Genomic DNA, 72,089 nt, shown 5'->3' with positions numbered 1-72,089 from the left:
GGGTAGAGAGCTGTTTCCAAATAGACCCCGGCATCCTTCCCTCCAAGAACTTCTCACCTTTGCTCTTGGGGAGACTCGAACTCACAACCTCTCGGTTGGAAGTGGGGGTTGCTTACCATCAGAGCAACCCCTCTTGTCGAAGAAAATAAAAGTTTAATTTGGAGAAAAGGATGTTCTTTCCTTTTCTTTTCTTAATTTTTTTCCCTCATTTTCTTGTCATTTTATTTTTTGGTGAGCTTAATCATTCACAGCCTGCATTTTAATGGCAGTGATGGTTACCACTCTTTTCACCACCATCTTTTCAGAAAGGGTGAATGAGATCTGATTCATGAATTTTTATATTTTTGGGAATTTTTTGCCATCTATGTTGAATAAGCACTTTCCTATTTAGGCAGTGGAATTAAAGGAAAACTTTCTGTTTCTACTAGCAGGAGAATATTGTTTTGATGATTATAATTTAACTTGTTGAATAGGTTATTTATTTTTCAGAGTTTAATTTTTATGTATTAAAAGTTATAACTTATGTTTTACACGGTTATCTTAAAAATAATTAAGAGTACGAAATATTAGTGTAGAAGATTTACTACTCATAATCTATGAAGCTATTAACTTGGAAAATAATTTAGGAAAAATGGACAAATAGCCACTTTTCAGAGTGCTTTGCCACATTTTCAAAACTATTCAACTCTAGCCACCTTTTAATATAGAAATAAATTTAAACAAAAGTACCCCTAGCTTAAACACATAAAAACTCGAGAATTTTTGTTGGAGTTTAGACTGTCACGTTTCAGTCTCCAATTTAAACTCTGAGAAAAAATAATGAAGTTTGAACCTTTACCAGTTCGAGAAAGAGAGTTCAAGTTCCAAAACACTATTATAGAGTTTTACTTGCACAAGTTCGAACTCTAGGATACTTGTATAGGTTTATAATGGCCCCGGGTGGTACGTAAGAAAACAATTGAGTTTGACTTAAGTTTTATAATGGTTATGGGTGGTACATGAGAAAATAAGAAAGAATTACAAAGAAAATACAAATGATTTCACACCGTAACAAAAAATAGTTTATGTTTTTAAGTTTTATCCGACCTAGCCCATATTGTATATAACTTGAAAGAAACTGTGACGACCCGGTCAGTCGTCTCATGAGTTACCGCTCCATTTCCCCCACTTCTGCTTCTTATTGCTTTGTTTATCGGTTCTATATGTGATCGGGTTGGTCGGCTCGGGTTCGGAAAGGATTTGGAAGGGTTTGAGACACTTAGTCTCTTTTGAGGAAGCGTAAGTTGGTAAAGTCAACCGGATGTTGACTTATGTGCTAGAGGGCTCGGATATGAGTTCTGATGGTTCGGTTAGCTTCAGGAGGTGATTTGGGACTTAGGAGCGTGATCGGAATGAGTTTTGGAGGTTCGGAGTAGATTTAGGCTTGAATTGGCGAAGTTGATATTTTGGCGATTTCCAGTTGGTAGGCGAGATTTTGATATAGGGGTCAGAATGGAATTTCGAGAGTTGCAATAGTTCTGCTGTGTCATTTGGGATGTGTGTGCAAAATTTCAGGTCATTCGGACGTGGTTTCGTTGGATTTTTTATCAAAAGCGGAATTAGAAATATTTTTGGAAACTTAGGCTTGAATCCGATGTGTTTCGGTTGATTTGATGTTGTTTGAGGTATTTTAAAAATTGCTACAAGTTTGAATAAGGTTATGGGATATTTTTGTGCTTTTGGTTGAGGTCCTGGGGGCCTAGGGGTGATTTCGGATGGTTGACGGAGGAGTTTGAGATTTTGTGAAGTTGCAGATGTTTCTGCTTCTGGTATTTCCGCATGCGGGAAAATGATCGCAGAAGCGGAAGCTGGGAAGTAGGCAGGAAACCGCAGAAACGGTTAGGAGGACTGCACCTGCGATGGCGCAGATGCGGATATGGGATCGCAGATGCGGAATAGAGGAACATAACTCAAAACCGCAGAAGCGGTTGGTTGACCGCAAATGCGGTACCGCAGAAGCTGTAAATTGATCGCAGATGCGAAATGTCTGGGCCAGAAGGTATAAATTGTGTCCTTCGCGATTTTTGAGCTATTTCACCATTTTTGAGTCGGCTTCAGAGCTTTTTGGACGATTTTGAAGAGGAATTTCAAGGGAAATTCATTGAGGTAAGGATTTTGGATCTAAAACTCGTTTCTATGGTATTATTTCACGGATTAGACTTGTAATTTATAGAATTTAAGGATCAAAGTTTGGGGAAACTAGGACTTGGAAACTTAGACTTTTGATTGAGGATTTGAACGACCATTTGAGGTCGAATTTCAGAATTTTAGACATGTATGAACTCGTGGGGAGATAAGGAATCTATTGATGTAAAAATTATCGAATTCCGAGTGTAAGGCCCCGGAAATTTCGCTAAGTAATTTAGGATTTCGTGGTGTCAGGTATGCTAATTATAATATTTTATGTGCTAATAACATGATGGGCATCAATTAGATTTGATAAATAAGTGTATAAGTCTTATAATGTGTAATGTGGGGTCTAATGGGAGGCCTAAGTCTAAGCCAAATTGGAAAATTTCATACTAGGCTAAAATTCCAAATGAGTTCGCACAAGTCCACACTTTAGACGAGTATATATATATATATATATATATGTGTGTGTGTGTGTGTGTGTGTGTGTGTGTGTATGTGTATATATATAAGTTTTTATGTGGTGAACAACCTATCAAATGAAAGGTCTTAGAGTCTAGTTTCTAACGTTTCAAACCGTTTGTCATTTGGACATTCCTACACAAAGTTATGATCAAATTACCAAAGGCTGGATTTGCGACCAATTTTGCGATCGCAAAACGACTATGCGGACCGCATATGCGTCGCATAATGAAGCAGTGTCGGGCAAAACATTATGCTGTCACATGTTGATTATGCTGCAAGAATGCTGCCCACATTTCAATTATGCTATAGTATAATTGCACCACATATTTGACTTTGGGGGTCGAAATTTTTATATCTGAACCCACTTTGATAAATAAGCTTTGGGGCTTCATTTGGACCATTTTACACTAAATCTAGAGAGAGGTGAGAGCATTTTAGAGAGATAAAGAGAGAACCTAGCCTCCTAATCATCAATCTTGCACAAACCCTCAAGAATCAAGCATGCTAATCTCTAGCTCACTATCTTCCGGGTAAGTCCTACTTCTAATATTTCATATATGAGATTATGAGTTCAAAAATATATTGTGGGGTTAGAAATAGGCCATGCATGTGACACTAAGCTATAGTATGTGGGATTAATGAACTATTTTGGGTAGTTCTTGATGAAATTGGATGAGGGAAGAAAAAATTTCCATTGTAGAACCGTGTAGTCTGTTTCACATGATTAGGTATTTGATGAAATTTCTAAGAGAGTTATACCATGGGAAATCCTTTTAAATTATTAATTGATTTGGCTTTCTCCTTATAGATTATTACCCTAGAGATGTTGGTGCATTGTAGTAACTTAAGGAAAGCTTAAACAAGGTATGTATTGCTAACCCCCCCCCCCCTTCTTAGAAATCGAGCTCCCATGGTATCCATGCAAATATTGTAAGTCCGAAATTTGATCGATGTAATACTTGTTATTTCAAAGGAATTGGTGTTGCAAGATATATGTGAAAGGTATATCTCAATGTGTTCAATATGTTATTCTTGGTAAATTAAGGATATGTGAAGAATGTGAACTATGTGCTAAAATGCCTAGATTTCAAGTCAAGTTTAAATTGAGATTGTTATGCCAAATTATGTGAAATCCTCTATGTATAAAGATGTTTGAAGTAAATCAAATGAATTTGGGAAATAGAGTGTGGCCAACTAACCGGGGACTTGAATTATAATTGTGCCTGGTGATGCCTATGACATGAGAAAATATGAAATAGATTATGAAATGAGCCTTGATTCTACTTTCCATAAATGACTTCAATAATAAAGTGCCCTAAAAGCTTTGTACACAATTTATGCCCATAATTGGCTATTCGAGATAATGTTTTGCCTTATAAGTACATCCAATGTGATCCGAGGTGTTACATATTTCGTTCTTAAATTGTATATTGTCATGATTGGAAAAGAGTAATTCAAGAATACTTGGTGTAATTGCTTGTTTATGCCTTTGATGTGTGTCTCTATTGTGGGTTTGGTGTGTCCCCTCTTTTTTGGAAGAATCCGTTGTGTTTAAAGTTTCATTGCTAATAAACTTGAGATGTATGAGTTATGAAATATTGTATATGCCCATGATTCATGATTCCTCTCATGTGTACTTGACATCTTGGATTGAATGGCTTGTTGTTGAAATTGATATTAATGTGAAATGTGGGGGAAAAGAGCTCGAATTATGAAATGTGGCCTAGTGCCAAGTATGGTGTGATAATTGTGGCCTCAAGTGCCGATAAACTAATATATGTGAAACAAAAATTGAAGTGAGATAATTAATGGAAAAGGGTAACGTCTTGGTAAGACGGCTTAGCCGATCGGGCCGTGATCGGACGCCATGCTACACACATGGTGGTATTGTGCTGATATTGAAATCGGAAAGTGAGAATGAAATTGTGATTGAGGTATACGTCTCAAATGAGACGGCTTAGCCGATCGGGCCGAGATCGGACTCCGCGCAAGAAGGCGGTGGTATTGTGAATGATGGTGCAACAGTATGAAATGTCCCAACCTAAAGCTATGGAAATTATGTGAAAGCTATGTGATTCCGGTTATTTGATGATGTGGTAATTGTTTAAAGCTTTTGTTGAATCTTTGAAATTTCTTTGTTCTTGTATGATAGTTCCTTCTATTGAGATGGTGTTTATGATTTCGTTGTTCTTGTATGATAGTTCCTTCTATTGAGATGGTGTTTATGATTTCTTTGCCCTTGTATGATAGTTCTTTCTAATGAGATGGTGTTTAGTTTTACATACTAGTGCTATTCGACGGCACTAACGTCCATTTTGCCGGGGGCGCTACACCTTTAAATAGATGTAGGTGGTTCCATAGCAGGCAGTGTTGGTCGCAGCTAGTGACGCATCTTCCTTCAGCTGACTTGGTAAGCCCCACTTCATTTTGGGGGCTTGTACCGTTGTTTATCATGTATTTTGTATTTTGAGGTATAGCCGGAGCCTTGTTGCCGGTATTTCCATATTACTCTTCAATTGTATTTAGAGGCTCCGTAGACAGGTTATGGGTAGAGTTTGATAATGTGGAATTGAATTAGAAATATTGATATTTGGCAAAGATGTATAAAACTTGTAATATTTTGAAGATTATGAACAAAGTTACTAATGGAAATGAAATGGAAGTCGTTAATGATATATTTACGAGGTATGATTAATGGAGTTCATCTCCTCTTTATTCATGAATTAGTTTGGGTAGAATGAAACCTAACAGGCTTGCTCAGTCGGGTTTACTCGGTTGAGCGCCGGTCGTGCTCCTCGGTTTTTGGGGCATGACAAACTTGATATCAGAGCCTAAAGTTTCAAAGTGTCCTAGGATATTTTGGAGCCGTTTCTAGTAGAGTCCTTCTTATCGGTATGTTGTCGACCACATCTATAAGTTGGAGCCTATTTGAAAATTTAGGAATTTCACCCTTCTTTGATACTCCAGATCATGCAGTAGAACCTAAGACAGGGAGATAATTTCCTCGCTTTGTCTTACTCTCAAGATGAGTAATCTTGAAACTGTAATCCACGAGTTTGAAGCAGTAAGGCGGGAATGACCCCACCATTGAATCTGAGAAAGATTGCCCAAGAGTTTGTTAGAATAATGTATCGAGCCATGGAGGGATTGGTAGAACTTATTGCTAAGGGGAGTACCCTTGTTCCTATTAATGTCACTGCACCGCCGGATCATGTAGTATATTAGTATGTTACCAATGTATGCTACAGATGTGGAGTCAGGGTGCATCAGTTAAGGCACCGCCCCACCAATATAAAGTTACAAAGTAAGTCACTCCTTGCTATATCATTATGAACACCGCACGATTTCCTTTTTGTATATGTGCACCCATATTGAAGAGTTCTCATGAACATGGTCATAATAAGATGTTGGGTCACAAAATATTGCATGTACCTACTCCGTGAACAATACGTATTATTCGTGAATCCACTCTATCACAAATTCTCTTATTTACATATTCTTATGGAATTAAGTTCTATAATTATGTCCTTGAATTGAGTTATAACTCTAGGATTAACTCTTTCCACTTACTTTCCTAAATTCTCAACAAGGGACTATACCTGATAAATTTCCTACAAGATCTTTTTATTTAAATGGACAATATCTGCTCATTTGTGCCTATGCATGCATCGTCGTAAAGTTTACTTATGTGGTGTCAAGTTCCATGTAAAGCATTCCAGTGTTGCGATCCTTCTCGAGTCACTCTTTTACTCATTGGTGTATATAGTTTCTATGGTCTGAATAGTCACTCTACTCTTTTTCGAGTATCATCACGAAACATTCTCACTGTCAAGTAACATGAGAGCATACATCATCACCTATCATATGAGTGCATGTCAATCGAAATGGTCACCGTGTGCATAAAGTCTCTCTGAAAATTGAGATCCTCACATCTCCGTCATAGGAAGATCATGTGTCGCCATCGTGATATAACTTCCATGTCCACTTGGGACATCCCCTAACAAGTAGCTCACTTTGTTCCTAGTATTGTGGTCACCCATGATGTGGCCTTGTATTGCAGTTTGGAAGTTAGTATAGCAGAAGCATGTCCAGCTCATAACAAATGATTATTTTCTCTTTATACCTCCACAATGTGTTAATTGGGTTCCTTAGTGAATTCATTGTGCTAGTTTCCCAACACTTGTTCGATAACCATGAGAGAACATGCCCTTCTATGTGTCACTATGACACTTCCTTTATCATAAGGACCCTCAATAGGCTCTCCGTCAAGACCAAATGCACCTTTGGGGGTTATCATAGCACAACGCCTGCTTCTCATATTTTCCTGTCTTTCATTAGCATATGAGTATTTCTTAGTCAAAATCCATGGAGAATTCATCATGAACATCTGCAAACCTTCCATGATTATTTTGCACCGTCTCATTGAGTTTGGTTGTCTTTACACCCTCGACTTCTAGAATCATTGAATATGTCATTGTCAAGTGCGGGGAGTTTTGCTACCCTTGGTATTCCACCTTCCTGGGTGGATAGGAGTGTTATTTATCTTTCTCTCTGGAGCATCATGTTAATCATTAGAACCCCTCTAACCAATACATGATTTCGTCTCAATATTAAGATGTCCTAGCTATGCGATTTCACTCGTGAAAGGTTGAGATTAGATGCCTTCAGATTTTTGCACATATCATGAGCATATTGATTTGGAAGACAAGTTGTCGTATCTTTAGTTCTCTCATATAGGATCAATTATCAGAAAGAGTTAAGCTGTTTGAAACATGATAATCTCATAAGTGTTCAACTTCTTTTCATCCTCGTGGGCTTGTGGCATAGATTCCTTGTGTCAGTTAACGATAAGAGTGTAATTCAACTTCATGTACTTTGAAACCCATATCGCATTCAAGGTTCCAGAGTATTCTCCTTCTCGATAAACTGATTTTCCCGACACTCCAGGAGACGACTGGGTCACGTACTTGAATATTCCTCCTTAAAGATTCATATTGCCAATGTACTAGTTACCCATATGCCTCATTTGTTTAATAATTAATGTCGTCAAAATGATTAACCATGTCAGTATTGTTAGTAGTAATCTTCGTGTCTATTAGCATATAACCTCATGAAATACTCTACTCAGCACATTAATGGATTCCTGGATAATTCTAGCCTGATCTTGAATTCCGTTGCTCCTCATTGTATTAAATCTATTGGGTATTGAAGGTTCAAACATGTCAAAGAGGAAGCATCCCCATGTGATTACATATATTCGATAGGTAATTTTATAGTCAGTTTATGATAGCACATCTTAGAGTAATTGTTGAAGGTCATCAAAGGTTTTGCGTGGGTGTTCGTATAGAGATTTAGAGATTAGGAGGGTGAATAGGTTATTCTCAATACTTTCCCCTGAAGATGTTATGTGAGTTGATATTGAAGGTTGCATAAGTGTATCTCACATTAGGCCGCACTAGGAGTATGAAGTTTCCCCATAGTTGTTCCCCATATATTTTGTGTTTTCACATGGCTATGTCTAAGAAGGTAGTTGGATATCCTTTGTATATCACTCCGGTGGAAATTATTGAAGGTGAAGTTAATGGATAGTTAGCTTATGTGAGGTATCTAGCTGTCATCCTTGTTAGATATGTTTGGAGGTTGGGGTTATTTCCGTGAATGTGTTATGGCAAAGCCTGTAAGTATAAGAGGCCACATTGAAGACCGAGAGTGTTGTGGAAATAAGGTATTTTCTCTTGATTGTATAGCAATTGGTTTTGACTTGAAAGGTAACCTTCTAGGTATTATGATTTAGAAATATGCAGTCCATGTCCAGGTACCCTTATGATAATATAGTGCTTGTAATGGTGAGATAAGTATTGTTAATATATTCATTATGGTGCTTTGTCTTGTTGTGGATGTGTTGTTAGGATGGTTTTGGTGATTCTCTAGCAGGTGGATAGGCCTAGTTATAAAGGAGACTCTGCCGAAATTTCTAAAAAAATTAGGAGTTAGTCAAAATTTAGGGACTTAACGTAGGTGAGAAGAAAAGAGATATATTATGTTAAGAGTTTAGGATGGACTCTACTCCTCATTCGAGGACAAATGATCCTAAGGGAGGGAAAATGTAATGCCCCGGAAATTTCGCTAAGTAAATTAGGATTTCATGGTGCCAGGTAGGCTAATTATAATATTTTATGTGCTATTAACATTATGGGCATCAATTGGATTTGGTAAAAAAGTTTATAAGTCTTATAATGTGTAATGTGGGGTCTAATGGGAGGCCTAAGTCTAAGTTAACTTGGAAAATTTCATACTAGGCTAAAATTCCAAATGAGTTAGCACAAGTCCATACTTTGGACGAGCATATATATATATATATATATATATATATATATATATATATATATATATATATAAAGTTTTATGTGGTTAACAACCTATCAAATGAAAATTCTTCGAATCTAGTTTCTAACGCTTCAAACCGTTTGTCATTTGGACATTCCTACACAAAGTTATGATCAAATTACCAAAGGTTGGATCTGCGACTTTTGCGATCGCAAAACGACTATGCAGACCGCATATGCGTCGCATAATGAAGCAATATCGGGCAAAACGTTATGTTGTCACATGTTGACTATGCTGTAGCATAATGATTATGCTGCAAGAATGCTGCCCACATTTCAATTATGCTATAGTATAATTGCACCACATATTTGACTTCGGGGGTCGAAATTTTTATATCCGAACCCACTTTGATAAATAAGCTTTGGGGCTTCATTTGGGACCATTTTACACTAAATCTAGAGAGAGGTGAGAGCATTTTAGAGAGAGAAAGAGGGAACCTAGCCTCCTAATCATCAATCTTGCACAAACCCTCAAGAATCAAGCATGCTAATCTCTAGTCTATTTCACATGATTAGGTGTTTGATAAAATTCCTAAGAGAGTTATACAATGTGAAATCCTTCTAAATTATTAATTGATTTCGCTTTCTCCTTATAGATTATTACTGCTAGAGATGCTGGTACATTGTAGTAACTTAAGGAAAGCTTAAACAAGGTATGTATGGCTAAAACCCCCTCTTCTTAGAAATCGAGCTCCCATGGTGTCCATGCAAATATTATAAGTCCGAAATTTGATTGATGTAGTACTTGTTATTTCAAAGCAATTGGTGTTGCAAGATATATGTGAAATGTGTATCTCAATGTGTTCAATATGCTATTCTTGGTAAATTGAGGATATATGAAGAATGAGAACTATGTGCTAAAATGCCTAGATTTAAAGTCAAGTTTAAATTGAGATTGTTATGCCAAACTATGTGAAATCCTCTATGTATAAAGATGTTTGAAGTAAATCAAATGAATTTGGGAAATAGAGTGTGGCCAACGTGCCGAGAACTTGAATTATAATTGTGTCTGGTGATGCCTATAAAATATGAAACAGATTATGAAATGAGCCTTGACTGTGCTTTCCATAATTGACTTCAATAATAAAGTGATCTAAAGGCTTTGTACACAATTTATGCCCATAATTGGCTGTTCAAGATAATTTTGTGCCTTATAAGTACATCCAATGTGATCCGAGTTGTTACATACTTCGATGTTGAATTTGTATATTGTCATGATTGGAAAAGAGTAATTCAAGAATAATTGGTGTAATTCCTTGTTTATGCCTTTGATGTGTGTTTCTATTATGGTTTGGTGTGTTCCCTCCTTTTTGGAAGAATCTGTTGTGTTTAAAGTTCCATTGCTAATAAACTTGAGGTGTACGATTTATGAAATATTGTATATACCTATGATTCATGATTCCTCTCATATGTACTTGACATCTTGGATTGAATGGCTTGTTGTTGAAATTGATATTGATGTAAAATGTGGGGGAAAAGAGCTTGAATTATGAAAGGTGGCCTAGTGCCAAGTATGATGTGATAATTGTGGCCTCAAGTGCCGATGAACTAATATATATGAAATAAAAATTGAAGTGAGATGATTAATGGAAAAGGGTAACGTCTTGGTTAGACGGCTTAGCCGATTGGGCAGTGATCGGACGTCATGCTACACACATGGTGGTATTGTGCTGATATTGAAACCGGAAAGTGAGAATGAAATTGTGATTGAGGTATACGTCTCAAATGAGACGGCTTAACCGATCGGGCCGAGATCGGACTCCGCGCAAGAAGACGGTGTTATTGTGAATGATGGTGCAACAGTATGAAATGTCCTAACATAAAGCTATGGAAATTATATGAAAGTTATGTGATTCCTGTTATTTGATGATGTGGTGATTGTTTAAAGCTTTTGTTGAATCTTTGTGATTTCTTTATTCTTGTATGATAGTTCCTTCTATTGAGATGGTGTTTATGATTTCGTTGTTCTTATATGATAGTTCCTTCTATTGAGATGGTATTTATGATTTCTTTGTTCTTGTATGATAGTTCTTTCTATTGAGATGGTGTTTATGATTTCTTTGCCCTTGTATGATAGTTCTTTCTAATGAGATGGTGTTTAGTTATACATACTAGTGCTATTCGACGGCACTAACGTCTCTTTTGCCGGGGGCACTACACCTTTAAATGGATGTAGGTGGTTCCATAGTAGGCAGTGTTGGTTGCAGCTAGTGACACATCTTCCTTCAGCTGACTTGGTAAGCCCCACTTCATTTCGGGGTCATGTACCGTTAGTTATCATGTATTTTGTATTTTGAGGTATAGCCGGAGCCTTGTTGCTGCATTTTCATATTACTCTTCAGTTATATTTAGGGGCACCATAGACAGGTTGTGGGTGAAGTTTGATAATGGGGAATTGAATTAGAAATATTGATATTTGGCAAAGATGTATAAAACTTGTACTATTTTGAAGATTATGAATGAAGTTACTAATAGAAATAAAATGGAAGTCGTTAATGATATATTTACGAGGTATGATTAATGGAGTTCATCTCCTCTTTATTCATGAATTAGATTGGGTAAAATGAAACCTAACAGGCTTGCTCAGTCAGGTTTACTCGGTTGAGCACCAGTCGCGCTCCTCGGTTTTGGGGCGTGACACCGAGATGTGGGCCCGGGGGTCGGGTTTTGGTAATTTCGAGATTTTTGTTGTAAATTGATTATTTTCGCTTGGGTTTCGTTCCCTTAGCATATTTTGACGCCATGATTCTGATTTTGGATAGATTCGATGTGAGTGGAGGCCGATTCGAGGGGAAAAGGCGTCGCGGGCTAGAGATTTGATCGGATTAAGGTGAGTAATGATTGTAAATGATGTTCTGAGAGTATGAAACCCCAGATTGTACATCGTTGTGCTATATTTAGGTGACGCGCACGCTTGATGACGAGCGTGGGGTCGTGCACTGTTGGGAATTGTGACTTAGTCCGTCCCGAATGACTATCTTACCGCGTGTTTGACTGAAATCTATTTGCTATCATCATTATTTGGGCTGAATGCCATATTTGGGCTTCATGCCAACTATTTGAACCATTCGGGGACTTTTATTGATATTTCCTCACTGTTTTGACTATATACTTGAACTCAGTCATGTTATATTTCACTGTTTTCGTACTCAGCCATGCTTATTTTGTTTTAACACTTAAATGATCTTTTAAATAATTTTGGGTTGAGAATCGTGTTTTATTATTGCCCGAGTGGCTTATGAGGATTTTGACTGAGTAAGGCGAAGGGCCTATGTTGTGAGGAAACATTTGATATTGATTATGAGGTCGGGGGCCTGAGATATGTACGCCACGAGGTGGCTTTTTGATATGAGATCGAGAGCCTAGTGATGATGCCATGAGATGGCTTGATATTACGCTTGGGTTGTAAGGGGCCCCTTCAGGAGTCTGCATACCCCCAATGAGCGCGGGTACCTATTGTGAGGTGAGATATAGCCCGAGGGGCTGGTATTGTTCTAAGATATTGCCCGAGAGGCGGATTTGATGATACTGTGCCCGAGGGATGAACCTTTGTATATTTATTTTCCTTAATTGCCTGTCATTTACCTGCTTAAATTGTTGAAAAGGGTTTTCGTGAAGTTCAATTCGAGTTAAATGACTTTCACATATCTTTCACTGGTTTTACTATGTGCTTTACGTGATTTCCTGCCTTCAGTCCTTATTTATGATTATTACTCACTGAGTTGGAGTACTGACTTTATTCCCTGCACCCCGTGAGCAGATTCAAGCACATCTGGTCCCGCTCCCGAGTGCTGATCTTTTCATCTCAGGCGGATCCCAAGAGTCTCTAGGTAGCTGTCGGCATCGCAGCCCGGAACTTCTTCCCTATCTTATTCTCCATGTTCTTAGTTACTGTATTAAACTCTGTAGATTTCTCTGAGTATTCCGGATTGTTTAGATGCTCACGGCTAGTGATACCTCGATATCAGGCTGTGTTGGGTTGTATTCCGCAAATTATGCTATTATCTGCTTAAACTTTGGATTATTTTATCATGCTTAGACTGTTTCTTACTGTTTAACTGTTAAATACCGAAGTGGAAAGTGTCGTCTGGCCTTGTCTTCACGAGAGGCGCCATCATGATCGGGTCCGGATTTAGGGTCGTAACAGAAGCTTTTCAGCCTTTAGCCCATTATTAAATACACACATCTAAGGATTTTATTCTTTTCTTCTTTCTTCATTTGCACCACACTAAATTATCTCCTATACCGTGTCTCGCTTCTTTCTGTCTAACCCACACAGATCCCCTCATCCTCTCTTAACCTAGCCCCTGCTATTCTCCCCCCTCCCACGCAGTTCTGCCATCAATGACTCGAAGAAGGCTCAGGCTCCTCCTCCATCGTCCAAGCCCGTCAAGTTTGATGGTGGCAAGCAGAAGAAAATTGAATATTTTGAAAGAAAAATGAAAATACACACAAATCTGAAAATAAATAGCTCTCAAACTTGATTTGCACCAAAAAATAATCACTGATTTTGGAAAATTTTGAAGTTTGAAATTCGAATCATTATTGTAATGACCATGAAGTCTCTGATCTGAAACTGGGTGTATATATCTTGTGTGAGTGTTGAATTCGGAATCCTTGGCGCAAATTTGTTAACCTATTGACGAGTTGATTCATCAAATACCTTCTGCTACAACTTGAAGTTTGGATAAAAATTATACTATGGAGCAGTTTGTATCAACACTGTATAATTATATATATGGATGTACAAACACTTCTTATACACTATTATACATATTTATACAAGTTGATACATTATTTACAGTAAGTGTAGTATTAGACATAATGTGTTTTCTAGTGAAAATGTATAAGTGGTATTTATATCCACTTATACAGTATTGTATAATATGTATAATTGTGCATAAATGTGTTTATTTGTGTATAATATTGAATAATTATATATTTTTTCAGTTTATAAGGATGTATATATATTATCACTGTATAAAAGGCCTCTATGAAAGTTTGACACTTTCTTCTCTTCTTCTTTTTTGTGTATGTGCTATATGAAAAGAATCTTGTACGCATTGGAGGGATTTTACAATTTATTTACCAAGTTTTAATTTTTTTTGAAATATGTAAAGAGGGAAGTAAAAGAAAACAAATAAGAAACGAAAAGGAGAAAAGGAAAAGATAAAAATGTGGAATCTGATTTAGGTGTGAAATGAATGGTAAAAGGAAAAATGAATCACAATGAGTTAACGATGGGCAAAGTTTGACTTGTTTTCAGAAAGGTTTGTGGGCTATCGGATGAAAACTATATTGTTGAGTTAGGCGGGTAAAAAATGCTTCTAATTATATTTTTGTGTAAATTTCCCAGAAAATAATGGGGATAATTTCATGAGTTTTACATACATAAAAGTAAAACTAATGTGATAGTATCCTGGAGTTCGAATTTGAAAAATTGAAATTCCATCACACTGTGCCAGACTTTTGAAATTCCAGCACATTTTACTTCTAATAAGATTATGAATTTTTGGTTCCTACATTAACAAATCTTCACTACATCAAATATATAATGAATAATGTACAAAAATTACTTTATTTTAACACACACACAAAAAAAGTAGATGCATGGTTCAATTAAATTTTTCGAAGTGCAAATTCTGTTTTGTAAAAAAATAAAATAAAAAAAAAAATAAAAAAATATGCTTATAGGTCAGACATCATGAAAATCATTTTCGAAGTTTGACAAATGACAACTAAGAGGTAGAATACAATTTTCTCCAATTAGAATGATACTCTACTAGTTACGACGATGTAACTTTATTGGCAAGGATAAGAGTGGCAATCTTTGGTCAAAAATGCAATTTTAAAAACATATAAACTAAAGAATTTTCATATCCAAAAAAAAAAAAATACACCCTAGAGGAATCTATCTATCTATCTATCTATTCCAAAGGCTCTTTAGCTTAGTGAAATAGATTGAGACAGAGTTAGTACCTTGTGACAGAGTAGTTATGGCCTCTGTGTAATTGAAAGATCCCCATGTTGTTCACCTTGTCAAATCTATCTATCTCTCTCTCTCTCTCTCTCTCTCTCTATATATATATATATATATATATATATATATATATATATATATATATATATATATATATATATATATATTAAACCAAGAAAGTTTGCAGTGTGTTTAAACCAAGTGGCAAACTAATATAAAACCATTTGGCAATTTAGGACAATATTTGTTATAATATTTAATTTAAATTGAAAGATAGGATATTTCTTTAATTTAGATAGAAATATAGTAAATAAGATTCGTTTGAATTTGAATGCAAAGAAAATTAAATTTGAATTGATTAATTAATTAATTAGGAAAGTTAATCAACACATAAATGTTCCAATTCAAACAAAAGACTCACCGAGTGAGGCGAATTATTCTAAATAATGAGAAAGAGTTTTTTGAAATTTGAGTTCACAACAAAAACAACAGAAAAAATAAAAACGTGTTTGTTACTAGAAATAAGACTAAAATATCTAGATTCGAACCCATAGTTATAATTACCGAGTTGTTGGATCAAAACTTAACTTTCGTAAAGTGATCAATAGTGTTCACTTTTGTGTGCCCTAAGACGTTAATTCAACAAATTTAAGTATAACAAATATGAAATTAAAGATTTATACTATATTAGTAGTGATAATAGAAGAGAGAAAATATAAATTGAAGCATCAACTTGTATGGTAATCAATAAAGAAAAATTTGTTTTGGTAATAGAGCATTTTTTTCACCAATCAGTAAACTCAATGGTCAAATCAATATATATATATATATATATACATACATATATACATACATACATACATACATACATACATATACATATACATATGCATATACATATGAAAGGAATAATTTGCGTTGTGGCTAAGCTAAGTGTGTAGTGGCATGCTACTATAAAGTTATTTGACAATTTAGGATAATATTTATAATAATATTTAATTTAATTTAAAATTAAAAGATAATTTTTTTAATTTAAATAGAAAGATAGTAAATACGATTATTTTGAACCTGAATGGAAAGAAAGAAAAATAGTCTCATAATGATATAACCAACTACCCTATATTAATTAATAAGGTTTTGACCATACAGAAAAATTGAACTGAAAGATAAAAACAACACCCCTATCTTAACTCATTATAAAGATAAATATGGAGGTATTATCAATAGATACTACGAGTATGTAGTACTCCATTTATCTAAAATATAAAATAAAAATAATAAATAAATGATACTCAAAAACATTATTGATAAATTTAAATATTAATTTGAGCAATAGAATAAAAAAATAGTGAATATAATTTTAATTACAAGAAAAAAAGAAACTAAATTCATCTATTAATGGAAGTTGTGGACAATAATATGAACAACTCTAAGCTATGGGTAATGCAATAGCATGAACAAAGAATCAAAAAAAAAAAAAAGATATGTAATTAAATACTTTCAGTAGTAGATGTAAACATAATGATAAGACTTATTTGATCTTTGAGAAGAGAAAATTTTTAAAATAATAATGAACTAAGTCATGGTTTGGAGTTAAATACTTTTAAAATTATTCTCAGAAAGAGAATGGTCACATAAATGCAGTTTGATTTTTTCAATTTTAAAGTAACTCCAATAATGTTGGAAGGTAGTTGATCAATTATAAAATTACACAAGAATAAAGAAATTGTGTTGCCTTATGGTAAAATTAATTATTCAATATTTTATAATTTATTTTATATCTCAATTGTTTGGAAGTACATACATTTGTTTGTTTTTTTATTTTTCTATCAGTGCTAGCAGTTGCTATGCTAAAATATATAAGAAGGGAGGATATATTCTTTTCTAATGGCTCAGGTATGGACAATGACTTTTTAGCCCGTTATTGATATTTATGTTCTCTCAAATTGTATGAGCCAATTGGTCGAGCAACCGGCGGGGTCAATATGTGTGTGTGTGTGTGTGTGTGTGTGTGTCAATTAGAATGAAATAGATTTGGATAGGGCAAGCACATAGAGGAATATAATTACACTATTTGGGATTGCTATTTACACAAAATAAAATTCATTCAATTAAGAATTACATGTAACAACTCATCTTCTTTTAGTACATGTGCATCGTAGAAGAAATTTTTTTAAAGTAGGTTAATATTTATTTAATTATAATATATTATATTATTTAAATTGTTAAAAAAGTGATTTTAATTATGTCGTTAAAATTGAAGTAACTAGCAAAATTATTGAGCAAATTACGATCCAATTGTTTTATAAGTTGGTAACTAACAAAAGTTAGAATATATTGGTTGTTAATCATGTATGTATATATTAATTTGTCATTGTGTAATTTTAGGTTGGTAGAAGTTGATGTGTATGTGAGAAGTTGTTATGTTGAGATAATAATATAATATATTTTTATAATTTAAATTAAGATATTACTAAATGTATTTTTATTAGTTATTACTATATATAGTATGACTTCACTCAGTTTCAATATAGATGAGATAATTTGATTTGACACGGAGTTTAAGAACGAAAAAGAAGACTTTTGAAACTTATGATAACAGTTTTGTATGGCCACGATATTTGTATGGATGTAAGAACTTCTCATTATATATAAAATGGGTAAAATAAAAAAGTGAAATTAAATTATTTTCAAATACATAAATGTATCATCTTTTGGAACAGACTAATAAGAAAAGTATTTTATGCAAATTAAAAAGGGAAGGGGTATTTATTTTTGAATCATATTTTATTTTTATTTATTTGTATCACCGACTATATATGGAGTTATAATATTAAAGCTTATGTCAATAGTTTTTCATATAATTTGTTCTTTTTAATTTATAGAATTTAGCAGGATCATAATATTATCCGCACATCCTGCGGGTACTAATACTAGTAGAACTAAAATTGGAAAATTTACACAAATGTCCCAAATAAGTCTCAACTTACCAACATCTAGCCACTAATCATAGACTTACCAAAATTAGCCAAGTACATATAAAAATTAAAAAATTAAATAAATAAGGATCTTTCTCTCAAAGAATAACATGTAAAAATCTCCTTCCATATTTTTAAGCGTGATTAACAACATTAGATGCAAGACGAAAAGGAAATTTCATGGATGAGGTAACAACTAAGGCGATGAAATAGAAAAAAAAATATTCCAAAATCCTAAGTAAAAAAGGAATTTTTTTCAATGGGTATAGTTGAAATTCATTGAAAACATATAGATAAGTCAATATACAAAATTTGAGCAAGATTGGGGGTGATTTGGACTAGTTTTGTATCAAAATTCGTAATTAAATCGAGTTCAAAAAATTCTTCTGTGACACATGTATCTCACACACAGGTATATATGAATATATATGTGATCCACAATTGATACAAATATGCTACATATGTGATACATAAATGATACACATATATTTTTTTCATGTTCAGTTTTTAGTTTGAATTTTCAATTCAGATCACCTCAAAACTTCACCAAATCATTCCAAAACTGAGATTCAAGTTCCTTAAGATGTACCCAATCTATCTAATAACACCCACTCAAAAGAAAACAAAAATTTAACTTTTTTTTGGTTACAAATAGCTAATTGGCTAATATTAGTAATATTTGGTTAATATTAATAATATTTTATGAATTGACCAATTTTTGTAATGAGTTACTTATAAATGGACATAGCTAGTAGTTTCCCAATAAAAGGAAATTATCAGAAAGAATAAAAAGCCCAACACGGTTCGATCAGAATCTAACCCAAAAAAGTGGTTAGAGGTCATGAGCTTGGCTGGACCCATCTTTTAGTAAAAATAGCACGGGCTAGCCAGTTTTTGGACTGGTCATTCAAAAATAGCTAGCGTTTGCAAAGTCATTGAAAAATAGCCACTATTTTGCTGCAACAGAGATCGGTCCTACATAATACACATGAGATCGATGCATCTATGTATGAACTTCCAACATATTATGCTGGAACTCAAACACGCGAAAAGTTCCAGCATAATATACTGGAGATTGGAGTACTTGTGTATAAACTTCCAGCATATTATACTGGACCGGTATATTATAATGGAACTCCAGTATATTATGATGGAGTTCCAATATACTTATGCTGGAACTCCATTATAATATGCTGGAGTATTTTCCGGATTTTGAATAGTATTTTCGTTCAGATTTATCTTTACATGAAACGTGATTAAATTTCGATTACTTTTGAAATTGCGGCTATTTTTGAATGATCACTTATAAATTTGACTATTTTTGAATTTATCCCGTCTTTTTCTTCACATATTCACCAACTCGGCCCAGCCCGTTAAGAGAGGGGAAGGATAATAACCCGGTCCAAGCCCGTGTACAAACACTCTATATATAAACCCTAGAATCCCACCAAAACCCCTATTTCTCTCTGTTTGGTATTCAAAGTCAAAACAAGGTTTTCATCTCTCTCTGCTATAGTTATAGTTGTTGATTACCAATGGATTCTCAACCTGTTGAACCAGTCAGCTACATCTGCGGAGGTACTTAACATTCCTATTTTTGATATTTGCGGTGTCTTTTTTTTTTTTTTTTTTTTTTTTTTTGTTTGAACGAGCTTTATTATTGGATTTTGCAGATTGTGGACAGGAGAATACCCTAAAGCCCGGTGATGTGATACAGTGCCGTGAATGTGGTTATCGTATTCTCTACAAGAAACGAACCCGCAGAAGTATTTAATTTTCTCTCTCTAACGCTTTTATACCCTTTAATCTACTCTTTTTTTTTAAATTTTATTTATTAATTAGTAATCGCTCGATTTAGGGATTTGTTCGCCTTATCTTGTCTGGCAACAATGTTATAAACATAAATTAAGTTGATTTAAGTTATCAAGCTGACCAAAAAACCTAGATTATAATTTAAAAATCATTGAATTTAGGATTTATCATGAAACTGCCAAGTTTTACGCTAGCTGCCAGCCTACTACAATTATCCTTTATCCGAGCTTGAGACCGGCAATCTGACCAAGCTCACACGCACCAACCTTAACTTGTATACTAGATTACTAGTAGCTACTTTCCTTAATGATGTCGGTGTTCGGGCCAGCTTGCTTGCACCTCAATTAACTCTATTGAATGCCTCTACCACCCACCAACACAGGTATTAGAGTTAATAACTCTGCCCATCAACACTTGGGTAGATTGGAAGAAATCACCTAGTGTTATTTGCCTCTGTCATTCTGTTAGGATTTGGACCTGCCTAGTGCTTCATGTTGTTATAATACTAAATTTAGGGATTTTATGTTTAAGGCTTGAGCTGGCATAGATGTTTCACTTTCTTTGGAAAGAATTTTATAATCTAAATTCATGCCTATTTCTGAGGCTTATAGGTTTTCGGAACCTTGTAGGGTCAACCCCTTTTGGTATTGTAGTGATTCAGTTCCAGTAGGATTTTTCCTTAAGAATAGATTAGCAGCTTAAGGCTTGTGGCTCTGTTTGTTCTTACTTTGTTAGGCTATAGAATTGAGTCTCAAAGGGTGTTGGATAAATTGGTTGATCTTAGAAATATTGAATTTATAAAGTACTGTAATTTTTGATTAAGTGAATTTCAGGTGCTATTCACTCTCAATTAATGGGATGGCAGGGAACAGCAATGCTGTGCTTCTATTGAGTTGTACAAACTTCATTTAATGTTGAATTGTTGTTAAAAAGAACTCTCAGAAAAAGGTTTAACAGTCTCAAAATTATGTGGTAATCATAATTGTGGTTTTATGATTATTTTTATTGTGTTTATTAAGTAATGCTTGCTAATTGGTAAAGACAACCATGGAACTTATCAACAATTAAGTAGTATTTTAAGTTCTTTGCCTCATATAGTGTCCTTAATATGTCAGTGTCTTTTAGTGTTATAGACTTATAGTTGTCTTGATTCATTGATTGGCTAGTTGTGGTTGGCAGATAGGAAATAAAGTATTTTTTTGGTAACTAAAACAAATTTTATTTACCAACTCAGTGATATGTACAACTAAAAACGAAACTGAAACTTGGACAGAGCTCCCAAGTAACAGAAGCCAAAAGCCTATCTATGCCTCACTTTCTCAGTAACCTAAGGTTCTAAGGATAAAAATTCAAGGAAATAAAGTTAAATAGCAACAAAATATTATTGGATAAAACTGAATATGTTTGCAGATAACTGGAGCATATTGTTCATGGTGGTGAACTAGATTTTTTTCTTTTTGAGCATTTTAGGTGAATTTCCCGTTGATATCTGGTATAAGACATGACTTGTTTGTTTAAACTATATATACATGTGTTCAGCTGACATTAACCATTGTTAATGGTCCACACACTGTTAGCAAATGGTGGAGTCTCTATTCAAATGTTAAACTAATAAAGGTTGTTTCAGAGTCTAATCCAGGAGTTTATAAGAGGATGTGGAGCACTGTTACACCTACTGCTCTTTTGAGGCTTTAGTATAAAGTGTAAATATATATGTACTTAAAAATCGCTCAACTCTTCAAAAAGGTAGCAGGTGAGCCCGCATCCACTGATGTGCTCCAAGTCCTCCACTGGATTGTGATTTGCAATTTCTTTTTTTGGTTGATAGCAACTGCGATAGCATGGAAGATCAGAAAGATAAATTTGGGAGTACTAGTCCTAAGATGGTGTTAATTGTTACTCTCTCCGTTCCAGTTTATGTGAACCTATTTCCTTTTTGTTCCGTTTCAAAAAGAATGATCCATTTCTAAATTTGGAAATATTTAAGCTTAACTTTCCAATTCTACCCTTAATGAGAAGCTTTTATAACCACACAAATACTCTGGACCCCCTTTTGACTTGTTTAAGACCACAAATTTCAAAAGTCTTCATTTTTTCTTAAACTCCGTGCCCAGTCAAATAGGTTCACATAAATTGGAACGAATGGAGTATGTGTTATAAGAATATTAAATTATTGTGGATGTCTACTCTCCTCCATTATTTCCATAACTCCCAATACTCTAATAATTATGGAGTTATGATTGTAATTCCATGATCTCCTTCATGATCTTCCTCTCAAATGCTTAATGACATATTCAATGACATATTTTTCATCACTTTTCATGCCTATATAAAGGCCTTGTAATAAATAGAAAAATACACACAATTGAAGAAGAAATAAGAATCTTCTCTCTCTCTATATATCTCTTAGCTTGTTTTTCCTTGATCTATATTGTTACTTTGAGTTATATTTTATAATACGTTATCAACACGAGACTCTACCGTCTCAAGAAGATATTTGAGAAGACTAAGGTATAATTTTTCTCAAATTTGTTTTTTTTATTATGATTGATATTATGAAAAGAAAATTCGTTGCCCTTGAAATTCCGACAAGAACAATATGACATGGGCGTTGGATGCTGAAATCCATTTAGATGCAATGAGTCTTGAAGACGTCATTAAAGATAAAAAATAAAGCATCTACCTAAGACTGTGCTAAGGCCTTGATTTTCTTGCGCCATAACTTTGATAAAGTGTTGAAAATAGAATATCTCACAGTCAAAAATCCACTTGTTTTGTGGAATGGCTTAAAGGAAAGATATGACAACTTAAAGTTGGTCACTCTTCCACAAACACGATATGATTGTGCTCATCCAAGGCTCCAAGACTTTTAAGTCTGTTTTCTGAATATAATTCTGCAATATTCAGAATTACTTTTAAATCTGTGGAGATAATATGAGTGACTATGATATGCTTGAAAAAACGTTCGCAACGTCGCATGCCTCCAATATGATGTTGCAATAGCAGTACCGAGAGAAAGGTTTCAAGAAGTACTCTCTGTTGATTTCTCTTCTATTTGTGGCCGAACGAAACAACAAATTGCTTATGAGAAATCACGAAAATCGACCCACTAGGTCTACACCATTGCCTAAAGTGGATGAGGTGTATTCCCATTATGCTAAGCGTGGATAAGGTCGTGGCCATGTTTGTGGTCGTGGTTGTGGCTATGGCTTAGGAAGAAATTTTCCTGGTGTTAATCATTCCCCAAAGAAAAATAACTTCCAAAAGTGGAAAGAGAAATATGAGAAGCCAAATGCAAATGGTTCAGAAATTGAATGCTATCATTGCGGTAGAAAAGGTCATTGGGCAAGGCATACCAAAACATTTGGTTGAGCTTTATCAAGCATCTCTAAAGAATAAAGGCCCTGAAGCTAATTTTGTTTATGACAATGAATTTGACATCACTCACTTCGATGTGGCAGATTTTATTGATCACCCTGAGGGAAAGATAAACCACTTAATCGGTGATGGAACTGTGGTTAAAGATGATTGAGCAGTTTGATTTTTATGTTTTCGTATTCGTAGTATCTAATGAATAAACATCATGTAATTTTTATTGCGCTCAATAATTCTGCTTATGTAGTTCTTAAAAATATATGTATTTCCGAAAAGAAAAAAAATTGAAGAGTCATTGTTTCACAAATTTCACAAACAAGGACTAATATCTAATTAATTAGTGTCCTTGTCTTAGTGAAATATAACTCAAAGTAAAAATATGGAACAAGGAAAAACAAGCTAAGAGATATGAGAGGAGATTTTTATTTCTTCTCCAATTGTGTATTTTCCTATCTATTTCAAAGGCCTTTATATATGCATGAAAAATGAAGAAAAATATGTTATTGAATATGTCATTAAGCTTTTGAGAGGAAAATCACGGAGGAGGTTATGAAGTTACAATCTTAACTCCATAATTATTAGAGTATTGGAAGTTATGAAAATAATGGAGAAGAGTTGACATCCACCATAATTTAATCTGACACATCCAAGTGGGTGATGACAACTTCATTTTCATTGACAAAATTAGCTTCATGGCCTTTATTCTTTAAAGATTCTTAATAAAGCTCAACTAAATGTTTTGGTATGCGACAAATATTTGCCCAATACCCTTTTTCACCGCAACGATAGCATTTTCTGAATCCTTTGTGTTTGGCTTCTCATATTTCCCTTTCCACTTTTGGAAGTTATATTTCTTTGGGGAATGATTAACAACAAGAAATTTTTTTCCATGGCTACGACCACGAATATGGCCACGACCTTTTCCACGCTTAGCATAATGTGAATACAGCTCATCCACTTTAGCCAATAATGTAGACCCAGTGGGTCGATTTTCGTGATTTCTCATAAGCAATTCGTTGTTTCGTTCCGCCACAAGTAGAAGAGAAATCAACTTAGAGTACTTCTTGAAACTTTTCTCTTGGTACTGCTGTTGCAAGACCATATTGGAGGCATGAAACGTTGTGCACGTTTTTTCAAGCATATCATAGTCACCGACATTATCTCCATAGAGTTTCAAGTTAGAAGTAATTCTGAACATCACAAAATTATATTCAAAAAAGACTTAAAGTCTTGGAGCCTCAGATGAGCCCGATCATATCGTGCTTGTGGAAGAGTGACCAACTTTAAGTTGTCATATTTTTCCTTTAAGCCATTCCATAAAACAAGTGGATCTTTGACTGTGAGATATTTTATTTTCAACCCTTCATCAAGGTGATGGCGTAAGAAAATCAAGGCCTTAGCACAGTCTTGGGTAGATGCTTTATTTTTATCTTTAATGGCGTCTCCAAGACCCATTGCATCTAAATGGATTTCAGCATCCAACACATATAGTTGCCCGAAATTTCAAGAGCAACAAATTTTCTTTTCACAATATCAGTCATAATTAAAAAAAAAAAACAAATTTGAGAAAAATTATATTTTAGTCTTCTCAAAGATTATACAAAGGGAGCTTTGCAATAACTGATAAAGTTGTTGACATGTGACCAGGAGGTCACGGGTTCGAGCCGCGGAAACAACCTCTTGCAAAAATGTAGGGTAAGACTGCATATAATAGACACTTGTTGGTCCGGCCCTTCCCCGGACCCCGCGCATAGCAGGAACTTAGTACACCGGGCTGCCCGTTTTAGTCTTCTCAAAGATCTTCGTGAGACGGTAGAGTCTCGTGTTGAATAACGTATTATGAAATATAACTTAAAGTAACAATATGGAACAAGGAAAAACAAGTTAAGAGATATAGAGAAGAGATTCTTCTTTTTTCTTCAATTGTGTGTATTTTCCTATATATTACAAGGCCTTTATATAGGCATAAAAAGTGAAGAAAAATATGTCATTGAATATGTCATTAAGCATTTGAGAGGAAGATCATGGAGGAGGTTATGAAGTTACAATCATAACTCCATAATTATTGTAGTATTGGGAGTTATGGAAATAATGAAAAAGAGTAGACATCCCCATAATTTAATTTTCTTATAACACTCTCTCTTGGATGTCCATAGATAATGTGCCTCATTAAAATCTTATTGGAAAAAATCCTAGTGAAAGAAAAATAGTACACATATTTAACATTTATGAGGTGACATTTCTGGTGGCGTGTTTATTATCTGTCATGCCTATAGCAACAACAATGACTTAAAAAATATGCTGTAGGTGATTTAACTTTGCTTCTTTTTCTCTCCTCCACTTCCAACTTTTTTATCTTATGTAGAGTGCATAGTGCTTTATGGTTTCTTATTGGACAAAGGACCCACACATTAAAAGTGAACATCCCAAAACCAACCGATACCTTATCCCCGCTGTTTCCCTTGCCCGTGGAGCTGGCACCGGCTGATGTGGAGAATGGAAAAACCAATTTTTTCGCTTGAAGCAAAAGACTAAGTGGGCGTTTGGACATAAGAATTGTAAAATTTCAAAATAGGGAAAAATTTATTTTCAAGTGAAAATTGTATTTAAAATTTAGAGTTGTGTTTGGACATGAATATAATTATGGGTTGTTTTTAAAGTTTTGTGAGTGATTTGAGTGAATTTTGAAAAACAGCTTTTTGGAGGTTTTCAAATTTTTGAAAATTTCCAAAATGCATCTTCTAAGTGAAAATTGAAAAATTATGAACAAACGCTGATTTCGAAATAAAGTAAAAAAATTTTGAAAAAAAAGGGAATAATTTCTTATGTCCAAACGGGCTCTAAATGTAACTATTATTGGAAATACACATGTTTAGAAATACGTCTTTTCATGGACAACAAAAGGTGTATTTCTGAACATGCGAACTCTTTTTCCTTCACTAAGATTTTTTTTCATAGAATTTTTCCTAATAAGGTTTTAACGAGGCACATCATGTATAGACATCCAAGGGGGAATGTTATAAGAAAATTAAATTATGGTGTATGTCTACCCTTTTCCATTATTTCCATAACTCTCAATACTCTAATAATTATGTAGTTATGATTGTAACTCCATAACCTCCTCCACAATCTTCCTCTCAAATGATTAATGACATATTCAATGATATATTGTTCTTTACCTTTCATACCTATATGAAGGCCTTATAATAGATATGAAAATACATACAATTGAAGAAGAAATAAGAATTTCTTCTCTCTCTATATCTCTTAGCTTGTTTGTTCCTTATTGTTATTTTGAGTTATATTTCATAACATTATGCATATATTTGCTTTTCTTTTATGTAAATCTAGAGATTCTAAAGTTAAATGAACCATTACTTAGTACAAGGTTTCAGGTCTTATTAACAGTGTTACAACAAATCAGGATGTAGACACTGTCTCGAAACATTTCTCTACTTTCTTGCCATTAGGATTGAATCCAACCTACAGTATTTTATTCTCTGTGTTTTTTCTTCTCAAGCCTTCTTCATTTCTACATGTATTACTGTGTCCTAAGGCTATGGTGTTTTGGTGCAGTTGTGCAGTATGAAGCTCGGTGATGCTTGAAACCAATTCAGTGTCAACGCGCAATTGATCAAGAGAAGCAGCTAGTCCTTTTCTTATGGAAGTACAAAATTTAGCATGTAATAGCTATTAGCTATGGTGAAAAAAAATGCTTTTCAGCATGAACTTTCTTTGTTGGTGCATTGGCAAGTTCAATGTAAACTCACACTATGGTTGAGTCATGTGGAAAGCTCAAATTTAAAACAAGATCTTGTGCAACATTTGGTATATTAAAACCTTCGTAACTTTGTGTTTCCTTGTGAATGTGTTTTATTTTATTTGCATATTGGTAAGTTTGCAGTCTCAAATAAGTTTTAGTATATGCTTTGTGCTTAGACAAGAGGGGTTGTTCTGATGGTAAGCAACCTCCACTTCCAACCAAGAGGTTGTGAGTTCGAGTCTACCCAAGAGCAAGGTGAGAAGTTCTTGGAGGGAAGGATGCCGAGGGTTTATTTGGAAACAGCCTCTCTACCCCAGGGTAGGGGTAAGGTCTGCGTACACACTATCCTCCCCATACCCCACTAAGTGAGATTATACTGGTTGTTGTTGTATTATATGCTTTGTGCTCCTTTTCTTTAGTTAAGTTTTCATGTTTAGAGGATGATAAATGATATTGAAGTGAAGCAACTCGTTTAGGTCAATATTTATTTCATTCTGCAGTATACATGGGACAGTGCAGCCAAAAATTAGAGACAGTACTCATTTAGCTATCAATACAATGGATATCTTGATACATAGACAATCCAATATTCATCTCAATAAGTAGCCATTTCAATTCCTCCCTTGTTCTTATAGTCCCCAATTGGTGCATCATATTTGCTGAAAAGTCTGTAAGAGGAAAGCAGAGAAATCCCTACATAACAAAGGCCTACAATGAATGTAATGGCCACAGATTCTGTTGCCTTTCTGCAGAAACCTCCGAATAAACCGCATGTTTCACTCCATGTAACAGCCGTGTCGCCTTTATACGCCAAATATACCACCTCTGTTGATGCAGCTCCAGCAGCTAATATTACATACGTCAAGATCTGAAAGTAAATTCTTTATACTGTCAGTGTATAAATGTTAAACTCGAAAGAAAGACTTATTGTCTAATCGATGTAGGAATGCTTTTAAAACTTGAATAAGATCGACGTTTGTTGTACTATAAATGGGAAAAGAACCTGATCAAGGAGGAAGAACGTCCAGGCTTTAGGCATAGTTGTAGGACGAGGAACAGCTGATACTATAGCTGATAAAAGGGAATAAGCTGCACAAATTCCATTTGCATGTACAAGGTACCTGCAGCAGATTCAAACATTTCACCCACATAGCTTCAGGGGCGGAGCTAGAGGCTGAAGTACAGGTTCAGTCGAACTCAGTAGCGTTTGTCCAAATTCTGTATTTATATTAATAATTTCACTAAATATATACAAAAATAAAGTTCTGAACCCAATGACTAACACCGTATGTCGCCATCTTATGAATTTAGAACCCTTAAAGTTCAATTCATGGCTCCTCCTATGATAACATTATGCAAGTTGCTATTTAATTTACAAGTTGGAAACCAACCATCGGGGTCAATTTTTGCTAAATTTCAGACTTTTTTCATAACAAAAAAGAATTTCCATAGGGATAGATAGAACATGAAAGAAGGCTAATAGCTATCTCAAGAAAGTATATGAAAATTCAGAAGTATGATGATTTTACATATACATATGAGGAATAGATAATGTGCGTGTGTATACACTTACAATATAAAGATTTATTTACGTGATCGTTGTAGTTTAACCTTTTTATAATAGTTTATTTACTAATTTACCAAGTTCGCTAGTCAAATCACTAATGCTATCATTAGTGGTGCAACCAGGAATTTACTGAGAGGTACACACGAATAAGCTAATTGGATTTAATATATATGCATAAAAAAATTTGACCTAGCTGCACAACGTAATTTTCTAGTAAAACTTAAGGTGTCTACGATATTGCTTATCACGAAGGGGAGCCTTGGCGTAATTGGTAAAGTTGTTGCCCTGTAACCAGGAGGTCACGAGTTCAAGCCGTGGAAACAACCTCTTACAAAAATACAAGATAGGACTGCATACAATATACCCTTGTAGTCCGATCCTTTCCCGGACCACCCACATAGCGGGAGCTTAGTGCACCAAGTTGCCCTGCAGAAAACTTAAAATTATAGGGAAATAGTTACCTGAAGGTTCCAAGGTCAGAGTAAGAAAGGGAACCAAAGTCATTGGTTTGGGAGTTCTTGAGCATGATTACAAGAGCCACTACACACAGTGCCATGGGCAGTAAGCGCAGCATTGTCTCAGCCGTGCGCATGCTGCTGCTGCTACCATTTTCATCCTCTAGGCCTTGTGGTGACCCCATTACAGCACCGAACCCGTAACTAATATTGTAGCTCCGCCTCTGTCTATACTTGACTAAAGATAATGGCAATGGAGAAAGTGAGAGGGAGATTCAAGAGAGATGGCCCCTACTTACTAATAATGAGCTTAGATAAGAAGTTGGGTAGTTTGGCATTTAATGCATATAAAAACTTGCCACACATTTCTATGCAACAAATTAAGGCAACCTCATTATTGGTATTAACTATGCATTATGGAGAACCAAGAGGTTGCTGTGATGGTAAACATCCTTCGCTTCCAACCAAGAGGTTGTGAGTTCGAGTCTCCCTAAGAGCAAGATGGGAAGTTCTTGGAGGGAAGGATGCCGGGGGTCTATTTGGAAACAGCTTCTCTACCCAAGGGTAGGGGTAAGGTCTGCGTACACACTATCCTCCCCAGACCCCACTAAGTGGAATTATTAAGGGTTGTTGTTGTTGTTGTATGCATTATGGAGAACATATATAGAAATCTCTTTTTCCATAATGACAACAAGAGCCAGTTTGCCCTTTAGATCCTCCAATTAATGCATTTATGGAGAATATTAAAGATATATATCTTTGTTTCTTGGAGATATGGCAGAGAACTTCTATAATTTGCTGCACTCAGTAAATTTTCTATGATAGAAAACAGGTGAAAATAAAACTGATATGAGCTTGCTTTTCTAATAAAAAATTAGTATACTTCCTCGGTCATCCACTTAAATTGACCTTTTTTGTGGCCACAATATTTAATTTTTTAGTTATCAAGCAGGGGTTGCTCTGACGGTAAGCAACCCCCACTTCCAACCGAGAGGTTGTGAGTTCGAGTCTCCCCAAGAGCAAGGTGGGAAGTTCTTGGAGGGAAGGATGCCGGGGTCTATTTGGAAACAGTCTCTCTACCCTAGGGTAGGGGTAAGGTCTGCGTACACACTACCCTCCTCAGACCCCATTAAGTGAGATTATACTGGGTTGTTGTTGTAGTTATCAAGCAGGAGTTAATTCCTTTTTTTCAAAGTTATCCTTAAAGTAAAGAGTCTTGAAGCATATGTTATATTTCAATAAACAAATTAAAGAGATAGTAAAAGTTAATATGGTCAATTTCATTGTTAATTAATGTTAGAAATTGGATTCCTTATTATGTGTAAAAATTACCAAAAAATCAAATAATGTAGGCCAGAGAAAGTATGTCATACCCCTAAGCTTTATCCCAATTTCTATTGACAAACAAGCATTTTTTCAATATAAGCAGAGACGGGTCTAGGATTTCTTGAATATGGGTGCACCACTAAGAAAAACAGGAAAAAAAATATTAAGTAAAAATCGATCCTTGTCCCTCAGGATAAATAACCCAATATTCAACCAAGTGCACCATTCAATCTTTTTGTAGCATGGGTGCCAACAGATTATATTTGACTAATTCTAAAAAAATACGTACGTAAAATATGTAGTTTGACGGTGAGACCACGAGTTCACGTATCCCATGATAGGGGTTATAAATCCGCCCCTGAATATAAGGTAATTAAGCTCAAATTTAATTTCATAATAGAGGCCAAGGGCTTTGATCCCGTGGTAAAATTATAACGCGTGATGTAGGTTCGAACTGTGCCAAGACATAAATATAATATCAACAGATTATATTAGGCTAATTCTAAAAAATATGTACATAAAATACCTAGTTTAACGGTGAAAGTACGGGTTTGCGTACCCCATTATTGGGGCTATAAATTCGCCCCTGAATATAAGGTAATTAAGCTCAAATTTAGTTTCATAATAGAGGCCAAGGGCTTTGATCTCGTGGTAAAATTATAACGCGTGATGTATAGGTTAAACATACGGTGCAGGTTCGAACTGTGGCAAGACATAAATCTAATATTGAATTTAAGTAAAAAAGGATGAAATTCAAAAATAGCCAGATTTACAAGTGGTAATTGAAAAATAGCCATAATTTCAAAAGCAATCGAAATTTAGCCACTTTTTATGTAAAGATAAATTTGAACGAAAACACTGTTCAAAATTCGAAAAATATTCCAGCATAATATACTAGAGTTCCAGCATAATATAGTGGTCCCGTATAATATGCTGGAAGTTCATACACTGATGCTCCAACCTCCCAGTATATCATGCAGGAGCTTTCCGTGTGTTGGAGTTCCAACATAATATGCTGGAAGTTCATACGTAGGTGCACCAATCTCCAGTATATTATGCTGAAACTTTACATGTTGCAGCAAAATAATGGCTATTTTTCAATGACTTTGTAAACGCCGTCTATTTTTTAATTAACAGTCTGAAAACTGACTAGACCGTCCTTAGACTCATTTGCCACTACGTTTCGAACCTTAATTTTACAACGATCAAAATGGAACAAGCCCGTTCTCTCTTCTTCTCTAAAACGAAAACCAAAACCAAAACCCTATTTAGAGGGTGTTTGACTAAGCTTATAAGCTGGTCAAACTGACTTATAAGCACTATTTGGCTTATCACATGTTTGGTAAAATTAAAAGTGCTTGTAAGTTAAGTGCTTATAAGTCAAAAATAAGCCAAAAGCCATAAGTTGGTCTCCCCCAACTTATCAAATTTCAGCTTATAAACACTTTAAGTTTGACCAAAATATTTACTATTCTATCCCTAAAATACTTTTTTTTAAAACAAAACTCTTCGTATACACAGTTCTTCAGTTGCATATTATTAATTTTAGCACTTTTATCCAAATACATAACTATTTATTTTTAAATCAGTTTCATCACTTAAAATTCTTTTCAGCACCTAATGCTTATTAGCTAATCTGAATAAGCTAAGCCATGCTGGCTCTTACTTATCTCCATTTCCTCCGCTTCTGGTGTTGTTCAGAAGTGAATCAACGGCCGCCGTCACTGCCGCAATTGGAACCCTCAAACGACGCCGAATTGATTTCCCAAGTGCTCGTCCAACACCACAATCCATTTCACGCCATGGAATCTTCTCTTCAGCTCCACGGCATTTCTCTCACCCCTTTCCTGGTCCATCAAACCCTCCTCCGCTTAAAAAATTCTTCCAAAATTGCCCTCTCCTTTTTCCAGTATTCCCAGTTACTCCCTCGACTCCAACACTTTGAATCTCAAAGTCCACCAGTTCGATGTTGCGTGGCAGATTATTATCCTAATGGAACAGAAATGCATTAAACCCAACTTCACTACTTTCTATTTGTTGATCTGTAGGCTTATTTCTGCTGGTTTGACCCGTCAAGCCATTCGGGCATTCAGTGAAATGCATATATTTATGGATAAAGAAAGTGAAGATCAAGTGTGGAAGTCGTATTTTTGTTATCTTCTTGATACCCTTTGTAAATATGGATATGTTAAAGTGGCTACTCAAGTGTTCAATAAGGAGAAGTGGAGATTGGAGCTCAATTGTAAGATTTTATACCATTCTCATATATGGTTGGTGTAAGGTGAAGAATATAGATATGGCTAGGATGTTTCTAGGAGAGATGTTGGAGAAGGGAATTCATCCGAACGTGGTGAGTTACAATGTGTTGTTGAATGGGATTTGCAGGAGAGCGAGTTTGCATCCTGAAGGAAGATTTGAGCAGGTAATTAGGGAAGCAGAGAAGGTGTTTGATGAAATGACTGAATGAGGTGTGGAACCGGATGTGACCAGCTATTCTGTATTACTTCATGTCTATAGCCGGGCTCATAAGCCGGAGTTATTACTTGATAAATTAAGGATTATGAGACGCAAAGGGATATGCCCGAATATTGTGACATATAGCTCAATCATCAAGTGCCTCTGCTCTTGTGGTAGGATTGAAGATGCTGAGCTTTTACTCGAGCAAATGGTTTCTAATGGAGTGACTCCCACATCCGCAACTTACAATTGCTTCTTTAAAGAGTACAAAGGGAGGAAGGATGTCGATGGTGCATTGAGGTTATACGAGAAAATGAAGCAGGGTTCCCTCTCAGACCCCACTTGGTGGGACTTTACTGGGTCGTTGTTGTTGTTGGTTCCCTCTGCCCACCTAACGTGAGTACGTATAATATATTGTTAGGGATGTTATTGAAATTGCGTCGAATAGGGCTGGCCAGAGATATTTAGGAAGATATGAATGCTTCTGGATCAGGGCCTGATTTGGATTCATATACATTGTTGGTTCATGGATTTTGCGAGAAACAAAAATGGAAAACGGCCTGCGAATTCTTTATGGAAATGATAGAAAAAGGATTTCTGCCGCACAAGGTGACCTTTGAGACACTTTATAGAGGCTTAATACAATCCAATATGTTGAGAACCTGGAGAAGTTTAAAGAAAAGGCTTGATGAGGAAACAATAACTTTTGGTTCAGAATTCGAAAATTATCACCTCAAGCCTTATAGAAGGTGATCTGATCAAGTCTTGAAAGGGCTGATGTCAAGCTAAACTAGAGCTAACCGGTATGTCCAAAGGCGGATTTAGGATTTGAACTCTATGGGTTCAACCTCTAATATTCTTAGCAATGAACCCGTTGTATTTTTAAAGTTATGAGTTCATATTTACTAGTTTTTGTAGTTTTGATGGATTTTTACACCTAAATATATGTTCCGCGCAGTGGCGAAGCTAGGGTTGTTCATTTGGATCATATATCCGAAATCTGAACCGATCCGTTCAATTTCGGATTTCGGATTGTGTTTATTAAAATTTCGTATTTCGGATCGGATTGTGTTTATTAAAATTTTGGATTTCGGATCGGATTCGGATTGGTATAATTTTAATCCAATCTGATCCGATCCGAAATCCAAAATTATTAGGGTATGTATAAATACTAAACTTTAATTTCGGATAGTCAGTACTTCCTTTACATCTTCCTCCAAGTTATTACCTTTACAATTGCTCGATTTAGCTATATTGGCGCCATAGTACTCTCATAATTGCATAAGCATGAATTTTTCTTACTGTATTGCCTCTTTTGCAAAGAAAATATACATATGAGTTTGCAACTTTGAGGCATAATAATCCGATCCAAAATCCGAAAATTCGATCCGATCCAAACTTTAAAATCTGATCCGATCCGATATTAATTCGGATCGGATTCGGATTGCATTTTCTAGAATCAAAAATTCGAAATCCGATCTGAAATATGCTAAATCTGATCCATGCACAGGCGAAGCCACATGACCACCCTTCGTCGAAAAATTGAACTGTGTATATAGGTAAAATATTACGTTTTAGAGGTATATGATAGATATTGAATACCCTTTGTTGGGAATTTTCTTCACTTCTTTTAAATTTGAATACCTTTGGGAAAATTCCTAGTTTTGCCACTGGTTCCACATCGAAAGTATTGGATTCAGTTGAACCCGACACTCCTATGTTGCATCCGTCCCAGGGTATGTCTTGATTCACCGGGAGTTTCTTACCATTACTCAATTCAAAATGTTAGATGGTCATCTAATAGATGGGCATGAGGTCGACGAAAAATTTACTCACACCGTATATTTATACTAAACTAGTTTTAGGTACGCGTGTTGCACGTGTATCTTATATCATTGTATACAAAACTTTAAGATTAAACATTATGAAATATTCTTTACAAAAGTAATTAGAAAAATTACAGATGAAAGTGCAAGTGCCTAAAAAATGAAAAAATGTTGTCCAACGACAGTCCTCTGATGTCTTATTATTGGATCCATAAAAACTAAATTACAATGAATTTTAATTTTTTAGGTACAATCTCTAGGTTTTTACTACTTTTACACAATACACTTTTGAAATTACGAGTAAATAGACAAAGAAAATTTATACAGGGTAAAATTATATATAGTTCAAATAGACAAAGAAAATTTTATTAAATAAATACAGACTCCTAATCCACAAATAAGTTCAAAAGGCTCATTTTTCACCTAATATATTTTATAAAAAATTAGTCCTAAAAAGCTGGTAGCGAAACTTTTCTAACTTTCCTACGTCAAAACTTTATTAACTAAAGAAATATTGAAACTTTTAGGCAGAATTTTATTAACTAAAATAACCTCCTTGGAAACCTAAAAGAAGAAATTTGGTACTCCTAAATATAAATGGAGTTAAATGAAAAACTTTCCTAGTTTATAAATATTAGGAGAATAATTAAATGACTATTCCTATATAGTAGGATATTAATTAAAAAATAATTCCTAAATATTAGAAAAATGAGAAACTTTCTTCGTTTATAAATATTAGGAGAATAATTAAATGACCATTCCTAAATAGTAGGAGATGAATTAAATGACTATTCGTAAATATTAAAAAAATAATAAAATGACTATTTTGTCCTGTGTGAACTCAATTTTTAAAGGGTAAAAAAGACGAACGACATTTCGTTAAGGGCCTTCGTGCTTTTAATATAAAGTAGTTTTAGGATACGCGCGTTGCTCGTGTACTTTCGCTTAATGAGTATAAATTTTTAAAGAATTATATATATATATATATATATAGATATATATATTAGATAGGCACTAAATTATTATAAAACAAAAAAATATATATAATTTTTAAATATAATGATTATTGATCTTAATATGAAGGTGTGGAGGTCGAGCATTAGGGTTGTAGGTTAGGGGTAGTCGAGCGTTTCTCCTTGCTGCACCGGCTAGCCTGATAGTGTTTTGTCTAGGACTAGTAGCGGTTTTTGTTGTATTTCACATTTTTGTTGTCTTTTACATTTTGGCATTTCCATTTATTTGTTGTACTTTACGATGTTGATATTATTTTTCTGATTTCTGTTGTTGTTACGGATCTATTGTCTCTGAGCCGAGGGTCTCCCGAAAACAGCCTCTCTATCCCTTCTGGGTAGGGTAAGGTGTGCGTACATTCTACCCTCCCCAGACCCCACTAGTGGAATTCTATTGGGTTGTTGTTGTTGTTAATTATTGATCTTAATAATTTAATTACTCAATAAAGTAAGACACTCTACTCTGTAGAAGTTTGATAATTTTCTATACATATGCGATATTTCTCTATTATCAATTTGTACACGAGTATATTTTTATTTTAGCATTCCTATATGACATATATAGCTTGACTATTTATATATGGTTCCTTATCTATACTACATTAAAAGCACGAAGGTCCTTAACGAAATGTCGTTTGCCTTTTTTACCCTTTAAAAATAAATTTTAACATTGGACAAAATTGTAATTGTAGTTTAATTATTTACCTAATATGTAGGACTTTAAGATAAGCTAAATTTTATTTATTAAATATTTTTCCTTTAAGGTATCTAAAAACTCCTAATATTTAGGATCTAAATTGAGTAAAATTTTACTTATAAATATTTTCCTTATTTAAATCGTGTAACAATTTTTCTCAAATTTGACTCTTTCATGTTTACAAGTTTTAACACTTCTAGAATTATAAAAGAAGACTTTTGCAAGTTTCTGCCTTCGTTTTAATTTTTGTAGGAATCATTAGCATTTTTCAATGTTAATCCAAATTTTTACATGTGCGCAACGAGTTTAAGTTGACTTATAAATTTGCTATTTTTAATGTAAATCTTTTAATCATTAATGATGGATAACATGTAAGTTATATTTTATGTCAGTTATTATATCATTCAAATTATATTATAACATTAAAACTTTAAAATTAACTAACATTTTGCTATTAATCTTTATTTATTTGGATTATTCGGAGGGAGTTCTAATATTTAGAAATTCAACATCAAACAAAATTTTAACTTATATAACTTATTTTCTTATCTGAATTGCGTAAAATAATCTTTAGTCAAATTCATATCCTAAGAAGTAAAGAAAAAATTTAAATTCAATTCCTTATTTATCAAGATCTAATAACAATCGTGAATATTGAATATCACCAAACTAAGTTGCACACACTTTAATAATTTTTCTTTGGATCAAAGAATAATCGATAATATCAAGATATATTATCTTCTCTTTAAGTTGAAAAATTTGATCAAAATTATTATATCATCAGTTCAAATGAGAAAAATGAGTTTGGATATAAACGACGAACAAGGAAACCAAAAATAACAAAGTCAACAAAGAATAAGTAAGAAATTATCGTTCGCTTTTTACCTTTTATTTTGTTAATTTCATAATGGACTAAATTGTTATTTAGGTTATTTTTCTAATACTTAGAAATTTGAAATCCTAATATTTAGGAGTTTGAAATTTTAAAAATAGGTTGATCATTAATGTTTTCTATATTTTAACTAAGTAAAAACTACTAATATGTAGTATATATATATATATTTCCCTAGCCCAATATTTTGAACTTTATAAATATTTCTAAAATATAATGCTTACCAAGTTGCCCCATTTATACCAACCACTTGATTTTCTCTTCATCTTCTAATTTCATAATGCTTATGAATGTTCTTTATAATGTTTGGTGATGAAAAGTTAGTATACTCCCTAATTTTAGTGATGTAAAGGTTAAACCTCAAGGTCTTTAAAAGTATATCCTTCCCAAACCCATGAAAGAAAACAGTGAATAAGAAAATTTGTTGAAAAAGATAATTAACTAATATAACTCTTAAGGTACATAATAATTTTATTATCATTAATAATCTGGAACTTATAGTAAAAAATTTTAGACTTTAAACGAGAGATAAAGAGACATGATTGACAAGAGTCAATAACACTAATAATTCTGCAAATATGATGATCCAAAGTAAAATATTAGATAGATATTTTACCCTTTAAAAATAATTTTTTATTGGATAAAATTATAACTATAGTTAAAAATGTAAAATTCTTGACGATTTCATACTAAAATATGAATAAAAATAAACGATTTTTTAAATAAATACTTGAGTTTTTAGAATTAATAGCAAAATAAATTCATTTCACTTCTTTTAAAACTATTCATATACGAAAATTATTTTTCAAGTTGATAAAACTCATATGGTACATAAATTTATTTTTATAAGAAAAATATTGGTGAAAAGAGAAATTAGAGATAGAGCAAACTTGAATCGACAAGAATAAAACATTAGAAGACAAAACATATTTTAAATGAGTTGTAATTTTTCATGATTCACTATAAAGAATGGTAACTCCCTATATTTTTTATACATTACTTCTTGTAAAATATTAACTCAACATTGGCGGAGGCAAACGAGAAAAAAATAATAATAAGACATTTGAGGACTTATGTGATGATAGATTACTTTTTCTAATTTGTATTTTACAACTCAAATATATTATGTGGTATATATAAGAAAGATAGAGAGAGATTTTCTCAAAATCGTATATTCACGAATATAGGATACACGCGCAAAGCGCGTACCCTAAGACTAGTTTAATTATATAAGTAGGCCTACATAAGTATTCACTATCTTTTAATGATTACTCCATCGTCCATTGGTTTATATGTGTTGTAATTTGCATAAAAGTTGAGATATTTAGGTTAGTGTTCAATTATATATGTTTATTCTACGTTTGTGTTTAATTGAAATGGTGAAATCTGAGTAGACTTTTAAGTTTTAAATATTAGGATTTTGTACATAGTGTAAATAAGGAAGGATTTGGTAAATAAAACTTAGTAGATTTTAAATAAAATTAAAAAAATAATTAAATGATCATTTTATCTAATGTGAACTCTATTTTTAAAGAGTAAAAAAAGCGAACGATATTTCACTAAGGGATAAATATAAATATTCTATAATCACAAGTCAAGACGAACACTAATAAAAATTTATTTTCTCCTAAATTATTTTGTGAAATTGACTAATCTTTTGTAGGTCTGCATTCGAAAATCTTCTTTTACCTACAGAAAAGATGAACACGTATTATTTTTTCTTTCCTTGTGAGTTCTGAAAAAGAAAGCTAAAATAATTGAATTTTAAAGAGCTAACTATTAAAACTCCTTTCATAGTTCAAAATTCAAATAAGGCAAAATATAGTTCAAATAAAAAACGGTTTGATATATAAACTTTAGTTGATTTCAAACTACTAAATATTAGGAAAATAATTATTTCTAAATATTAGGAAATCAATTAAATGATTATTTTTAAAATAGAAAAATAACTAAAGGACTATTTTGTCCGGTATGAACTCTCATTTTAAAGGGTAAAAAAGGCGAACAACATTTCGTTAAGGGTTTTTGTACTTTTAATATAGTATAGATATAGATAGATTACATTAATTTACCCGAGGTTGGTTCGTAGCCAAATCCTATAAATATATAGACACCGCTGAACTAAATTTGTAAAAGAGAAAAAATTTTGCAATTTGCAAGGACGAGGAAAGGGGCTGGCCGAAGAAATATTGGGGAGAGGTACTTAGGCAGGATATACCATTGCTTTAGCTTACCGAGGATATGACCCACGATATGAAGGTGTGGAGGTTGATGATTATGGTCATAGGTTGACTGATAGTAGTGTGTTCCTCCTCGGCTTACCAGTAGTACTAGGATTATTTTTGTATTATCGTATCATGGTTCTTTATTATTACATGATGTGTCATTCGCACTCTTTTACCATATTGCATTGCTGTTATCATTGTTTACTATTTGACTGTTTTATCTTATCTCTACTGTTCCCTGAGCCAAAGGTCTATCGGAAACAACCGCTCTACCTTTATAAGATAGGGGTAATGTTTGCGTACATACTACCCTCTCCAGACCCCATTTATAGGATTACACTGAGTTTGTTATTGTTGCAAGGATAAGGAAAGATTTTTTTTATTTATTATTATTATTATTATTTTATTTTTTTTGTGGTTGGGAGAAGGCTTTTCTTAAGTCAATAGCTACTAGCCACAAATTCAATCTGAAAGAAAAAAGAAAGGATAACAAACTGCAAAAGGAAAGGAAAACAAGAGAAAAGATGGCACTGAAACTTCACCACTGCCATCTACAACACTTATCTAAATTCACTTCTGCTTCTATTTTACTACCAAATTTTCAGACACTATCTATTTCAAAGCTAAATGGGGGAATAACAAGGGTAAAAAGTCAAAAAATATCATCAAAAATAAGAAAAAGAAGGCCTATATCAGCTTCAGTTTCACCTCTTGATTTGACAGAAGACAACATCATCCAAGTCTTAGAAGATGCTAAGGCTGAGGTATATCCTTTGTTTTCTTTCAATATTGAACTAGGTTTTATCCCAAACAAACGTGAGATAAACTCGTCTCAACTAGCGGAGATATGGATTTACGGATCTTTTAGTTGGGAAACAAGTTATTTCAGGATTAATAATTATTTCGGTATTAGTTATTTCGGAATTATTATCCTACCCTCTCATAGGGATACAAATAATATTATAATCCCGAGATAACTAATTTCAGGATTAGTTATACCGTGATTTTATCCCAACCAAACAATGGGATAAACTTATAACAAATTTAATCACGGGATTAATTATATTGCGATTTTATCCAAACCAAACGTGGGATAAACTTATATCAAATCTAATCCCGTATTAATTATCCTTTATCCCTTGCATCGAACGAGCCCTTAGTTCTTGAGTCTGGTTTTATTAATCTTCTTTACTTATTTATTTGTTCTTTTTTGGGTTCTGCAGTTGGCACAACTTTTTGATAATTCAGTTGGGATAACAGGTGATTTCTCATCAAAGAGAATAATTGAATTTAAGTCCTTTTTTTTATAATCATATTATTCGGACTAGCTTATATGTACCCTATTATTCAATAAATACCCACTACATTTCACTAGTACATGAATACGTTAGCGTTTATACATTTAGTTGAAACTTGAAGAAAAAAAAGAGTTTTTGACGATAAAGTGAATTGTTTTTGGAAATTGAAATTGTGTTTAGATATACGTTTTACTTGAAAAAGAAGTTGAAATTGTAAGTAGAAAACTTCAAAAACTAGTTTAAACCATTTTTTGAAACTCAAAAAATTCATCTTCAAAAACTGTCCAAAAAACTGGTCACTTGTTACCAAATAATGTTTTCAAAATATTCTTTTAAAAAGTTTTTTTTTTTTTTTTTTTTTCAAGAAAAAGCCCTACGGCCAGACGGGAGCTAAGACAAATGAAAAAAATCATCCAACGTTTTTTTACCTCTGTTGAAATTTGAACTCTGATCTCGCATAAATTCATTAACTTCATTAATCTCTAAGCTTTACACCCTTGAGCGAAATAATGGAATTTAAGTTTTTTTTTTTTCTTGCACTAAAAAAAGGAAATAAAATTTACAGGGAAAGCAGAACTAGCAGAAGTAGATGGACCTTATGTGAAGCTTAGACTAAGTGGCAAGTTTTGGCATAAACGTTCTACTGTTGTAGCAAGATTGGGTAATTACTTGAAGCAAAGAATCCCAGTGAGTATTTAAAATATCAGTGTTAATTTCCTTAATATTGATGCTCAGTTCTTTCATTTTTGTACCGAGGGTCTATCGGAAACAGCCTCCCTATCTTTATAAGGTAGGGGTAAGGTCTGCGTACACATTACCCTCTCCAGACCCCATTTATAGGGATACACTGGGTTCGTCGTCGTTGTTGTTGTTGTAGTTCTTTCATTTTTGTGGGTAACTTTTTAAATAGTAGCATGCTTTTTCTTGAATCTTTTTCTTTTTCCAGGAAATCTTGGAGGTAGATATAGAAGATGAGAAACAGTTAGATGACAGTCCTGCAAACTTTTGAACCTAGAGAGTTGAAGAGAGGCCTTTTAGTTCGTTCAAAGACACTAGGAACGAGCCAGTACAGAGGCACTAGGGACGAGCTAATACAGACAGTTTCATGATTCCAAATGTTCGCTCATATCAATTGTCCAAAATCTCATCAACCGGTCCGAGGGATGATGAAGACGAAGCACCTGTTTTGTAGGATCATACCCTCTATCTTCAATAGCAGGATGCTTTTCCCCATTCATGGTCGAAATACACTGATATTTGAGAACTTCCCAAGCATTACTTCTTGATATTTTTGAAAGCAAACATTTGTTCATGGAGTTTTTTCAGAAATTTCAAGATTAAGATCTTCAGCTTGATGGATTCATCTTTAAGATTACAGAACAAAAGGGACAACCCGGTGCACAAAGCATCCTGCATTCACGCGCGAATCGGGAAGAGTCGCACCCCTAAAGGTGTGATGTAGACAGCCTACTCTAATACAATTTTAAGAAATATAGATGATGTACAATGGAGGCAATATTACACCCCAACTTGGGAAGAGCTGAAATGTTTGATGAATTAATAAGTCAAGGAAGTTCCCTTCATGATTATACAATTTAAAGGGCAGCCCGGTGCACTAAGCTCCCGCTATACGCAAGGTCCGGGGAAGGGCCAGACCACAAGGGTCTATTGTACGCAATCTTACCCTTCATTTCTGCAAGAGGCTGTTTGACATCTGTAAATAAGTCGAATCGCTTTATGCCTTAAGCAAAGAAGCCATTCTCACAATCAAAAGCTAATATTTATAAAATCTCATATTTTAAACTATGCTGACAGCCTAGAGCTTGTTTACATCACAAAGAGCTCACCACTCTCTTTGTGGTAAATGACAATATTAAAGCTAATCTTATACGGCAAACGTAAGTGGTTCTACCATTTTATTGAAGTAGAGCAAGTGAAGCTAACACAAACAGAAGAAAGAAATTTCAGGAAAAATTACAACTATGTACTCCGTATTTCACATTGCATTATTCAGCAACCAGAACAAGACTATGATCCAACCCTGCAACAGCTTGAATAACTTCAGTACCCTCCAAATATTCAACCAGCATAGGTTCCACTTCATCAGTCGAGCTGCCCAACCCAAGCCTCCCATTCTTCCCACAGCCCCAAGCCCAAACCTCTTTCTTAGCTGTGAGAGCAAGGGAATGTGCACGTCCTCCTGACACAGAAATAGGCGTCTCGCCAGCCAGCCCCTCTACAACCTGAGGAATGTCCTCTGGACCTTCTCTCCCGAGTTGAGAACTTCGGTTCCATCCCCAAGATACAACTCTTGTTGCGTCTTCTGTTGCTTCTGATGAAGCACCATGACAAACTGCCAAAGAATGCCCTAAACCTGAAGCTATAGAGAGAGGACGGAATTGTATATCAACTGGTCGCATCCCCAAGTCTTTATTGAGTCTTCCTAACTGGCCATAAACATTGCTTCCACCACTAAATAATGCCCCATCGCCTAAAATTAGAAAATAAAACCACCATCACCACATATTCATGCACATTTCAAGTATATAGACATCAAATAATGTGACTTACAGCAAAGGACTAAAGAGTGGTCGAGTCCACAAGCCACATCTGCAACTTTTAACCCATGTAACTCCTCAACTGAACCGGGCTCCCAAATTATAGGCATGTCCTTTTCCTTCTCCATGGCTTCCATGACTGACTTCTCAGCAGCTTCAATTGCAGAAGATTCTTCTCCTGAACTTAGTTTAGTACTGTTTGATTCCAGTGGAGAGATCTCCAACTCTCTTCCTATATTGCCTATTCTACCATCTGAATAATATCCCCAGCCAAACAAATTCCCATTCTCAGCCAATGCAAGAGCATGCCCCCAGCCTAATGATACCTGCCAACACCAAAAGAATTGACAACAAGCCTATACTTCCGAAAATAACTTGAAGCAGTTGAGTACTATTCACCATCTACTTAACTTGGTTATTATTGTTCATCATATCATTATGTGTTTTCAGTTTAACTTTTTCCACCTATTTTTTTGACAAGTAAAAATTCTTCTACCTTAAGCATGTTCGAATGACCACCTTAACTAAGTCTTGTCCAGAAAGTGTTTCAACTCTAGAAGGTATGGCAGCTGTGGTGATTCCTTTGCCAAGACCAAGCTGCCCCCGCTTGGAACTTCCCCAAACCCAGAGAGATCCATCGTCTCCAATGGCAGCAGAAATGGCACCTGATGCAAATGCGGCTTGAACTTTCACTTTATTTAATCCTTCAACTCTTTTTGGTTCGTTCCACGATTCTCTGAACAAGGTCGACAAAAGGGATTTCCATGTTAGCCAGAATCGAGGAGGAAAAGTATGTAGTTTCTTCGGAAAATAAAAGTATGCAACAAAGAAAAAGAACAATTCACATGGCTACAGAGCACCTGATGAAGAGGGCTTAATTTCTTGTCATTACAACCGAAACAACTAACAGAAGCGAGAAACCTAATTCCATAATATTTCTAGTTCACAGAAAAGAAAAGAGAGAAAAAACTAAATGGATATTCATACCACATTCTAGCACAACACATTCTAAAGGAAGAAAGAAATAAGGCATTAAGAAAAACAAACTCTATTTTCAGTGCAATGGAGAAATGTGCTTCTGTCATCATTATCATGGCAACATTCTTTAAAGGAAGTTTGCAAGTAGGCTGTGGTTGTCTGATTGACCAAACCAGTTGTCCACTGCTATTACAACTTTCTGTTGCCAGAGATCAAGGAACTAATGGTTTCAGTTACATCAGATTGTCAAGATCATCTTTTGGACAGAATTTTTCTTGGAATGTTAGTCATTTACATATATAGCAGCAAATCATCAGAGTTTTCCAAGTGTCCTCAGAAACAAAAGTAAGTTAATTGCCTTAGAGGATAACCCTTCTGAAAGTATTATAATTCATTGATTCAATGAGAACAAGGACTTCCAATGACCACTAAATACTCATTGATATAGCCTCCTCCCGACAACTGTCTTTCATCTGTAATATTTGCAGCCAGCTTCTAGTGACTCGCGTAGGTTGAAATTAGTTTATTGATGATCTTTCCTTAATACTGAGGGTGAAGAAATAGACATAGACTAAAGAAATTCTAAGAGAAAAATGCCCTAAGGGAAAAAAATTAAGATATATGAATCTTCAACTTTTAAACTCCTCTTACTAGTTAATCCCAATGTCATAAACTTGACATTATCAGATTAGAATTTAAAAGATATGAGTAGTTTCTTTGAATAGGGTTGCAAGTACTGAGCGGATTCAGGATTTGAATTTTATGTGTTCAGGATTTTAGGAAAGTGACCTCAAGTTCAGTAACTATTTTTTTTGTACATGCTTAGTGGAGGGGCTTGGGCAAAAGCTATTGTGTTTTGCCGAATCCTCTTAAAGCCTATATCCGACCCTCGTTGCTTGATAACGAACTTAAAAATAGTTTAACAACCCCCAATACTAACTTCGGGGCACGTCTCCTGAATAAAGCCAAATGATATAGAGGATTCATGTACCTAGCTACAACAAATTTGTGTTTAACAAGAGTCAGTTGATTGAGATAATGAAATTAACAATTTTCTACTAGCCATATTTACTCAAAAATTCTCTACCAGCCATATGCTACCAAATGTACACAGAGAAAGAAAGCTTATTGGCACATAAACAATGTCAATTTTCTCATATCAAGCTAAAATGAAACAAACACACTTGCTAATTTTTAATAGAAAATACATATACAAACACATGTATAAAGGGGGCGAGAAGACCTTGGAGAAAGAGGATCACGGCCAAGCTGGCCTTCATTGTTACGGCCCCAAGCCCAAACATGACCCTCAGAAGTAACGGCGAGGGAGTGGAAGTGACCGGCGGCGATGGTAACAACATCGGGCGGAAGGCCCGGAATAGGAGTGGGCTCGTAAGCGTCGGAGCCCATACCAATGATGGACGACGGCAAGCCCAATGCCCCGTGGCTTCCATCACCGAAGCTCATCACCGTAGTTTTCCTACTACAGCTGCTGCTCATCCACCGGCGGGAGAGATCACTCGCCGGAATTCTTCCGTGCTTCAGTAACCGTAACATCATTTGTATTTCGACCCGATTGTAAGTGGTCGTTGGATCTTTTTTTGTACTGTTCAGAAACTTAAAACGGGTCGGATCTCATGGAAGAATGTGAGGCAAGTGCATACATAGCCATTTTCAGGGATGCTATTTAGCAAATGGCCAGTACTTATTTTGTCCAAAATTTTTAAACTAACAATCTTAACTTCAAGACAATTCAGATAATTTTTGTAATGAAAAACCGAAATACAGGACGCACTGACTAATTCCTACATAGCAGCCCTTTAGAGTTGACTATCTGGCTTTATTTTTACGAAGAATTTTTCGAGCCATTTGCACAGATAGCCACTTTTTTTAAGGCTGCTCTTAAAAGTTATGTCCACAAATTAAAAATTAGTGCAACTTTAGCTAAAAAAGTAAACTTTAGGTCAAAGTACCATAGGTTAACTTTAGACAAGAAATCTCAAGTTTGAACTGTTACACCTGTGGTATAAATTTCAATCTAGTACTTGTGTCAAATTTTAAATCAAAATTAAAAGAAGCAAATAACGACGACGAAATAGGAAGAAAAAGAGAGGGTGGAAGAAGAAGATGCAGAAAAATAATAAAATGTAGGAAAAAGAAGAGGAGATAGGAAGTAGAAGTCGCATGTTGTGTAGCCAATAGTGGCTAGATTTACAATATATTTTTAAATTATGGTAAATTTAAAATATAGGCCACAAAGCGGCTACCTGATGTAAATAACTATGATTTAACTATGATTAATCCTTTACAACAACAACAACAAATTCAGTAGTTTTTCACAAGTGGGGTCTAGGGAGGATAAGATGTATGCAGCCTTACCCCTCTCCCTGGAAGGGCAGAGAGGCTGTTTCCGATAGACCCTCGGCTAGAGAACGACTGAAAAAGAAAAGGCAATTGCAACAAGTAAGAAAAACAACAAGATAAAATAAGATTGAATCCAAGAATGCAGTCAAACTCTAGGTAGTAATAGCCATCTATGGATAGAAGATATCATACTAACACTAATGCTAGTGAACTGAGTAAGACAAAGAGAAACGCTCGACTGCCTACGAATCTTCTACCCTAATCTTTGACCTCCACACCCTCCTTTCTAGGGCCATATCCTCAGTAAGCTCCAGCTGTGCCATGTCCCGCCTAATAACCTCTCCACATGACTTCTTAGGCCTACCTCTACCCCTTCTGCTACCTACCGAGGCTAACCGCTCGCACCTTCTTACTGGGGCTTTTGTACTTCCCTTAACATGTCCGAACCATCTCAACCTCGCCTCCCGCATCTCATTCTTCACAGGGGCCACTCCCACCTTTTCCCGAATAACATCATTCCTAATCTTATCCAACCGGATATGCCCATACATCCACCTCAACATCCTCATTTCAACTACTTTTAGCGTCTGGGTATGAGAGTTATTGACCAGCCAACTTTCATAGTTTCATGCAATCAATCCTTGTTTGGACTTGAAACCTAGTTTATTGATATATAGTTTACTAAGAAAGAAACACCTAATTGGACAATAAATTTGAACACGTAACACTACATTATTTCTTGACCAATTTAGTTGATTCCTCATAAATAATCTTGTCTTTCAAATATAAACTTTAACAGAGGATGAAAATTTTCAAAATGAGGACCTAGCTTTTGAAATTGAAATTAAGCTAATTCTAATAAGGTAGTTTTAAAAAATTATACGACAAAAATAATGTAAAAGTAACTTTTTTTTTTTGTTATGTATAAACTACTCTATATCAGGCAAGTTTTAGTGTAATGATAAAGGACATTCAAATCTTACTTTTTGTTAGTTAGATCAGTATTTTTATTAGATTAAAAATAAAAAATGAGTTGGAGTAAAAAGTTACAATGCGTCGCGATGTTCGACATTGTAACTTTTATGCTAGTATAATAACTTGTGATTTTTAAATTTATGTGATTTTGATGGAAAAAAAACATATTTATATGACCTTTTATGAAATTTAATCTGAATACATGATACATATTTTAACATATTATTCTTGTGAAAATAGCACGAGCTAGTCAGTTTTTGGATTGGTAATTAAGCCAGCGTTTGCTAAGTCATTGAAAAATAGCCACTATTTTGTTGCAAGATGGAAAGTCACAACATAATATACTGGAGATTGGTGCACCTGTGTATGAAATTTTAGTATATTATGCTGGAACTCCAACACAAGGAAAGTTCCAGCATAATATATTGAGATTGGAGCACCCACGTATGAACTTTCAGCATTTTATGTTGGAACTTCAATGTATTATACTGAAACTTCTGTATATTATGGAAAAATATTTTCCGGATTTTGAAAAGTGTTTTCGTTCAAATTTATCTTTACATGAAAAGTGACTAAATTTCGATTACTTTTGAAACTGTGGCTATAGGTTAATTACCACTTGTAAATCTGACTATTTTTGAATTTCACCCACTATTCTTATCATTAAATCATAGTACTAATCTACCAACATATTATGCTGGACCAGTATATTCTGCTGGATCTCCAGTATATTATACGGAAACTCATGTATATTATGGTGAAATATTTTCTGGATTTTGAACCATATTTTCGTTCAGATTTATCTTTAAATGAAAAGTAGCTAAATTTCGATTACTTTTAAAACTGTCGCTATTTTTCAATTACCACTTATAAATTTGACTATTTTTTGAATTTCACCCACTATTCTTATCATTAAATCATAGTACTAATCTACCAACATACATTTTCACCTTAATTTAAAGCTTAAAAATAGTAAATTAAATATGATTTGATCATATGGAGAATCTAGGAAAAGACATGTGGCAACAAGAATATCTGAGATTTCATTTATGTGACTAGGAGTGCAGAATATCTCTTATCTGAGTAATGAATCCACATGTTCCTTTTTCATTTGACAACAAGATCTAAACTTTATCTTTTTCATATATAGACCACAATTTCATACTTTTTCCTTAGCCCCACAAAATATTTGGTGGCATTTAGTTTGTCACTTACTTATTTGCCACCTTTTGTTCATTCTTCTTTTCTTCTTCTCCAAAGCATTCTTCAACTGCAAATCTAACATCAATACAATCCAAAAGGAAAAATGGCAACACAAGCATTGCTCTCTTCATCATCTATTACTTCCTCAGTGGAGAATGCCAGACAAATTCTTGGAGGAAGATCTTCTCAATCTTCTACCAAGAAAGCTTCCTTTGTTGTTAGGGCTGCTTCCACTCCACCTGTTAAGGTAACTTCTTCTTCTCCTTTGTTAATAGTGCTCTTCTCTCCAGAGCCGAACCCAAGATTTGAAGTTGGTGGGGGCACATGAACGAACTGCTCAACCAATGCCCCCCATTTTTTATCTTAAGGGTTCAAGTAAAAAAAATTATTGTGTATGGTAGTCTTATCTCCTTCATTTCATATTACGATGTTTAGGTAGAAACGGAAAGAAGGAAAATCATGAAGCAATGATAAAGTTGTTTTCGCGTGACCTATAAGTTATAGTTTTGAACTGTGAAGTCAGTCACTGCTTAGCCAGGGGGCCTATTGGTTTTTTATCTTAAAGGTTCCAAGTAAAATATATTATTGTTTTCAACATATATACACATATATATCTAGAACTTTGGCCGAAGTTAACGAGATCCAGTGCCCTGCTGTAACAAACATAGGTCCGCCTCTGCGTATCTCCTTCATTTTATATAATGATGTTTAACTAGAAACGGATCTTCAAATGTTAAATTGACTTTTGTATTGGTAGTAGTTGAAGCATTGAAGTTATAGTTAACAATTACTTTGATTTAGAAAATATAACATCAATCTTTTAACATTTAATTGCTCATTTTACCTTCGCCACTAGGAAACTGAGTTACGATTGATGAAAGTCTGGAATGTATTTAGTAGCAAAAAGAGGATTATGTCATGGTCAATGTTCCTACTTAAAAATTTAAGGGTTATTTTTGGCTGTTGTTGTGACGCTTTGGTTATGAGGGTTACGCTTGTTCAGCGAAAGTCCCTCCAACTCACTCAGAGAAAATATAACATCAATTTTTATCACTGACATAGTTAAATGAATTTGCATTCTTAAAATTGCATTGAATAGTATTGTTGTGGATATAAAGTATGTTTCAATAATAGATAAAAACCTTATTACTATACACAAGTATTGATTCACTCAATTCTATTTTATAGCAAGGAGCAAATAGGCCTCTCTGGTTTGCTTCCAAGCAAAGTCTTTCATACTTGGATGGCAGGTAAGATCTATGAGACTTAAGGGTATATGTACCGCTAGCGTAAAGAATTTTTACAGTATTAGATTATCTTTACGTGTTATAGCAGATAAACTGCCTTATTTTCAAGATTATAAATCCCCACCTTTTATAAATCGCTACAGTTCGAGCCGTAGAAACAGATGTAGGGTAAGACTGTGTACAATAGACCCTTGTGGTCCGGGACCTTTCCCAGACTCCACATATGGCGGGAGCTTGGTGCACCAGGCTGTACTTTACCTATAGATATCCTATGAACGACCTAATAGTGTAACCATTTCCTTACATTGTTAGTGTATATAAGTTAAACTCATTAACATATGCTATCTTAAGACCAATTATTCAAGATAATATACTCACTTGTATGTTGATTCAGTCTTCCTGGTGATTATGGATTTGATCCCTTGGGACTCTCAGACCCCGAAGGAACCGGAGGATTCATCGAGCCAAAATGGCTAGCATACGGCGAAATCATCAACGGGCGATTCGCCATGTTAGGAGCAGCAGGAGCCATAGCACCAGAGATTCTTGGAAAAGCTGGTCTTATCCCACCAGAAACAGCACTTCCTTGGTTCCAAACTGGTGTAATCCCACCAGCTGGAACATACAACTATTGGGCTGACAATTACACTTTGTTTGTTTTGGAAATGGCACTAATGGGCTTTGCTGAACACAGAAGATTTCAAGATTGGGCCAAGCCTGGTTCAATGGGAAAACAATACTTCTTGGGCCTGGAAAAAGGCTTAGGTGGCTCCGGTGAACCGGCTTACCCGGGTGGCCCATTCTTTAACCCTCTTGGATTTGGAAAAGATGAAAAATCTATGAAGGATTTGAAGCTTAAGGAGGTTAAGAATGGAAGATTGGCTATGTTGGCAATTTTGGGCTATTTTATACAAGGTTTGGTTACTGGTGTTGGACCTTACCAAAACCTTCTTGATCATTTGGCTGATCCTGTAAACAACAACATCTTGACCAACTTCAAATTCCACTAAGTAAATTTGTAGTCATTTCTTCCCACCTTTTCCTCCTCTTATGTGTAACACTATGTGCATATACTATTTTGTATGTCATTTGGTCTAAAAAGCCTGATATATTTTTAGTGTATTAGCAATGAGTCTATTTTTTCTAGTTCTTACATTGTTGTTATCATTTTTCTGGCTATTGTTGTTGGTATTTGACTGTTTATATTTATCCTCTCGAGCCGAGGTTCTTTCGGAAATAGTCTCTCTACCTCCTCATGGCAGGGGTAACGTCTGCGTACATGCTACCTTTCCCAGATTCCACTTGTGAGATTTCACTGGGTTTGTTGTTACTGCCATATGACCAGGAGGTTACCGGTTCTAGCCGTGGAAACAGTCTCTTGCAGAAATGCAGGGTAAGACCGTGTACAATAGACCCTTGTGGTTCGGCCCTTCTCCGGAACCCGCCCATAGCGGACGCCAGTGGTGTATGCATGATTTTTTATAAGCGGTGTCGCTATTTCTATCAATAGGCCCGTAACAGTCAAAAATATTTTGTGGAGGGGAGTTCGAACCCAAGACCTCTCACATATATATATATATATATATATATATATATATATATATATATATATATATATATATATATATATATATATATATATATATATATATATATATATATATATATATATATATATATATATATATATATATATATATATATATATATATATATATATATATATATATATATATATATATATATATATATATATATATATATATATATATATATATATATATATATATATATATATATATATATATATATATATATATATATATATATATATATATATATACATGTAAATCCGCCCCTGGCAGGAGCTTAATGCACCGGGCTGCGCTTGTTGTTGTTGTATTAGCAATGAGTCCTGTTGAAATTATATATCAATTGCAATCTTCTCTATCAAACAAGAATTCTGTGCTATGAGAAGAATGAAATTTCGAATAAAAAAGCATTAATAGACTAAAAACAGAATATACAGTACTAAACACACAACTTTTCAGCAAAGAGCAAAAAGCTAGGACTTCTCATTAACAACTTTGATATGCTATTATTGCTAAACAACAACATGATTAGTGAAGATTCATATAGTCGATCTAACCAGATTGACACTAAAGCGTAGTTATTGTTGTTGCTAGTGTTGATAAACATTCACTAATCCAGAGTTGGAATTTCCTGGCGACGAGATCCATATAACTTTGTATCAGTCACCAACCATAAACACACATAAACAAGATGAATATTTTTCAGTTTATTTACGCAAAGAGTTTAGTCGATAGGGTTCACTCACAGCAAGAATTCAAATGAAAATATTTTTAAATAAAATGCATGTCCAAACACAACTTGAACTTTTAAAAGTTATTTTTCCACGCAATTTCAAAAATTCATTTTTCAATTTTCAATCAAATTTATGTCCAAACGCTAACTTAGAATGTGCTATATGAATATTTCTACTAAAAGGCACTATTTACAGTATATAAACGTAATATTGGAAGAAAGTGCCAGCATGCAATATAATTCAAAATCAAGTCCATGGCATCTATCACAGGCGACAGTGAATGTCAATCATGTGGGAGCTCATGGGGCCAATAGCAAGGTTGATGTCTTGATTCTTGGCCATTTAATCAAAATTATATAATGAAATGAAATTGTAGAGGGCAAAATTTAAAATAGCCAGATTTACAAGTGGTAATTGAAAAATAGCTATAGTTTCAAAAGTAATCGAAATTTAGCCATTTTTTATGTAAAGATAAATATGAACGAAAACACTGTTCAAAGTCCGGAAAATATTCCAGCATAATATACTGGAGTTCGGATTTTTTACATGTGAACTTCCAGCATAATATACTGGAGTTCCAACATAATATGCTGGAAGTTCATTCACGGATGTTCCAATCTCCAATATATTATGCTGGAACTTTCCGTGTACTGGAGTTCCAACATAATATACTAGAAGTTCATACACAGGTGCTCCAATCTCCAGTATATTATGCTAGAACTCCACGAAAAGTTCCAGCATAATATGCTGGAAGTTCATACACTGGTGCACCAATCTCCAGTATATTATGCTGGAACTTTCCGTGTTGCAGCAAAATAGCGGCTATTTTTCAATTACCAATCCGAAAACTGGCTAGCCCGTAATTTTCACAATTGTAGAAGCTAATTTAGGTGAATTTGGACAGTAGATGAAAAGGCCTGATACGCCAATGGTTTTTCTTCGTTTATTTTCATTACATAGTACACCAATACACTTCTAAAGTAATTCCCTTTTTCTGCATTCTCAAAAACGACGAATATAAGATGTAGTTAAGGCTAGTTGTGCCGAATTACTCTGGCAAAAACTAGCATTACCTATACCTTGTTTTAAGATATTGAACAAGCCAAAAAAATGACACAAAGGTGTGGAGCACAGGAGAGAGAAGGGTGGGCAACTGGAGTTTAACATTTCTCATTTACACAAGCACACAAGATGTGGGAAGTTCTATTCACATTTGATATATGTCAAATATTATACACAGGAGGGGGGGGGGGGGTTTGGAAAGATGGACTGTCCCATATTTACTGAATTTGCTTATTTTTTGCACAGATAACATCACTATAACAAATCGACGAAACCTCTGAAAGATAAGATAAAGGGACCGGTGAAGATGGCATATAGACGATGACCACATGTATCAAGTTTGAAGAATAATTTTCAACTTTCAACTGCAACAACCCCCTCCTTGAGAAGCAGCTCCATCTCTTCCACCTGATGGACCGGGAAGGCCTCCATATCCAAATTTTATTCCATTGGACTACAAAAAGTATTCAAGAATTAGACGGGAATTATATAAAAACAATGCGATGAGAATTTACTCTTTGTGGAACAGAAGCATTTACCAAGCTTTAGGCAAACTCCTTTTACTGATTCTTAAAACAATGAATTCAATCATCAACAGTTGTCATCAATATCAAACTTCTTTCTTTTATAATTAGTTGTCATCAGTACCGAACTGATAAACAAGGACCTAACTAAAAAGATATGCTCAACTGCTGGAAGCCTTGATTGGATCCTAACAGCTACTTAAGGCTCGTTTGGTACGAGGGATAAAGGAGATTAAATTTGAGATGAGTTTACCCCACATTTGGTTAGGATGAAATTGCGATATAACTAATCCGCGGATTAGTTATCCTGGGATTGTAGTGTTATTTTTATCCCTATGGGAGGGTAGGATAACTAATCTCGGGATAATTAATCCTGGGATAACTTGTTTTCAAACCAAACGACCCCTTAGAGTATAAGAACACAGATTAAATCCATCAGGCAGTCTTATTCAGTTGGCTAGTAATCTTTCACATCTTCGATCACATTAACTTTCTTAACCCTCCTGATATGGTATGTGACTCCAAAGTTGTATGGACTGGATTCTGACTTCTCAATCAAGTACGAATTTCAACATCCACATCTCCCCATAAATGTTACTTTTAGCAGTCAAAAGTAGGACGAATCAAAGAGCCTATTATGAGTGTTTGTGTTAATGTCTTTCTTACATAACTTAATCAGTACGTCCTACAACAGCTAATACTAGTTGGATATGTCGTAGTATATTTCACAGATATTTCAGGGAATAGGGATCACAGAAGCTGTAAATAGCATTGAGCCGGGCATAGCACTTGAACCAGATGAGACATGTATCTGGAGAATGGTGACCCCCAGTGGTTGATGTTGGTTTATGACTTATGAGCAGTGTTGGCTAGTTCACCTGATTAGTTGTGGATAAATTCTCATACTTTTGCAGGAAAGACGATCCTTGGATTTTTTCCATTATGTTCTTTAAATAATGAAAACCAAGAATACTTGGTAAATATCATGTGGTCTACTTAATGGGATGCCAAACATAGTTTCCCTCTACTTTTCCAGATTCTCTTACCAAGGTGCCTTTTACATATAAATACATCTTAGCAAAAGTTACGTCTTCTCAAACAGGTAAGAACATATGCTTCCAATAACCAAAGCAGAAAATATTGAGCAGAACTATTCTATAACAACAGTGGCATACCTCATTTGAGACATCAAACACACCATCCTGTATTTTCTTGTAGATTGTTGAAGCTGTTTTGATAAAAGCCTGAATAATGCAGAAAAGGAAGCACAAGATTAACAGCCAATATCGAAATACAATTAGGGAAAATGCCCACGGTGGAGATAAAACCTCAAGAGAAGTACCAGATAGGAGAATTCTTACCTCTTCAACATTCTGAGCTGTTTTAGCAGAGGCCTCCATAAATATCAAGCCATGTTCCTTGGCAAACTGCTCACCTTCTTCTGTGCTTACAGCCCTTCTATGAGCCAGATCACACTTGTTTCCTATCAGCATTATGGTCATGTTTGCATTTGCATGCTGCCTTGCATCTTCTAACCAACTAGCAAGGTGATTAAATGTTTCCCTCCTATTTAGTTTGGAGAAAACATACAACACCTGTCACTAACAAAATATTCGGGCAACGCAAATAGACATGCAAATTGGGCTACCCGATTCATATACAATATGTTTTGCTCACCATTCGCATTCTTGAACAGAAGTAGACTTCAAAACACAGATGCGTAACATTACTTCCACATAAGTTTTCAATTGGACAGAGAAGAATATTAAGTCAATTACAAATTTTAGGAACCGAAAAGCGTTTAAAAACTATCGTAACACTAGCTCACTGACCAACAGAGATGCTGCTCTGGAAGTTCAGTACTTATCCACTATCTTTTGCAGTTTTATTATTATCTTTAGCATCTTTTATATTGCTCTCTTTGTCAACGACATATTAGCTATATCACGATCAGAACACCATCAGATATGTTTTCCCAGTGACAAGTTAAGGACTAAAATGTGATATTCCACAATCAGTTAAGCTAAAAAACTACAATATATTTGAGATGCGGCAACTTTAAATGAGATTCCTGGGAAATAAGTTACTTATACAGGAATCTCTAACCAAAATTACATATAAATAAGCATATCTCTAAAATATGAGAGAAAATATATGCCAGGCAACATAGAGTTACATGCATTATGAAAGTGTCAAAGATTTGTCCTACCTTGTAATATCATAAACAAGTAATGCCCCAGCAGCACCTCTGTAATATGACCTTGTGATGGATCTGAATGATTCTTGACCAGCCTGAAACGAGAACATTCATTAGAACATACTTTCAGACTTAGGGAAAGCACACCCAGAGACGAAAAACTAGGAGGACTTGGCTGCATTTTAATTAAACTAAAAATGATCAATAAAGGATGACCAACTGAATTATGGACTTCTATAGGCATTTATTCGGACCTTCTAATACTAACAAAAAAACAGAGGAAGAGAGAAAATTTGTGTCACTAACCGTGTCCCAGATCTGTAGTTTAATTGGTTTGTTGTCTATTGTGATCATTCGAGCCCCGAATTCAACCCCAATCGTCAGGTCATGGACAGGTTGAAACCGTTTGTCCGTAAATTGCAAAAGAAGACATGATTTTCCAACTCCTGTACAGAGAAATATTATATCCTTATAAGTGATGTCTCACACAAGACTTTAAGTAACATATGTATGGACATCACATGACAGAATCCAATACTTTGTAAGAAATGACCTTTCAAAGAGGGGGAGGGAAGGGTTGCACTAATACATGACACAGCAAAAACTAAAAGAGTCAATACTCTAACCCCCCCCCCCCCAACCCCCACCCCGAAGACCCGAACTATCAACTTTTTGACAGTTACATACTTAGAGCATGTTTGGACTGGCTTAAAAAAAAGTAATTTTTCAGTAGAAATAGCTTTTAAGCCAAAAAGTAATAAGTTGGATTTGTCCAACTTCTTACTTTTGGCTTGTTTTAAGCAGTTTTTAACTTATTTTAAACACTTTTTTATTTTGCCAAATACTGAAAAAAGCTAAAAAGAGCTTAAAAGCTGATTTGACCAGCTTAAAAGCCAATCCAAACACCCTCTTAAACTATCGTGTGTCCCCAAAATCTCAGTGACAACAAAGCAATTAATATTGATAAAATCAGGCACTGAAACTCTAGTTTCCCTTGATATCATGATGATAAAGCACCAAATTTGGCCAGAAAAAAAAATCCTTTCCTTCTGAAATGATCAATTAGAGAAATATTGTTATGAACACTGAAGAGTTTGGATGCGAAAATGTGAATGCCGAGGTAACAAGCACAATTAGGAGAAGCTCTAGGGTGAGAATTCCAAATAAAAGACTTGGTGACTACGTTTTGAATCCAGGTTAATAGCGGGCACGTACTTTATGCGTGAGAATAGACTGTGGTTGTTACAAATAGGCCACTCACGCACTCAGTATAGCAGGCTAAAAGTTGTGGAATCTCTGATTATCCTCATCCCTTCTGCACAACTTTGTTCCCTCTCATCTCCCCTTCTTTGATTCTATCCTTACTCTCCTAGTATTTTCCATGTTGGTTACTGTTTTATTGCTGCAATTTCAGAAGTTGTAATTGTTCTTCCTTTTAATACAATCAATTGCATTTACTGTTTGATATTGTGAGTTTTGACGGTAGCTACTGCTACAAATATCATGAATATATGATTGGTTGTCTACTACTACATCATGAATATATTACAGGAAGTGCAAAAACACTAAATTAACATCACTGGTTACCAAAATAATACAAAACCTTTTAATTAGAGAAACTACTAATCAGATGCAAAATATTAGTAAACAATTACAGCTAGTTCTAAACAATTAAATTAGCATCACTGATATCCAAATTACACAGAACCTATTAATCAGATGCAAAATCATAAAAGCAAAAAAAAAAAAAAAAAAAAAAAAAAAACACTCAAACTTGTCGAAAAACAAAAGTTAAGGAATCAAATCGAACAAAAATAAAAACAAGAGATGAAATTTACCGGTATCACCGATGATAATATATTTGAAGAGATAGGCGTACGACATGGTTCACCGATACGAAGGGAAAGAAGGAGATCTGAATAGAGAAAGAACTTGATAAATTGTATTGTGAGCGGGAGAAAACGACAGAATAATTTGGTCCGTACCAAAAATAATGACTTATTCGGAAACAATTTACTTTTATGAGTCACACAAAATATATTTGACTCATTTTATGCCACAAATTTAAAAAGTTTCTCTCTTTCCTTAAATTTCGTGTCCAATCAAATGGGTTCACATAAATTGAAACGGACGGAGTAATAATAAATAATAGTAATATTTATCTCTATAAAACAGGTAATTAGGTCAATAAAAGATTTTGGAGAGCCTCTCTATATTTTATCTTCTTCTCGCCTATGGTGAACGCCGAGGGAAAGACAGAATTTGCAGAGGCTTTTGGAATATTTACGTGTGTCCTATATTCATGGAAGGAGAAAACGACAAAAATATTCCCTCATGTTTGGAGTAGGTTTAAAATAGTCCCTTAAGTATACTTTTGAAAGTTATCGATCCTTTAAATTTATCAAAAGTTAACACTTTGGTCTCTATCAAATATTTAACGGATCGTGTTTATTATCCACTATTTTGTGAGGCTTGATACACAAATTATCCCTATGAGAGTAAGTTTTAAGTACATTGGGTCAGTAATCCAAGATAATGGAGAGATTAACGAGTATATCGCACATCGTATTGGAGATTGGAGCAGAGTGAATAAGATAGAGGCTTGTATACGGTGCCTTTTCTGATAAGAATGTGCCACCAAAACTTTATACAGAATGATGATTAGACCAACTATGTTGTATTGGGCGTAGTGTTGGCCAATCAAATATTATCATGTCCAGAAAATGAAAGTATTAGAAATGAGAATGGTAAGATGGATATGCAGGCATACTAGGGGAGAATGTTCAGGAATGAAGATATCTGAGACACGATGCGAGTGACCTTCGTGGTGGACAAGACGTAGGAAGAGAGGCTGAGATAGTTCGGGCACGTGAAGAGGGTGCATATATACCAGTGAGGAGATGTGAGAGTTAACAATGGCAGGTCTGAGGTCAATCACAAATAGTTTATCTCCCTGCACAAAGTAGGGATAAGGCTTGCGTACACACTACACTCCCTAGACTCCACTAATGGAATTTCACTGGTACGTTGATGTTGCATGTTTATTAATAGATTCAATGGAAACATGTAGAAAAAAAATTAGCGTCAAACTATAACAAAATCCCATCAGAATTTCCTTGTTCCCCTTAGATAAAAGAAAAATCCCATCACATTTGAAATGATATCACAAGAACAAATTACTATAACTATACATAGCTTTCAAAAAGAACACTCTGTATGTTGTATTCTTGATTGCTTTGATAATAGGTTTAAATTTCAACTACCAGAAAAAAAAAAAAAAAAAAACTAAAAAATACTCGTGAGCCTGATAAAGTAAATTCCCCAAGTGAAAGGTTTCAAATTTTTTCTTGAACCCCAAAATAGTACTTTTACTATGGAATGCAAACTGAATTGTGGGTAAAGTGTGAAGCAGGGGATTATTCTACTTAGCAACAAATTGTTCTATGTATGCTTTCGCAGATGCCGAAGCACGCCAGAGGCGCGCGCTGCCTACCACAATCAAGGAGACGGCGTTCCACGAGCGTATCAAAAGCCCGGGCTTTGGCCGCCCCCCCAATCCACGCTGGTCCACGCCCCGAGTCGATCGGCGGACCGGCTCAACACCGTTCCACATCCGACCGGGGCGCATCGCCGGCCCCCATCCGCTTCCCTCCCGACAATTTCAAGCACTCTTTGACTCTCTTTTCAAAGTCCTTTTCATCTTTCCCTCGCGGTACTTGTTCGCTATCGGTCTCTCGCCCGTATTTAGCCTTGGACGGAATTCACCGCCCGATTTGGGCTGCATTCCCAAACAACCCGACTCGTAGACAGCGCCTCGTGGTGCGACAGGGTCCGGGCACAACGGGGCTCTCACCCTCTCTGGCGCCCCCTTCCAGGGGACTTGGGCCCGGTCCGCCTTATAATGGCACCTTCATCAAAAAGTTTTTCTAATTTGACTAGGATGGTACCAGTCATTTTATTGCCCGAAACAAGCTACAAAATTTTGAAATGAACTTGAAGGTAACAAGTTAGTAAACACAATAAACTAAAAGCAGTAGCACATACTCAATTTTCTAAGTACTACAAAAATACTCACTAAAAACTACAGATACTAACTAACACAAAGCTATTTAGTTAGACAGGGTCTTCATTCGCCTCACATAGCAAGTATTCATTTGACTTCCTTAGTGCGCTGCCTTAATGTTATGGCAAAATAGCATGTGGGAGGTTGCCGACCAAAACGCACCAGCTACAATAGCAACAGATGGTACAAAATGAGTATTTTTTTTTATACCATCTACTATACATGTCACTAGATGTCATTTGAGTCAACTTCCTCTGCATCATTTTTATATTCCTTAAAAGCTTATATGATTTCTTCATTGTATCTTCATCCACCATTTGCATCCTATTCTCCTTTTGGCATCCCAATTCGACATTCATCTGCTCATCTTTGTGCATTCAAGGACTCTATTGAGTCTTGAGTTTTTACAGGCAGTTGTAGAGATATTTGAATCATTATCAGTGTGATATCTTGTTGGAGAGCTTTTATCAGCCCAATTAGATATTTCACACCAATTTTCACATTGTTTATTCGCAAATAGACATACCATCTGCAGATAACGGATCTAATTACCTCAAGTAGGACTGAAAAGACAGCAAAATAAAAAAAGAGTGAATACCTTAAAAACCCCCTAAACTTTACGTATTTGTCAGTTACCTACTTAAACTATTGGGTGTCCCTAAAACCCCCTTAATTATATACCCATATATATTAAAAATCTCTCATCATTTTTTAGTGGTGTGTGTGATACACTCTTTTATTTACAGCCTAATCTAAATATCAATTCAATTAAGATTTTTAACTAATAATAAAAAACAAATGGATAAACACATGGTCATTTATAAAATAAAAATAAATAAATAAATAAATAAACTCTTCCATCTCCTCCAATAATGGCTATACCATGTCTCAATCGTGATTTTTGCCACTGAAATTTGATTAAATATTGGACCCATTAACCTTCAATTTCAATGGAAATTTTAATTTAATACGAGATTTGGGATAAAAAAAGTTAGGGTTTGATAAAAATTATAGGCTTTTGGTGTACTAAATAATATTGAAAGAAGAAGACCTAAATGAAAAAGAAAGATAATTTCAGAAGAAACAAGCGAACAGAAAAATTTCAAATGAAACCCATAATGAGAAAGGAAGAAGAAAGAAAAAAAATGAAGAAGAAGGCTAGAATATAAAGAAAATAGAGGAAAAATAGAACAATTGAATTTTTTTAAAGAGAGTAACAATAATTAACCATTAGACGCGGTCAATTGAGGCCATTCGAATTTTTTAATGTATAGGGGATATAGTTAAAGAGGGTTTTGGGGACACCGAATAGTTTAAGCAGGTAGCTGACACTAATGTAATAGTTTAGGAGGTTTTAGGGTATTCACTCAATAAAAATAACACACTGTGTTTCCCTGCAAGCGACCAAGACGAACAGTGCGGCGTGATATCAAAGAATATGGTTACGACAGTGACCACAATTTTAAATACATTACTAGCTTTATGTTGTAACCTCGAGTCCTCTTCTTGTACAGTATAAATGTTGTGTCTAATTCTTGAAACATGTATGTTATTCTTTTAAGATTCTTCGTAACCTAAAATAGAGACACAGTTTTCACCTGTTCAGTCATAAATGTAACTGAATATTAAGGGCAGCTCATCTAAAGCTACATTTTAATAAACATTCAAATTTTATATAGTTATACACACACATGCATAAAATTTAATGTTGTCTTTCCATTCTTACAAGATATAAAACTTTTAATTTCACATATTATTATTTATATTAGCAAGGATTAGTTCAAGTTAATAAGATATAATTAGTCATGTATTTGTAATACATTACTATGGATCTTGTTGTAAAAAAATTCATTTACTAATATGGAGATTTTATTAGTTTAATTCAATGTTCTAAAATATTCTAATGTTAAAAAGTAAACATTCTTTGTTTCTTTAATTATTTATACATATTTTGCATCCTTTTTACAAACTTTAATGTTGTCTAAGCAAAAATATTATTATGTATTCCACCATTAATACTTTTTGAGGCATCAAAATTTTAGGAGGCCTAAAACAAAGGTTTTACTATCCTCACCCCTGAGCCACTCCTGCATATCAATGTTTGTGTTTACAACATGACAATAAATGTTTGGATGTCACAATTTTGCATGAACATTGGTAGATAAAATTATTTGGTGCTTGTACTGGCAGGAGGTAGTAAACATTCAGATAAAATCAGGGTGCAGAGCTAGTTTTACGGTTGCAGGTTTGGAATGATAGTTGGACGGAGGATATCTGTAAATCATTTAGCAAATGTGTATTGGGGAAAATAAATATTACACGTGGAATTATTATGTGGCTGACATGGCAAGACACGTGAGACATTAGAAAAGTGACAGTTGGATAAGAGTACTTAAAAATATGAAAGTCTTAATAGGTACGAGCAAAACGTCTAAGAGATGAGAATAAACGGTTGCTCGAGTCTCTTTAGTAATTTAAAGAGACACCGGTGGAATGAACTAAGACAGTAAAAAGGGCAGGTTCATTGGTCTTCAATTAATGAGCATGAATGATTACAAACATTACAGAATCTCCACAAAATAGTTACGATTACCAATTATAACGTTTCATTAATGGCATTAATGCTCATAATGACTTGATCATAAAGGGGAAAAGACGTTGTACTTAGAGATGACTATATAAGGAATAGAAATGTCATTTGTATGGACACTTTCTGATTATTACTGAAACACAATTATTTGCTTTTGCTTTATACTGATTACTTCGCTATTTCATATTCTAATTTTCCTTTTTTATCGCAAAAATATTTCTTTTTTTATTATCAGTAACCCGAGTACTTCTAAAAATAGGATTTTACCGAAATTTCTATTTTTTTGTTAAACAAATTGGTTCCGTTATCGGAAATCTGATAATCTTTTCACTTTCCAAATCCATTCTTCTGCCAAAAAATCATGTCAAACGTCAACGACAACAATCAACAAAACCTACAAAACCAACAAAATGAGCAACAGTTGAATCAGTAAAATCAACAAGGAGATGGACCTCCAATCGCCTCACCACGAAACTCTCCTCGACAATCTCAAGAAGGGACACCTGACAGATCTGAATCACATATGAATGATCAATATGGGGATGAGCAAGCTATCGATCAAGCATTGAAGCAATTAATCGCAGAACAAGTCAATAATGCACTTCAAGCTTTTGTTAACGGGTTGCCAACTGTACCACCAACTACGCATCCAAACAACATCGCAACCATAGAGAATCCACGCCCAGGACTCGCCAATTCAGGTAGCGGAGGAACTCCCAGCGCATCTCGCGATGGAGGGTCAGGTATCTCAGTTAATTCTGATTTACAAAGTTTAGTACTAACTTTGCAGAAACAGCTCAAGGAGCAGAACGATCGCATAGAACAGATACCTGGTGTTCCACCTATAATCAAAGGAGTGTATATGGACAAGTACTCTCAACAACTTTGGAAGCCAAGTGCCGCTCCTTTGCCTATTCCGAAAAAGTTTAAGATGCCCGGTATCCCAAAGTACGATGGGACAACCGATCCCCGAGATCATGTGATTGCATTTACAACTGGCGTTAAGGGCAACAACTTGACCAAGCAAGAGATTGAATCGGTGTTGGTCAAAAAATTCGGTGAAACACTCACGAAGGGAGCACTAACATAGTATTCTCTTTTACCTGAAAATTCTATTGATTCTTTTGCTGAGCTTGCAGATTCATTTATAAAAGCATACTCAGGAGCTCAAAAAGTTAAAAAAAGGATGGAATACATCTTCAAAATAAAAAAGGAGATACGAAACTACTCAGGGAATTCGTATATAGATTCCAACGTGAACGAATGATGTTGCCACGTGTACCCAACAATTAGGCGGCTATGGCATTTGCCAGTAATTTAAATGAAAAAAGCTCAGAAGCTATGAGGAGACTCAAAGAAAGCTTACGAGTATTCCTTGCAACAACTTGGAATGATGTTTACAACAGGTACAATACGAAGCTGCGGATAGAAGAAGACATTATCACTTAGTCTCGGAGAGATAAAAGAGTAAGTTCGAGGCTTATATGGGACCAGCAGGAAGAGATTCATGTTCAAAACAAGAAAACATGAGGTATTATTCCATATCAAGGGACAGAGATTCGGGTTCGTCATCCGGGTTTGGAAAGGAGCGAGACACACGAGATACGCGAGACAACGACAGAAGTTCAAAAGCAAAGATTGGTGGTTACAATTTTAATGTTAGCACGTCCGAGTTGGTAGTTGTTTTAAGAAGAATGGGAGATAAAGTGTGGTGGCCAAAAGAAATGAGATCGAACCCAAATAGGAGAAAACCCAATTTCTGGTGCGAGTTTCACAATGATCAAGGTCACAAAACAGCAGATTTCCTGCTACAAGGTGAAGTAGAGCACTTATTAAAATAAGGTTACTTAACCAAATTGTTTAGTGAGAAGGGTAAGCAAGTATGTATGAAGAATAGGCAGGAGCCACCAAAACCTCCATCACCAAAAAGAAGAGTTAATGTCATAAGCGGATGGGAGGAGGTCAACGACGTAACATATACGACAACAAAGAAGGTGTCAAAAATCACAGTCACCCATGGTAAGCGAGTTCACCAAGTTTTGGAAGAAGACAATATAACATTTGATGATGCAGACGCAAATGGCATATTGATCCCACACAATGATGCATTGGTAATATCTTTACTTGTACATGATACTAATGTAAAATGAGTTTTGATTGATCCAGGTAGCTCTATAAATATCATTCTTCTAAGAGTGGTAAACGAGATGCAAGCTGATGATAAATTAGTACCCAAAGCACGTACCTTGTCTGGTTTTGACAACTCGAGCATCGTTACAAAAGGGGAGATAATACTCACCACATTCGTAGAAGAAGTAGTCAAAGAAACCAAATTTCAAGTGATAAATATAGATATGGCGTACAATATGATTCTTGGCAGACCTTGAATTCACGAGATGGATGTTGTTCCATCTACCTTACACCAGGTTATCAAGTTCCCCTCGCAATGGGTAATAAGATAAATCCGTGGTGATCAACAGGCTTCCCGAAGCATTAACTCATTGGCAGATTCAAGCTTAAAAAATGACATCACAAATGAAAAATAGCAATTACAGAATTCAGTTGAGGATTTAGCAACACAAGCCTCAACTCTAGATGGACAAACGGATGTAGACTCAAGGCCTGATACTATTCAAGAACCAGAAGAGAATAAAAATATCAAAACAACAATTGAGGAACTAGAAGCGGTGGTGTTGTTTGTAGATTGGCCATACAGAAAGGTCTACATCGGAACCAACCTCAGCCCAGAGATGAAAAGTAAGTTAATTGAATTTTTAAAAGCTAGCATAGATTGCTTTGCTTGGTCGCATTCAGATATGACAGGTATACCACCGGAGGTGATGACCCATAAGCTGAATGAAGATCCAACGTATCCGCCTGTCAAACAGAAGAGAAGAAAGCAAAGATCCTTCAAGAACCAGGTAATTCAGGATGAGGTACAAAAGCTTTTAAAAATCAGGTCTATCCGTGGGGTAAAATATCCTAATTGGCTAGCTAATACTGTAGTGGTGCCCAAAAAGAATGGAAAGCGGCGAGTTTGTGTAGACTATACTGATTTGAATAAAGATTGCCATAAAGATTCTTTTCCATTACCACACATATATCAACTAATTGATGCTACTGCAGGACACGAACTATTAAGTTTTTTAGACACCTATTCAGGGTATAATCAAATAAAAATAGATCCTTCAGATGAGGAAAAAACTTCCTTTATTACAGACATGGGGACTTACTGTAATAAAGTTATGCCTTTCGGCCTAAAGAATGCTGGAGCCACGTACCAGAGGTTTGTAACTAAGATGTGTCAAGAACATTTAGGAAAATCATAGAGGTTTATATCGATGATATGCTAGTCAAATCACAACAGGCGGGGGATCATATTTAACATCTGTCAAATACGTTTCAGATTCTCCGCAATTTTAATATGAAGCTAAATCCCGAGAAATGTGCATTTGGCATATCGTCAGGTAAGTTATTAGGTTTCCCTGTTTCTAACCGTGGAATTAAAGTAAATCCAGTGCAGATTAAAGCTATTGAAGAAATATTGGATATACTTCCGAGCAAAAAAGAAGTGCAGAAGTTAACATGTAGGATAGCAGATTGGGAAGATTTATTTCTAAATCTTCGGAGAAAAGCTTTAAGTTCTTTTCAGTGTTGAAAAATCAAAGTCAATTTGAATGGACTGAAGAATGTCAACAAGCGCTCAAAAATTTAAAAACGTACTTTTCAAACCCACCATTGCTGGGTAAACCAAAGAACAGAGAAAGGATACTCATCTACCTTGCTATTTCAGAAGTGGCGGTAAGTGCCGTATTATTTCAGGAGGACAAAGGTAAACAATTTCTAATTTATTATGTTAGTAAGTCTTTATTGGATGCTGAAACTCGATATCCTCATTTAGAAAAACTTGCTTTAGCATTAATCATGACATCTAGAAAATTAAGACCTTATTTTCAGCATCACCCTATTTCTGTAGTGGCCGCTTACCCCTTACGTAATATATTGCATAAGTAAGAGTTATCAGGTAGGTTAGCCAAATGGGCCATAGAACTAAGTGAATATGACATCACATATCAACCTAGAACTGTAATAAAATCACAGGTTTTAGTAGATTTTGTGGCAGACTTTAGCCTAGGGATGGTAACAGAAGCGAAAAAAGAACTACAAGTATTTAACTGGTCTAATCTAGGTACTTGGACCCTGTTTACCGATGGCTTTTCAAATGTAAAAGGAGCAGGTTTAGGCATTGTCCTAATCCCACATGCGGGAGAGACTATACGGCAAGCCATAAAATGCCATCCTATTACTAATAATGAAGTAGAATATGAAGTTGTGGTTGCAGGTTTAGAATTGGCATGAGAGCTCGGAATAGAGCAGGTCATAATCAAAAGTGACTCGTAGCTCGTAGTTAATCAAATGCAGGGGACTTATATATCTAGAGAGGCAAGGATGCAACAATATTTGAAAAAAGTACGAGATTTGATTAGACAATTCCAAACTTGGAAAATCGTACAAATACCGAGAGACGAGAATATCGAAGCAGACGTGTTGGCTAATCTTGTATCCACTGCAGAAGTGACAAATGAAGAAAATGCATTTGTAATACATATGTTTCATTCGGTACTCGACCGAGATAAAAATGAGGTAAATTTTAATAATTTAACGTGGGATTGGAGAAATGAGATCGTCAATTTTTTGCAGTACGGAATATTACCTAAAGATAAGAAAAAGGCTCAGGCACTTCGTCGAAAGGCTTCCTGTTATTGTTTGGGTCGAGGCAATCTATATCGAAAAATATTCGGTGGTCCTCTAGCAAGGTGTCTCGGACCCTCTCAAATGGAGTATGTGATGAGAAAGGGGCATGAAATACATTGTGGAAATCACGCAGGAGGAAGATCCCTGGTAAAAACTCTAATTAGAGCAGAGTATTACTAGCCGAAAATGGAAGAAGAGGCAGAAAATTTTGTGGCCAAATGTGACAAGTGCCAAAGATATGGTAACAACATGCATCGACCAACAGAGTTATTACATCCGGTTGTTGCATCGTGGCCTTTTATGAAGTGGGGGATGGATATTGTGGGTCCACTACCACAAGCCAAAGGAAAGGTACGATTTTTATTAGTACTCACTGATTATTTTACCAAGTAGGTAGAAGCAGGTGCCTTCAAACAGGTACGAGAAAAAGAGGTTAGAGACTTCATTTGGCGAAACATCATATGTCGGTGTGGGGCTCCAAAAGAAATCGTGTGTGATAATGGCCCGCAGTTCATAGGTGCTCAAATCACAAAATTCTTTCAGAGTTGGAAAATTAAAAGGATTGCTTCAACATCTTATCATCCTGTGGCCAATGGACAAGTTGAATCAACAAATAAAGTTATTATTAATAACTTGAAGAAAAGACTAGAGAAGTCAAAAGATAAGTGGCCAGAAGTGCTACCTGGAGTCTTGTGGGCTTACCGAATAACAACAAAAATAAGTACGGGAGAGACACTATTATCACTTGTGTATGGTGCTGAAGCCTTAATTCCAGTTTAAATAGGAGAGCCAAGTACGAGATACACCCAACCAACCGAAGAGTCAAATGAGGAGGAGATGCGAGTAAATCTCGATTTGCTTGAAGAAAGGAGAGAAACAACTTTAATAAGGATGGTTGCAGCAACAAATTACTGAGCGATATTACAATCGGAAAGTTCATCTTAGGTACTTCAAGATTGGGGACTACGTACTCAAGAAAGTCTTTCAATCCACAAGAGCAGCCAATGCAGGAAAGCTGAGTCCAAATTGGAAAGGACCTTACAAGGTTCGAGGTATCGCTGAAAAAGGTACATCTGAATTGGAAACCATGGATGGCAAGGTTATACCCTCGAGTTGGAATGATGTTCATCTGAAGAAGTACTATTTCTAAGGAAAGGAAATACCCACGGTCACGTATCCCTTAATTATGATTTTTATTTTTGTATAGTTAAAATTATACTAACAATTTTAGATGATAAACAAAAGCCCACACCAAATGATGATATTAGACCTGAAAGACACGCGGAAGCAACATAATTTCCGATCTACGGTTACGATCTTTCTGATGGAAATATAAAGGGTTAAGCAGTCATCATCTAAATTATACCTCCGAGTCCCGTATGTTTTTCCTTTTCAGGAAAAGGACCATATGGAAGGAATAATTAATTGCTCGAGATTTCATACTTCAAAGCTCAAACACTTGGGGGACATATATATATATATATATATATAAGGAAGGAAAAGAAGACTAAACAATCAGAATTCAAGTCAAGCCTAAAAGTCTACCCAACAAATCGAAAGTTCAAAGCAAAGTCACGAGCAAAAACCACAAGCCTGATTCAAAAACCTATGAAGAATACATTCGTGGATGCAAATTCCAAAAATTTTACGAATGTATAGGTTAAAAGCAATGTTTAGTCATGGGTTGCCAAGATATACCCTCGAATTTTTTACAAATTTGTCGTAAAGAAAACAGTTACGAAAAAGTTATAGATGATACTTAAATACATGTAAAATATTATTTAGTTTGAAAGTTCAAAGAAACATGTGTGTTCCTATTTCTTCTTCGTATGTTTATACCATTATGAAGTTGAGACGTCTTCTTCATTAAGTGTCGTATATAAAAGGGCCCTCTTTCGTAATTCGTGTTTGTTCAAAAAGTTACGAAATTAACAAAGCATTTTTAAATGCAAAAGTTAAAATAACAAAGGGTAAAACAAAAACTCAAGCATTAAAGTTAAGTGGAAAATAAAGCCCCAAACTTATTAAAAAAAAGGTAAGGGCAAACCACTAAGAGAGTAAAACAGAAACTCGAAATAAAGAAGTCATAAAAGTTGGACAAAAAACTTTATAATAACTTGGTTAAAACTAAGTATGAACTTAGTTTCAACCTCATTGTCATTAGAAAAAACCCCGAAATGGACTAGGGGTAAGATCTTCCATAACATCACCCCAAATGGGACCAGGGGTAAACCTCCAAATGTTCTACCAATAAAAAAAAGAACAAACAACACTTCAATTTTTCTTAAACTTTCACTGAGGGGCAGAATCTGAACCAGTAGGGTGAAGAACGACATCATCAGAAGCAGGAAGAGTAATTTGAGCGGAAAAAGATTGAATAGCTGCCTCGCCAGGAGTAACTTCATCACCCTTGGGAATGTCAGCCACGGGGAAGAAAAGTTTTGATTTTGTTGGGTTTTCTCAATGGTTTCTTTGATCTTTGCAATATCAGTAGCTAAGTCAAAACCTTCCCGGCTTGCTTCCATTAAAGTATCATGGCACATATTCAAGAAAACCCAACTTACTTCAACGGCAACCTTATCCTCAAGAGCTTCGTAATCTCTTTCCTGTTGCTCAATCTCATTCCTAATTTCTTCCTTCTCAGTTAAGGAAGCATTATAAGAAGCCTGCAAGGGGGAAAGTGAGTTCTCTAAAAATCGAACTATGTTGGAAGACACTCGAAGATCTCTTTGAGATTGGGTGAGTGTTTGAACAAGCTCACCAGCGTAAACTTCTTTCTGATTCAATAGGTCCTTCAGACCTCTGATTTCTTCAGTGTCTTTAGAAAGCTGTTCAACAAATAAAGACTCAAGGAGGTTCTTATCTTCGCCCGCTTGATTAGAAAAGGCTCTCGCAATCGCTAGTTCTGCTGCCATAACCTTTACTTGCTGCTCCAAGGTTCACTTGTTTTCCTTTAAAACCTCCATTTCAAGTTGAAGACTCTCGTACTACTCTGTCCAATTATCTGCCTCAGTATGATAGTCATTCATTAGCTACTCTGTATGGAAAATCCTTTTCATTATCTTTGTAACGATGAGATTGATCTACATAGTGAGAAAAAGAAATGTGATACTAGTAAAATAAAAATCACATAAAATAAAAAGGCGAGGTTTATACCTTCAAGGATGAATGCACAATATCATTCATCCACGTTAGAGAGCTATGACTTTCTAGTTTAGACTTCTCAACTGGACCTATCACTGGTTTCAACCACACGTCAGTCTGGCCTGATTTCTTCAAAAGGTTACCATCTGCAGGAATCTCAATGGTAACTTGTTTCATTGCCCTACTTCCACTAGAAGAACCAATTTCAGCACGGAAAGTTGTGGCAGTAGGAACGGTCGAGGAAGCCAAAATAGCCACGGGCGGAGCAGTAGTGACAACAGTAGGTACAAGCAACTGAGGTTCCATTGGAGCAGACATAGGAAAAGAGGCAAGAGGCGCCTCCTCATAAATAAAGCCTAAGTTTTCATCATCAAATCCACGAGAAAAGAGGTGTTCAGTAGTGTCACGGGGTGCTGCAGGTGTCTCTTCATCAGAACTCACTAAAGTAGCACTTTCAGGCTCAAACATAGAAACAAGACAAGAAGGAGGAGTAGCTACGTCATCTGAAATGACTCGTCTTCTGGCTCGTGGCTTACGAACCAATGAGCCTTCATCCTTCTCCTCTTCATCTTCGGAATCCTGTGGCCTATCAGCTTTTCTTTTTTATGAGGAACTCAAGATTATTTCCTGATCTTTTGCTAAAGAGAGCCTTAAAGCAGTAATTGATTCAACACTTACACCCCGAATGGGAAACCCTAATAAAGAAAAAGATTAACAAGTTCTAAGATAAGAACAAAAATAAAGAAGAAAGTACAAGAAAAAGTTACCGTGAGTCTTAACTTCCCATCCAAATCTATTTGAAAGGTACTTCCAAGACCTTACTTCCATAGGAGCAATTGTCAATAATTTTTCTACCCAACTACGGAAATTAAGAATCTCCTCAATAGTTTCCATGGTTGCTGAAAGAGAAGAGTAAAACAGTTACGAGGAGTACAAGCTCTTCACAAAAAAGAAGAGAAATAAAAGAAAAACTTATGTGCAAAGTTCCACTTCTCAGGGAAGGGCATGTTTTCTTCACCTACTAACCCACTTGTATGAGCGACAACGAATCGGGCATACCAGCCACGATCTTTGTCGTCTCAGGACTAACCAAAACTCTCTTACTTCTCGCCACGAGAGTAAAAATCCCATGACGGAATAACCTGGGAGAGTTGAGATGGATTAGATGGTAAAGGAGAAAGGTAACTGAGCCAGATTTTCCAAATACCTAAGGCATGCCGCAATCCTCCATACAATAGGGCCAATCTATCCTAAATACACATCAAAGAAACGGCAAAATTCAATGATAACTGGGTCAATAGGAGGCTTAAAACCTAATGTGAAGGGATATGTATACACAAAAGAAAAACCAACTTTAAAGGAAGTGATCCTTTGGTTATCATTGGGGAACAGAATTGGGAAATCAAATTTCCAATGACAGTC

The 72,089-nt window shown here is 35.1% G+C and overlaps 5 protein-coding genes and 1 pseudogene across 5 annotated transcripts; 3 read left to right on the top strand and 3 right to left on the bottom strand.

The window, feature by feature from the left end:
- Positions 1–27,381: 27,381 nt before the first annotated feature.
- LOC104232436 (CASP-like protein 2A1) lies at positions 27,382–29,232 on the bottom strand. Its single transcript, XM_009785648.2, has 3 exons — positions 28,957–29,232; positions 27,932–28,049; positions 27,382–27,796 (listed from the first exon to the last, which is right to left on the bottom strand). Exons 1-3 carry the CDS (start codon positions 29,133–29,135, stop codon positions 27,524–27,526), a joined length of 570 nt encoding a protein of 189 aa, XP_009783950.1. The 5' UTR covers positions 29,136–29,232; the 3' UTR covers positions 27,382–27,523.
- Positions 29,233–31,841: 2,609 nt separating this feature from the next.
- On the top strand, positions 31,842–33,732 carry LOC104232435 (pentatricopeptide repeat-containing protein At2g13420, mitochondrial-like; annotated as a pseudogene).
- Positions 33,733–39,852: 6,120 nt separating this feature from the next.
- On the top strand, positions 39,853–42,036 carry LOC104232434 (uncharacterized). The gene is made up of 4 exons (XM_009785647.2): positions 39,853–40,147; positions 40,607–40,643; positions 41,247–41,368; positions 41,628–42,036. The coding sequence occupies exons 1-4, from the start codon at positions 39,908–39,910 to the stop codon at positions 41,688–41,690; spliced, it is 462 nt and encodes a 153-aa protein (XP_009783949.1). The 5' UTR covers positions 39,853–39,907; the 3' UTR covers positions 41,691–42,036.
- Positions 42,037–42,439: 403 nt separating this feature from the next.
- LOC104232433 (ultraviolet-B receptor UVR8) lies at positions 42,440–45,828 on the bottom strand. The gene is made up of 4 exons (XM_009785646.2): positions 45,461–45,828; positions 43,759–43,975; positions 43,253–43,565; positions 42,440–43,172 (listed from the first exon to the last, which is right to left on the bottom strand). The coding sequence occupies exons 1-4, from the start codon at positions 45,775–45,777 to the stop codon at positions 42,688–42,690; spliced, it is 1,332 nt and encodes a 443-aa protein (XP_009783948.1). The 5' UTR covers positions 45,778–45,828; the 3' UTR covers positions 42,440–42,687.
- Positions 45,829–48,755: 2,927 nt separating this feature from the next.
- On the top strand, positions 48,756–51,128 carry LOC104232431 (chlorophyll a-b binding protein 8, chloroplastic). Its single transcript, XM_009785645.2, has 3 exons — positions 48,756–49,006; positions 49,948–50,009; positions 50,401–51,128. The coding sequence occupies exons 1-3, from the start codon at positions 48,863–48,865 to the stop codon at positions 51,014–51,016; spliced, it is 822 nt and encodes a 273-aa protein (XP_009783947.1). The 5' UTR covers positions 48,756–48,862; the 3' UTR covers positions 51,017–51,128.
- A 2,350-nt stretch (positions 51,129–53,478) lies between these two features.
- On the bottom strand, positions 53,479–58,372 carry LOC104232430 (ras-related protein RABB1c-like). Its single transcript, XM_009785644.2, has 6 exons — positions 57,954–58,372; positions 56,422–56,561; positions 56,128–56,210; positions 55,280–55,484; positions 55,094–55,162; positions 53,479–53,848 (listed from the first exon to the last, which is right to left on the bottom strand). Exons 1-6 carry the CDS (start codon positions 57,997–57,999, stop codon positions 53,756–53,758), a joined length of 636 nt encoding a protein of 211 aa, XP_009783946.1. The 5' UTR covers positions 58,000–58,372; the 3' UTR covers positions 53,479–53,755.
- Positions 58,373–72,089: the final 13,717 nt, after the last annotated feature.

The sequence above is a fragment of the Nicotiana sylvestris genome, chromosome 8, assembly GCF_000393655.2.
Source record: "Nicotiana sylvestris chromosome 8, ASM39365v2, whole genome shotgun sequence".
Lineage (NCBI taxonomy): Eukaryota > Viridiplantae > Streptophyta > Magnoliopsida > Solanales > Solanaceae > Nicotiana > Nicotiana sylvestris.
Note: the sequence above shows the minus strand (reverse complement) of the source record. Positions and strands in the feature narration are given on the sequence as shown.

Excerpts from the sequence above, each read along its gene's own strand:
- LOC104232434 (XM_009785647.2), top strand. The coding sequence starts at position 39,908 with ATGGCACTGAAACTTCACCACTGCCATCTACAACACTTATCTAAATTC. Across the intron at positions 40,148-40,606 it reads TAGAAGATGCTAAGGCTGAG|TTGGCACAACTTTTTGATAA; the intron begins GTATATCCTTTG and ends TGGGTTCTGCAG. Across the intron at positions 41,369-41,627 it reads ACTTGAAGCAAAGAATCCCA|GAAATCTTGGAGGTAGATAT; the intron begins GTGAGTATTTAA and ends TTCTTTTTCCAG.
- LOC104232436 (XM_009785648.2), bottom strand. The coding sequence starts at position 29,135 with ATGGGGTCACCACAAGGCCTAGAGGATGAAAATGGTAGCAGCAGCAGC. Across the intron at positions 28,050-28,956 it reads TCTGACCTTGGAACCTTCAG|GTACCTTGTACATGCAAATG; the intron begins GTAACTATTTCC and ends AATCTGCTGCAG. Across the intron at positions 27,797-27,931 it reads CGTTCTTCCTCCTTGATCAG|ATCTTGACGTATGTAATATT; the intron begins GTTCTTTTCCCA and ends ATTTACTTTCAG.
- LOC104232431 (XM_009785645.2), top strand. The coding sequence starts at position 48,863 with ATGGCAACACAAGCATTGCTCTCTTCATCATCTATTACTTCCTCAGTG. Across the intron at positions 49,007-49,947 it reads CTTCCACTCCACCTGTTAAG|CAAGGAGCAAATAGGCCTCT; the intron begins GTAACTTCTTCT and ends TCTATTTTATAG. Across the intron at positions 50,010-50,400 it reads CTTTCATACTTGGATGGCAG|TCTTCCTGGTGATTATGGAT; the intron begins GTAAGATCTATG and ends ATGTTGATTCAG.
- LOC104232430 (XM_009785644.2), bottom strand. The coding sequence starts at position 57,999 with ATGTCGTACGCCTATCTCTTCAAATATATTATCATCGGTGATACCG. Across the intron at positions 56,562-57,953 it reads TATTATCATCGGTGATACCG|GAGTTGGAAAATCATGTCTT; the intron begins GTAAATTTCATC and ends TTCTCTGTACAG. Across the intron at positions 56,211-56,421 it reads AACTACAGATCTGGGACACG|GCTGGTCAAGAATCATTCAG; the intron begins GTTAGTGACACA and ends TTCTCGTTTCAG.
- LOC104232433 (XM_009785646.2), bottom strand. The coding sequence starts at position 45,777 with ATGATGTTACGGTTACTGAAGCACGGAAGAATTCCGGCGAGTGATCTC. Across the intron at positions 43,976-45,460 it reads CGTGATCCTCTTTCTCCAAG|AGAATCGTGGAACGAACCAA; the intron begins GTCTTCTCGCCC and ends GACCTTGTTCAG. Across the intron at positions 43,566-43,758 it reads CTGGACAAGACTTAGTTAAG|GTATCATTAGGCTGGGGGCA; the intron begins GTGGTCATTCGA and ends TGGTGTTGGCAG.